The sequence below is a fragment of the Chionomys nivalis genome, chromosome 3 (genome assembly GCF_950005125.1).
Source record: "Chionomys nivalis chromosome 3, mChiNiv1.1, whole genome shotgun sequence".
NCBI classification, from domain to species: Eukaryota; Metazoa; Chordata; class Mammalia; order Rodentia; family Cricetidae; genus Chionomys; species Chionomys nivalis.
In genome coordinates, this window is record NC_080088.1 from 10,818,044 (window position 1) to 10,890,132 (window position 72,089).

A 72,089-nucleotide genomic window follows, 5' to 3' on the forward strand; every position below is an offset into this window, starting at 1 on the left:
GGACACAGAGAACTCACAAAAGGGCTACTGTGTTATTTACTAGCTATGACTTGAACATGTTGACCCTTTGGACAAAAGAGTTGCAGTGTGTGACAGAAATCTTGGAGTCTCAAGTGAAGAGTTTGGCTTTGAATCTGCAAAGGGTGCCTAGAATGGCAGACACACACATGACCACAGTTTCTCTGCTGTAGTCATTTAGCTGCACGGATATCCAAATCAGCCCTATAGAAAGAATTTTGTTGGACTTTCAGCTAATTACTACACCTAGATCATCCTGTCCACACTTTACTTGCTTGCTCCTGGGATCCTGCCAGTGAGTCCATCCCACCAACTCCGTAAGACCATAACTCAATAGCTGTATGCTCACCCCTAGGTTCTGATAGAGTCCTGCTGTGGGACCGTGGTCTGTGCCCTGTCATTTGTATTTTAAATAAACACTGATTGGCCAGTAGCCAGGCAGGAAGTTTAAGGGGGCAACCAGGCAGGAAGTAGAGGCAGAGCAACGAGAATTCAGGGAAGAGGAAACAGTCAGTCTGCAGTTGTGACCCAGCTGCAGAGGAAGCAAGATGTGACTGCCTCGCTGAAAAAGGTACCAATCCACGTGGTTAACACAGACAAGAATTATGGCCTAATATAAGTTATAAGAGTTAATAAGAAACCTGAGCTAATAGGCCAATCAGTTTATAATTAATGTAGACCTTGGTGTATTTCTTTGGGACTGAATGACTGCAGGACTGAGTGGGACAGAAACATCAGCCAACAGAGTCCCTTGAACCTTTGCTCTTGTGAGTCACATCATCTCACTCACTAGCAACATCCTCCACTGATACTAACTCCTCTATTTTTTTTTAGCCACCCTTTCTTCATAACTCAGATCTGTCTCTTCCTAAACTTCATGAATCTAGCCACGTTTACAAGCCCATCTCTACTCCAGCTGACCACAGCTTTAACCTGACCATAGCCAAGGCCTCTCATGGGTCTCCCCAATTCCACTCATCCATTGCCCAAGCCATTGTCCTCTGAATCACCAAAGAAATTCACAGAAATTCAAAGCTGGTCGTATCTCACAGTTCAAAAGTTTCCAACTACAATTAAAGAGATTCCAGAATCTACACAATATAAAAGAAGGTTCAAGAGGGGTGCCCCTTCCTCAGTTCATGCACCCCACTCCTCCATTCTGAAGCCATGAACACCTCCTCACAATCTGACATACACGGCACAACAAACAGATGTTTGCTGACAACCACATCCCCATGCTTGGTAAAACCATCTTGCCTCTCTCTGCATCTGCCTACGCCTTTGCCGAGGCTCTGAAAACCAGCCCCAACTTTCTGCTCAGCTCTCTGAATTCCACTTGCATGCATTCCCCCCTCAGTTCTAAACCTGAAGGTCAATCCCAGCTTCCTTCTTTCCCGGCTCCCTCACTCCCCAGAAGCTCCTGTGTAGAAACAGAATGTAGAGAGAAACGAGGAGTCCAGTTAGAAAGTTCTCAGGGTTCCGTGGGGAGATGGACAAGGCTCTGAGGGGAATCTTGGCATCATATCGGGAGCCCTCAGGCAGAAGAAAGCTGTCTTGCAGTAGAGCCAACAGGCACTGTTGTGTACTGGGGATGAGAGAGGAAGTAATCCCAGAGGTGACTCCAGGGCTCTGAGTCAGCAAAGGAATGAAGTACTGGAGGTACAATTGCTAAAATGGGAATGACTCAAAGAAATGCAGGATTTACATCAGGAAATCATTTTTAAAAAATCTGTCTTGGTCATCTTAAGTGATGTGATTATTGCACATCTAAGTGGAAAGATAGAAAAGGTAACTGGACTTCAAAATCTGGATGTCTTGCACCTCAGACAACCATTCTGCCTAACTCCTAACTCATGGTCCTATAACAACACAGTTAACCCAGCAGTGCTCACGGATTCTGATGGATGTGACTAGTCTTCGTCCTGTATACCTGATGCTTCAGCTGGTAAGGCTAACATGGTGACCAGGGTTAACATTATCTAGTGGCTTTTACTCAAAGATGAGGATCTGAGTTTGCAGCCAGGCTCAGTGGGTATTGTCAGTGGGTGGGGTGCATACACATGGCCCTTCCACATGGCTTTCTCACAGTGTGATGACCTCAAGACATCCCTGCTTGCTCATCATGACTCAAGGTTCCAAGAACAAGTGTTCTGGAGCTGAACAAAAACACTAATAGCCTTCTGTGCCATCTCTCCCATAGGACTGCTCCCTCCCGATCAAAGCAGACATGAGATAACCAGGATATGGAAGAAGGAAGGGCACCATTGGCTCTAAAGAATCTCAGACATCAAGCTGGTGAGGCACAGACCAGAAGGCCAGGAGTTGAAGGCCAGCCTGGACTACACACGACCCTGCAGGGGGTATACCTGCATGTGATAAAGAAAATGGGAAAGAATCTTGAGTTTAAGAGGCCTGCTTCATGGTCAGCCTAGGGGTGTAGCTTACAACTCCAGCCACTTCAGATCCTGAGGCAGGAGGATCCCAAATTTGAAGGCTGCTGGGCGACAGAGTGAGTTCAAGGCCAATCCAGTCCACTTAGTAAGATACTCTCTACAAATAAAAACCAGAAGAAGGACTGAGGATAAAGTTCAGTAGAGTGTTTGCTTAGCAAGCAGAACCCAGAGTTCCATCCACAGTACTGCAAGAAATGAAAAAGGAAGGCCAGCGGAAAGAAGGGAGGCCAGGCGGGAAAGGGAAGAGCACCTTCATATGAGAACGATCAGGCAGAAGGAGACGCAAGGCAGCTTAACTTGCAGTGCCCTCAGACTAACAGTGCACACGGACACTGAAAACAACGTTTATTTATGCTGGATACCTGGCCGGTAAGATCAACCAAATGCAGAAGATACAATGAGGTCATGTTTTTGTAGACAGTCACTTCCTGCCTCTTGGGGGGTGTGGCTGCAGCAAATCTCAAAACCCCAGCTTTTAATAAGTATGTAAGGACAGTCTTATTTTCAATTCGTTAAAAACACAAAACAGGATGTTTAAAATATGCGCAAGTTTTGGAAATTGGATCGCGTTCCAATTTCCAACTGCCTTTGAAATTCTATTTTTTTTTTTAACTATAGCAGTTATCTGGAGCCCAGCAACACACTGCACACCTATTTTTCTTCCTTTGTAAACCTCATTCCCTTCTGCTTGGTCTCCGGACCCTGGGATCAGCCCAGGGACAGTGCGGGGTCATGTCTCTCTGTCCTGGCACCACAGTCCCCCCTCACCAGTCAGTCTCAGTCTTTCCTGCTGTTGATCCCTCCTACTGAGGCAGGCCATCAAATGACACCCTCTGCTGCAGCATGGAGAGGCATCTTGTAACCGACATCGGGCAGTGCCATTCCGCCCAGGCTCTTACCTGTACAAACACAGACTTTGTCCCTTGACATTTAAGGCAGGTGCTTTATATGGCTTTGGACTGGCTGGCCCGTGAAGCACACTTACAGTTCACTTCTCTGTGGGCACCTCCAGAGTGCGATGCATGGCAATGCAGGCTGCTTCTCCACCTGCCTCCCCTCCACCTGTTCCCACAGGCCGCTCTGCCAGCCTCTCTGATGTTACATTTCTCCAAGGAGATGCAGGATTTCTGGCTCGGTAGAGACCTGTGTCTCAAATTACCTATCTGAGGAGTTAAGGAGAAGCTTCGGCAGGTGAGGAGTGCTTGCTCTGCATGCATGAGGATCTGAGTTCAAATCCCAAGCATTCACATAAAGTGCTAGGTATAACTCTGCATGCCTGCAAGAGGAGGAAGGGCAGAGACAGGCAAATCCTGAAAGCTCATTGGCCAGACAACCAGTGTGAATCCCTGTGTTTCCAGTTCAGCAAGAGATCCTGTCTCAAAGGAATAAGGTGGAGAGCCATAGGGGCAGACACCTTCCATCCTTCCTTGGCCTCCACACAAAAGATGAAGATATTCTGTCCTCCTCTGTTCTTTGTTTACTCCTGCATGAACATGTGTAAATGTATGCAACACACAGAGACATGCACATGGGTCAATGTGAACAGACACACACACACGGAATCACATATCAGTCTCATCCAAGGACCATGCAAGTTCATCGAGATCACACACGTCTAACAAAGAGGAAGATGTCAAATTCCTCTGTCCCTAGACAAGACCATCTGTATAAGAGGCTCCCTGGAGGTGGCTCTCCACAGACTCTCTACTCCTAGGAACCCAGGTAAAACTCTCTCTTCCTCCTCCCCCCCCCCCCGTGTGTGTGTGTATGTGTGTATGTGTGCACGCACATGCCTGTCTGTCTGTCACCTCCCCTTCTGCCCTCTCCTTTCCTTTTTCTCTCTGTTTTAGGATAATGTCTCACTCAGCCACCAAAGCTATCCTGGAAGTCTCTATGTAGTCCAGGCTGCCCGGGATCCTATGGCAGTTCCCCTGTCCCCACGTCTCCAGTGCAGGGATTGTAGGTGTATACCACCACACTCGGCTGACATTTCTAGAACGTGGCGACACTTGTCTCCTGCTGTCCAAAGTTTTGAGGCTTCTACTGAAATTCCAAGGTGGTGGAGCCCCAGACCACCCCATTCTATATACAATTACATTTCCTTGATACAGCAGTGCTACACATTCTAATCAGGGCTGCCAACAGAACTCAGCACAGTGATGACAATGTTCTCAGTGTGCACTGTGGACACCAGCAGAGCTCAGCACAGTGACGACAGTGTTCTCAGTGGGGACACCAGAGCCCTGTGAGTTCTTGAAATGTAGCCAGCAACACTGAAAATTTATATCATGTTACCAATCTTAATTAACACATGTTTATTCTTCTTAGGTAACTCTTATCATCCTTTTATTCTTCAATTAGTTGTTCCTCTATCTCGGTTACAACATAAGATTGACAAAGACATAGATTTTGTCTTTCTCTAAGGCAGTGCTTCTCAATCTCCCCAACCACAAAACTGTTTTCATTGCTACTTCATAACTATAATTTTGCTTCTCCACCTGCCTCCCTTCCACCTGTTCCCACAGGCCGCTCTGCCAGCCTCTCTGATGTTACATTTTTCCAAGGAGATGCAGGATTTCTGGCTCGGTAGAGACCTGTTTCTCAAATTACATATCAGAGGAACTAGGGAGAAGGTTCAGCATGTTAAGAGTGCTTGCTTTAAGCCGGCGGTGGTGGCGCACGCCTTTAATCCCAGCACTTGGGAGGCAGAGGCAGACGGATCTCTGTGAGTTTGAGACCAGCCTGGTCTACAAGAGCTAGCTCCAGGACAGGCTCCAAAACCACAGAGAAACCCTGTCTCAAAAAACCAAAAAAAAAAAAAAAAAAAAAAAAGAGTGCTTGCTTTGCCCGCATGAGGATCTGAGTTCAAATCCCAAGCATTCACATAAAGTGCTAGGCACAACCCTGCATGCCTGCAAGAGAAGGAAGGGCAGAGACAGGCAAATCCTGGAAGCTCATTGGCCAGACAACCAATCTGAATCCCTGTGTTTCCAGTTCAGCAAGAGATCCTGTCTCAAAGGAATAAGGTGGAGAGCCACAGGGACAGACACCTTCTGTCCTTCCTCATAAATATCTGAGGTGCAGGATATATGATACGTGACCCTGCTCTATATTTTTGGAGCCCAAAGTAACTTTTGGGGGGATAGACAGTGTCCTTCTGCGTGAATGACTGAGGTATTCTACAGATTAGGCAGGCACTCCAAGGAAGGAATGCAAAATCTTCTGAACCCTGGGTGGATCTATGAGCAAGATTTGAAGCCAACGTCAGAGACCAAGCAATAAACAGAGGAAAAAGGGAGGTGCCAGTTTGTCAGCACACGGCTAAGGCAGCGTGAGATGGGCAGACCATGGAGCTCCTAATGCACAGCATTCAGATTGAAGCTGTCGGAATTGCTGAGATGTAAACACAGTATTGCCCACATTCTCCGTAAGTCTTATCAGAGAATGACCTCTTTACTCACCTAATCTCCAAGCACGTGATGGAGAGGCACGCCCCCGCCAATGCAAAACATAGAGTAAGACAACTGAGAACCTGAATGGGTTTGATGGAATCAGGAACCCTGACACTCAGGGTGGCCATGACACACTAAGCCAGGCATAGTAATAACACCCATATGTGCCACAGAAATATCACCTGCCCGGCCACCAACACTGATAGTGAACATGAAAGGAAACTATGTCCTAGAGAAATGCATTTTCTTTAAGCTGTACAGCTGTCAAGCACCAGACCCAGGCTCCAGAACCCCATGTCTCTTGAGGCCAGGACCAAGCCCTTTCATTTCTCACAGTCCCTTTAATGGGGACTTGGACTTATGCCTGAGCATTGCCTAAACCCGTGTCATTCTTTGAGTTCTTAAGCACATAACTTCACACTGACTCTATTTCAAGCATGCCATAGCTGTCCACCCTACCAGACCCGGATGAACACAATCTCCTGAGTGCTTTGGCTGGCCAGCGTCTCCCACCTTATCAGAGCACCGACGGGCTCCACTCCTCGTTCCTATAAAATCTGAAACTCCGTGCACGGCTCCACCCTGAGCTCCACTCCCACATGCTACTCGTCAGCGAGGCTGAGACAGAGCAGTCTGAGCAGACTCCTGCGCTCGAGGAAAGATGTCTTGCAGAGTAAACTTTCCACTGCTCCCTGAAAGACACCCCTCAGGTACTGAGAGCTTGTAGACACCAGATTAAAAAAAAAAAAAAAACCTCAAACAAGGCCAAAACAGGTTTTCCAAAAGTGCCCTTCTGGAGAAAACTTTGCATTAAAGGCACTAATGAATAACCCTGTATCCATCATTTAAAGCTACCGTTTAAATCAACACAAATGAAGCCTTCTGCATGATTGCACCACAAAGCAAGATTCTAGCGGCATTTCCTTTGGCATGGTGAATTTCACCATGCTATTGAGACAGCAACTAGAAAATTGTCTGGGTCCCAGTGTTCAGAAAGGAAATTAACTATTCAGGAAAGCACCGACTTTCTAAGAACAATTAAAAGCAAACTTAAAGCTGAAAACAGTTAACGCAGAAAAGACGGCCATGTTTAAATGATGAAGGAATGCACTCTGCTTGGTTCTGACCTTTTTCATTCAGACCCGAAGAGCAACATCTGTAATAGAGATGAGAGATGGAGGTACTGTCTCAGAAGCGAATATTTTGATTTTAAATCTGGACCTATGCCCCTTTCAGAAGATGGGAGGGCGAGTTCAGGGCTTTTATTGGGGTCTACCCCTCACTTTCTTAGGCCACATCCCAGCAGCCCTGGCCTGACCACGTCTGTGCTAAGGGAAGTGGGCTCAAGCCCTGACAGAGCATGCTCAGGCCCCCTCAGGCCCCAAACTGTCCTGTTGGAACAAGTGTAAATCTCGGCATAAAAGTTGGGTCTGTCTCCTAACGTGTTTATAGTCAAAACCAAGCTGTATCTAAGTAGTCCCAACAGAGATTCTGAACACAGGTTCTGAGTTTCACAACAAATGCATCTTTAAGAAGTAGAAACCAGAACTTTTTTTCCCATATATCATTGAATTCTCTTATTACATGGGCAGTACTAGGTATTGAGTTCAGGGACTCTAGCTCTATCTGGGATAGTGATTTACAGCTTGGGAATTAGCTTACTTCAAATAAATATGGCTGTGGGGCCACAGTTGAGATGTTATAACCCCTCATACTCTAAACCAGTAGTTCCCAACCTGTAGGTCATGACCCTTTTGGTGTCAAACAACCCTTTCATAGAGGTCACGTAAAACCACTAGAAAACACAGATATTTACATCACTGTTCATAACAGTAGCAAAATTACACTCATGGCGTAGCAATGAAATAATGTCATGGTTGGAGGTCACAACATGAGGAACTGTATTTAAAGGGTCACAGCTGAGAACCACTGGTCACACCAGACATCCAGCCTTAGCCCTAACCCTTTCTAGGTTCCATCAGGAACTTTCACAGGGCAGCAAAGCTAAGGCTTCTATGAGAACCTCTACCCCACCGACTAAAAGCTGAGGAGACGTTGGTTCATCTGCAGAGTATAATCACTGCGCAGTCTTTCACGTGCTTTGTTCTACCGGGCATCCTCTTGTGTCGGTATTCACTTGCTTCCCATGCAGAATCTCTGACATGCCAGAGAGGGGCAGAGAGAGAGAAGCAATTATGAGTGGCAGGGCTAGGAGGATACAAGGAATGTCTGGATTAGTTACCAGTGTGTTGCTGGATCCACTCCAGAGCCTTCTGAGGGACCAACTATCTCCAACCACCCACAGCCCAGCACATGAGAATCTGAAGCTGGAATTTGACAGAAGTGGCTTCCTCCTCCTGGGTGTCAATGAGAATACCCAGAAAGCAGCTATGTCTGCGGCGGACTGATTAGGAGAAGCTGGAATGTTACAGGTTCAAATGCTAATCACCTATCTCAAGCTAACGTCAGTCCCTCGGATGGCCTCAACACCGGTAGCTGCTCAAAGCTCAGCTCAAGGCCTTGTCGGAGCAACAGATTTGAGAAACCTGTGACTGTGTGCATATGCATATGTGCGTGCCTGTATGTGTGGGTTTCATAGATAACCTAGGATGTCATTCCTCAAGATACCACAGTGACTCTCATGGCCTGGGACTCCACAAGCAGGCCAGGCGGGTGCCTAGACTGCCTCTCTTGATGTTGCCATCGTTAGGCACACATGGGTCAAGCACCCGTGGCTATGCCTGGCTTGTTTTTTTGTTTTGTTTTTCGAGACAGGGTTTCTCTGTAGCTTTGGAGCCTGTCCTGGAACTAGCTCTTGTAGACCAGACTGGCCTTGAACTCATAGAGATCTGCCTGCCTGCACCACCACCACCCAGCTATGCCTGGTATTTTTTAGATGGGTTCTGGGAATAGAACTCAGGCCCATGGCAAGCACTTTATCAACAAACCAATGTCCTCGGACCCTTTGCATGCTCCTAATTTACAGACTAAAATTAAGTAAATCAAATACAAGGCTAAAACCTGTGTGTCTTCCAATACCAGGGCACTGGGTGTCTTTTTTCAGACATAAGATAATCAACTAATCAAAACGTCTCCCTTTACCAACGCATAGTCTGAGCTCTGGTAACTGATCAAAAGGTTAGCATTAGTAAGTTCACATGAGCAGGGAGATGGGGAAGGTACAACTCTGTTCAATTAAAGGCAGCATTAGGAACTTTATTGAACTGTCTGTCCACCATCAGCATCTACTACTTATATCTGACACATAAACAAGCCTATTAGGAAGAAAATGTAAATGAAATATTATAAAGTGTACTTCTAATGAAACATGGGCTTAATAGGACATGAATATATAAGTTCAGTGGTTTTATTGCAGTTAGAAAAATTATATTATGAAAGATACAAAAAATCAATATTATTATTTGTTTATTTTACAATCAGTATGCCATCTTTTACCATTATGGCTTTAAATTTTCATTCTACTGAACAGGTGTCAAGGAATAGTTTAGTACATGCTTTAATAAAACAGTTAAAATATTTACAAATTCAAAATAGATGTTTTTGTAACCGAAAGGTTCACCTGAGAATTCACTGTGACATCGCCGTTTGCATCTCTTTTTTCCCAAGTTGTTAACGTGGATGCATGTCCTCATGCCATCTCCACTATCCTCACATTATTTATGTTGAATTCCTAACTTAAAATTGGCTAAGCATCAAGCTACAGTAAATTGTTATAATGCTTGCAGGTGGACAACCAAAGTTATATCCATTTTTATTCTGAACATAAGAATTAACAAATTATGTGCTTGCAGCTATAGGATTCAAATAAGGGGCAAAAATTTAAGAGGACATAATTGTACTGAGTCAGACATGACAACTTAAAAAACATCACCAGGCACTGAGAAGGCTGGATCATACAACGAGGAGCAATGATTGCAGGAATATGCAAATAACAAATGAAAAACATCATCAATACTCTGCATGAAGGAAAACGCATACGTGTACACATATGATCCTATCATTTGTCTTCGGCATCCCCCCCCAAAAAAAATATTGCCCTAAAACAAATTTTCTTAGAAAAAAAAAAGTCTTTAAAAGTTCACGTTAAAATAGGCATAAATGTGTAATGCTATGCAATATACAGACAACTTACCCACGTCATGGCCAAAGACAAAGGTAAAATCTTTCCTCTCCATCCAATACAACTCGAAAATCACACAGGAATGAGGTAGTGTAGTTACTTGTATTATATGCTGGCTGTTAAGAGTAATGCTAAATTTTAAGAACTATTACACTTGGCCAATTACCAAACACCATTAAAATTAACCCTTAATGCTAAACTGTTCAAAGGTAGAAAGAAATTTAAAGGAAGTGTCTTAAAAAGTATCTTTACCTTGAAGAGAGAACTGGGTCTTATCATAAAATGCTAAGTAACTTTCCAAAGCAAATATTTACAGTTACATTTAAAGCAAAAAAAAAATTGGACGTGTGCACACTGATGGCAGACAGTCGAGTGTACAGTGAGGTAGGAAATCAAGGACTCCATTGGCTTGTAGATTTTACACTTTGTAAACCAGAGATGTTTTCTTATTATTTTACGTTGTTGAAATCTAAAATTACAAGTATCAGACAGCTGCGTGGGGACATATACATATATACACAGCTCTTTGTCACATGGGATGCTTCATCACTGTGAGCGTTCTCTCCCAGACAAACTGAGGGGACTATTCAAAGTTTCTAGAAGATAATTCCAATTTCATTTTCTCTTCCAAAGATAAAATACACACTATCCTTCCTCCCTCCCTGCACCCAGGAGAGAAGGGCATCATGACAACAAATCATACTGAGGCTGGTCCCGTACCTCCTCACGGCAAGCACCAGCTAGGTACCTACCGACCTGATACCGCACTCAGGTGGCTCTCGGGCGTGCTCTCGCCCTCTCTTTCCCTCTCTAGGCCCTCACTGGACGCAGCACGTAGTGAGGATGAGTGTCTCCTCCAGCTACCGGACTTGGAGAGATGGCATCCTACTGACTGCTCCTTTAAGCACAACTCTACAAACACTCCCGGGAGCGTCCTGAGAGACCCCCTTATCACAGGTGTTTGAGACCACAGGTGCCTCACACTTCAGATTTTCCCCATTTGTCAAATATCCACTTCTACAGAATGTAGAAGCTTCTACAGTTAGCTTGAAGATAAGACCCTCCCCCAAAGTCTTAATGAAGTTCCCATGTACCTTACACATGTATCCTAAAGAAGCTCTCAGAAGATTTTGAATATCCTCTTTTGCCTGTGGCCCACCTCATGAACTCAGGACTGGAATATCCCACATCTGCTATCAGCTAGGTACTCAGAACGTTTCCAATTTTAAGGCATTTCACATTCCTTGAATAGAGATATTGAACTTGTATATACGATGCTTTGTTTCTACTGCTGAGGTCTATAGTGTGAGATTCCAGAACAACCAAGAATCACTGCAAAATGTTATGGAGTAGATAGATGCTCAGATTACTATAAATTCATTTTCTACCAACATTAAAATAAGCACAAGATTGACTTGTCCATGTCCAAGTCAAAGTGATGCACGTGCCTTTACATCATACCAAATCGGGGGTGGGGGAGGAATAACAGGGTTCAATCTGCTTCTCAAGTGCAAGCATGTAATGGACTGAGCACAAATTTTATGGTTTCAAACGCCAGCAGAGCTGTGGATCCACGCTTGCTCCAACAGAGCTTTTTACAGATCGCAGCTCTTTCCTAGGGTGCTAACGAGCTGCACCTCTGGTCAATGTAGATACCCCCCCAATCCCAGTGCCCTCTTGGGCATCGGTGACCGGCAATGAGACGATGAATGGCCTCATGTAGTGTGGTCTCCAGATCCGTGGCAACTGTGGTTCTGTCCAGCTTGTGAACACTCAGCCTAACTCCCATTTCTTCCTCCAAGAGACAAGAAGGGAACAGGAAGTCCGTGACTGGCCTAGACATAGCAGGAACTGCAGACGGGATCAAAGGAGAGAGCAGGGGAAATGACAACTGTCTACTGTTGGTGCAGCCAGAAACTCTAGTCAACACTGAGGAGGGGAGGCCTCCAGCTCAGGCCGCTGTGGCCCTTCACTAAGTCCTGCCGGGGCAGCCTCAGGTCACCAGGTCCAGTCTGGGCTGGACTTTGGTAGGAGCGCTAGAGTTTGAAGATGATTCCTTTTCCACGTGACAGCTCTACGCAAACACTCCCACGCTGACACGCCCCTTCTGGGTAGATCCGCCCCTTCTGGGTAGATCCGCCCCTTCTGGGTAGATCGCCACCGCACTGCTTGGGGAGAATTTCCTTTCTGATCAGTATTCTGTCAAAAGGTAGATTACTGAGCTTCCACAGGCCAGGAGGACTGGGTGCAGATGCTGCCAGCTGTTGAAGCGGACCCTGCGGTTTTCACTGTCTTAGTTATTTTGAACACTGGGAGATTATTACTTTACATTTTCACATGTGGTTTTTCAGCATCCAAGAGGTAAATCATGTCATGTCTCCTGTGAAAACCAAGGAGAACTCAGGGTCACGTTAAATGAGAAATTCAATTCCCTCTCCAGAAAGCTACCGGGGGAAACAAGGCTACTGAAAGCAAGAAGACACGGCCATGCGCGGCTCTCAAGACAATGCCAAAACTTCAGTAGGAAATCCACGGCTGGAGGACGCTCGCGGTTCACTCATCAGTAGTGCACTTGTCAGTCATCTGCTGGCAGAAGTCTGAGATCCCGCCACTCTGCCGACAGGGTTCCAACAGTGTGGCCTGCTCCAGGGCGGCTGCGGTGGTTGGCGCGGTTTTCTGGGACTCTTTCCCCGGTTCCTGGCCTGCCTTGCTGCTCCCTGGTCCACAGGGGGGTGGCCCATCACACACACTGAAAACTGAAGGAAAAGCAAGTTCACCATCAGTACTTTTTCCTTTCTCCGAAATTAGAAAAGAAAGCGGGCAGTCTGAGGCCGAGTACTTGGCGAGGATCTGAATCTGCTCCTGACTCAGAGCAGCTTCCTTGCACACTTGCTGGCAAAGTCCCGTCAGGTTCTGCTTTGTTTCACCCAGTGTTGACAAGATGAGATCTCGTTCCTTCAGCAGGCTCTCCTTTTCACTTTGCTGTGCAGAGGGGAGAAAGAACACAAGGGCTCGTGTTTATTGGGTCCACCGACATTTCTAAGGCAATCAAACATTCCACATTCTTCAGTAAGATCACACAGGATGCTCTCAATCAACTCAACGACACATGCGTGTCAGCTCACCACACAGACACTTGCACATCTGTGTGTCTCACAGCACTTTCACAACAGCTAAGTCATGGGACCAACCGAGGTGCCCGACCTGAGGAAGGGAGAATGTGGCATAAGCATGCCATGGGATTTTTCCCGCAGTAAAGGAAAATGAAGTGATGTGATTTGCAGGAAAGTAGATGCAAAGTGAAGTTTGCATTAAGTGAATTACACCATGTTCAAAACACAAATGTACCCTCTTGCATGTAGGTCCTAGACTTTCAGATAAGACACATAAAAATCACATATGATAGGAAAGCAGAACAAAACAACTAGAGAAACAGAGGCGACTAAACAGGCAGGGGTGAGAAAGGACAGTGAGAGGAATGTCCTCAATAGGTAATATGCACTTGTACGACAGCATCCTCAGGCCATGTGCTGTAGCACCATGTAGCAGGAATATGTAAATTTACAATTGAACACACACGTTAAATATCAAAAGTTCATGATCCTTCATCCAAAAACTCCTAGAGACAGACCTATATGCTGGAATTCCTAACTTTTCACACTATAGAAAGGCAATACAGATGTGCACACGAGTGCTCCATCGTGTGCAGAGTTAGCACCATCGTTAAACATCTTTATACTTTTAAACAAAACACTAAAATATCAAACAAGGCAGAAAGTGGGGAAACTACTTATAGCTGGTTATCAAATTTGGATGGGGTCTAGCCAAGACTCGAAGACAAGCTCCCTGCTCTGAGTGTCTGAATCTGAACTGTGGAGAAGTGTGGACGTGACCTTGTGCGGACACCAAGAGGGTGTTCCTGGTTTAGCCTCTGTAAGATTCGGCTAATGCCAGCTTTCCTGAGATGTGGCAGAGCCCAAGATTATGGCCAATGCTTTCAATATGCAGCCTCAGCTATATGATCCATACAGTGACTAAGTAAACAGGAGGAAGACGTTAGCACAGCACAGATGGCTGGAAAGAGCTCATACAGTGAGTATAAGGATTGAAGGGGTTGGTCTGAGTCTACTGCTCTCACTAGTGTGATTTTTTAAAATCCCCACAAGAACGTCTGCCACAAGACTTTTTCAGGTTTTCCTGGCTCTATCTCCTCTGCCCACATCAGTCACCATTGTTATTCCCCAGAAGGCCCCTGAGCGTGGCTCGCCTGGGGAACTACATTTCCCAGGAGCCCCTAGCGTTCCACGCAAAGGCTGCGCAGGCGCAGAACGTGGCGCTTGCCGCACGCACGTGGGGGACCCTTTAAAAGGCTGAAACGCCGTCTGTTCTTTCTCTTTTTCCCTTCTCTCCTGCACGCTGCAATAAACCTCGCGCGCCAAGTTTTGTTGTGTCTTGCGTCCTCCTTTCCCTCTGGTCGCGGCGAAGAAGACGAACACGAAGAAGACGAAGAACAGAAGACTGAGAAGAAGACGAACAGAATAGACGAAGAGAAGAACAACCATCCACCCACCCATATCCTGCCTCCTCTTTCACACTCAACCATTTCACTTTCTAACCTGCGATGAGCCAGGCAATCTAATCATCAGGTAAAGTGAGAGTGAATGAATGGCAGCAGAAGGCCAAAGGTTTCACCTGTGAAACGAGGGGACCAGTGTCTGAGGGACCAGGGCCGCCTCTGCCTCCTGCCTGCCCACTGACTCCACAGGGATAACTTCTAACTGTCATAGTTTATGTCCCTTTGGGCACAAACATAGTTTCAATGGTAGTAAGGATTTTGCTAGATACGTAAGTACCATTACAGCTTTATATAAAAATATTTCTACAAAGTTATGCAAGAATTCAATTATTGGTAATTTTTTGGAAATACTAAGATTATATAAATTTTTTAAAAGAAATTCCTTTATTATAAACAATATAAATTTTTATATTGCAAAGTAATTCTCCAGTTTGTTCAGATTTCTAGGTTTGCTTCATAATAAAAAAGAACAGATCAAGAATGAAGGCACACATCCTGTGTGCACGCTAGGTCTACATTTAGACATTTTCTCCTAGACAGAATCTGTCAGTTATAGGCTTCACATAATGAGCCAAGGGGACAAGAGCAGCACTGACTTCTACCCCTGAGAAAAAGCACATTTATAGCATTTGTATCCTCTCTTCTTTGGACGTCTCAGAATCGCATCTAACAGAAATGAAAATGAAGACCTCGGAAGAAGACGAGAGCCCTCTTTACCCAGCTACAGCCATACTCCTGTCTCTGTTCTTCTATCGAACATGAAATGAAGCCGTTCTGAAAAGCAATATACAAAATGCCAAGTGATGCTGGTCTTTGAAACTAAGGTTAGCTTTAACAGTAGGCATCTGGGCTCCTCCCACAAATAGGAACCACTGCTTAGAGATGGTACGAAGATCACAAATATCACATAACGTCTGTACCTTCATGTAAATATCTATCTATCTGACCCTCCATATTCACGCTCCTCCTGCCCCACTAAGTAAGAGATGACTCCATTCATTCAGAACATCCAAGAAGAGTCTGGGGAGATGGCTCAGTGGATCAAGAATGCTTGCTGCCCAAGTATAAGGGCATGAGTTTGAATCCCCAGAAACCTCACCAAAACTAAATGTAGCCATACACTGCTCCCCAGTGTTAGTGGGAGAGGAAGGAATCAGGAGGATTGCTGAGGTTTACTGGCAAGTCTAGAAAAAAAAAAAAGGCAAGCTGCAAGTCTGCTTAAAGATCCCTATTGGTGCAGGAAGTCCTTTTGTATATGTGTTGCTTTTATTGATTGGTGAAAAAGAAGCTGTTTAGGCCTGTTATAGGGCAGAATAGAGCCAGGCAGGGAAAACTAAACTAAATGCTGGGAGAAAAAAGGCAGAGTCAGTGAGAAGCCATGTTGTCCCACTGGAGACAGACCTGGGGATGGAACAGGCACAAGGTCCCAGGTTCAATACCGGGGGTGGGAGGCATGACATCTCAGTACCCCAACCTCAAACACAAGCTAACTCCTTAAGATTATAGTCATGCATGGTCCTCGACAGCAACATGTTCTAAAACATGTCTTATGAGGCAACTGGGCCACTGTACAAACATCTAAATGGTGCCACCCGCAACACACGTGGGCTGAGCTATCGCCTGTTAGCTCCTGGGCTACAAATGTGAACAGCGTGTTCCTTACTGAAGCTGCAAGCAGCAACACACACTCCCAAATGTTTGCATATCTGCGCTTATCTAAACACGAGACAGGCACAGTAAAGATATGGTTCAGAAGACTAAGAATGTGCACTTACACAGGCGCACGCACAGTTGGCGTTTCTAGGCTTGGACGCTGCTCTGGGTGGGAGAGCGAGCAAGCGAAGGACCTAGGACAGTTCTGTGTACACCAGGGCCCTTGCAACTGCACGTTCACGCTGTACTAAAGGTTTCAGCATGTTGGAGTTTTTCTTCAGTAATAGTTTATTATAAATTGTTTACGTTACACCTTAAGTTTTTAAAAAACTTTTGACTCTTTTAAAATAACACTTAGCTTACAACACAGAAAAAATAAAATAGTGAAGACAAAGAGTTCAGGCTGTGCCTAAAATAAGTACTAATACTGTGCAGCTGCACCAAAGTTGTTTTCTCCGTCCTTAGCCTTTCCTTTTTAAAGTGTTTCATCCACTGGCCCAGCCTGCAAAGGGTCAGCAACATCAGTGTCCCTGACGACACCTGCACACTCTGCCCTCTAGGGTCTTTAGCAGTGTGACACACACGGACCTGTCCCCTCTTGTAACAGCACTAGTTCTGACGGATCCCCCAAGGCTCGCCTTGCAGAAACAGGTGCAAGGTGGTGTGCTTGCTGTATGATCTCCATCATATCTGCAATGAGTGGATGACGAACACTCGCTTCGGTTAGGGAAGCCTTACGGGGGCGGGGGGCACTTTTCTATTACATGTATTTACTTGGGGGGTGGGTCATGTGCCACGTCACATATGTGGAGATCAGAGAGTAGTTTGTGAGAATTCTCCTGATCCACCACGTGAGTCCCATAGATTAAAGCCAGGCTGTCAGGCTTGGCACCAAGCTCTTTCCTCACCACAGCAGGTTGCTAGCCTGGGAGTCAGCAGCTTCCACTGAACCCTCCAAACTTTCTCCTGCAGCTTCCCTTCCCCCACCTCATCCTCTGCAAGGTGACAGCAACCCAGCAGCTTCTCCACTGCGTGGAGGGTCAGCTTCGGTGGAGCACTAACAAACCACTGTATACTATGTGTCTGTACTTTAAGCTTTACGACTTGTTTCTTCTGGCAGTTTCCTTATTCTTATTTGCTAAGAAGCACACTTTCTGACCATCTTTGTCTGAGAAGAACATCAGCGGCAGGGCAGACATTTATAGCGTGCCCCTTGCCTCTGCAACTAGGGCTTGTGCAAATGATTAGACTGAGAGTGGTAAGCACTAAGTGGAGTGCAGGGACGGACACCCACAGCCCTGCACCACACACAAGCCAACAGGACTATTCAGGCTGGCTTTACGGATGAGGCCAGTGGCGGAACTGAGCTGTGGACACAGCAGCCCCATCGGTGACCTGCCTGGCCTGCTCCGAAAGGCAGGACTCTCAGCTCCCTGCTACGGTCTCTGTCCTCCAGTCATACACAAGAACATCTAAGCCTCACGAGGCTGGTCCTCCTTGTTCCTCCCAGACATTTAGAGCTGACTATAAATGCTACTTGTCCTCTTGAATCCCTTTGGAATTGGGGGGCAGCCCACTCATGGGTTCCTGGAGGTGTTCTAGTTTCTGGTTCCACGTTAGTCACGAGACCTGGCTCCTTTCTCTGGCCTCGACCACAGCAAATTATCCCATCCACTCTGCAGATGGTTCCTGGATTTTATAGCCAGAGTCCAAATCAATATAACAGGTAAATAGGAAACTTGCTAATTTGGTTTCTGAGTTCACAGAAAGGTCTGAGGAACTACCAGTCTTGCTCTGGAAAACCATCTTTCTGTTGACCAGATGAAGGGAGCTCTTCTGGGCTGAGAGGAAGAGAGAGGAGGAGGCCCTTCCAGAGCTCATAGCTGTGCACAAGCTAGGGTCATCCAAGAAGAAGGGGCCTCAACTGAAAACATATTTCTGATAGACTAGCTCAGAGGCCAGCCTGTGAGGCACTTCCTTGATTAATGATCCCTGAGAAAGAACCCTGCCTACAGTGGGTGGTGCCACTCCTGGGCAAGTGGTCCTGGGCAGGTAGCTGAGCAAAGCCATGGAAGTCAATAAGCAACACTTCTGCAAGCTCTCTTCCTCAGTTCCTGCTTCCAGGTTCCCACCTTGAGTGCCTGCCCTGACGTCTCCTGCTAGAAGACTGCGGTGTGGAAGTGTAAGCCAATTAAACCTTCCCCAGTTGCTTCTGGTTGTGGTGCTTATCACAGTAGCAGAACGTGAACTAAGATGATAGTCAGAAGACAGCAGGAAGAGGAAGGAAGCCAGCAGAGGCTAAGAAAACTGAATATGAGTCAATGATGATATGGCCGTAACAACAAACACTAGCATTTATTGAGGGCTATACGGTAGTTAATTGTTGGGACTTCTTCTGACACATTAATCCATTTGTTCTTCACGAGCGAGCATTGTAACTATAAAGTGGACAGTAACATTATCCCGCCCACACTTTGGCTGCATCTCCTTTCCTCCTCATCACCCTAGATATAAAATCCTGCAACCCAGCTTCTACATCAGTCCCCAAACACGGGACCTTCGAGCCAAGCAATGGAGAACTGCCAAGCTAAACTCAAACACACAGCACATTCGCTGTGTATAAAACAGAGTAAATCTTCATCAGCCTTGTTTATTTTTAGGAAAGTGAGAAAACTGGTAAATGCTACAGATGACTATAAATTCTGACCAGCTGAGGGAAAGAGAGCAATGCAGGGAGCAGAAAAAGCACTCTAGTACAACCCTACGCCAGCGTCAAATAGTTCCCTGTAGCCCAAGAGTGTGAAAGCATCTAGCACAGCACCTAACAATGAGCAACACTCTACAAACTCATCCATCCACTGGAGTGGGCTAATACGAAAGATTACAGTTCATAAGGTGTACGTAGGCCCGGCTGGCTGTGAGAATCTGTTGTGATCCCAGGAACTCTAGTTACTCTGCAATCTCATCCAATTTCTCCTTCATCGTTTTAGTTACTCTATACCCTTTCCCTAAAGTATGTGCACAGTGCATACATAGTAAAATTTTATGTTTCAACTTCTGTTAAAGCCATACAGACATATTTTCCATTATACTGTTTCTAGTCTCACCCAGAGCTTGAAGATAAGTTGCAAACACAACTGATTTTTTTTTCCATCCATGATTAGCAAAGACACAAAAGTGAGTATTTGAGAACTCGTTTTATTGCCTTCAGGCTGCTGCCCTGCTGGCCTGGCCCACATGGAGCCCTCAGCTGGTCTGGGACTGGAGCTTCCTCTCACACAATACCTCCACCAACCACAAGAGGAAACTAAAAATGGGAGCAAATTAATATGTCTTCCAATTAATTTATGTTCTGAAGCTGGAAGAGATAGGTCTGATAAGCAAGTACCCATCTCAAGGAGGATCTTGCTGCATCTCATAAGTTTCTATTCAAAGCACAACTTCACATCAGGACTTTTTCCCTTGGCAGGAAGACACTGGCTCATCTGCTTGGTTTTGGTATCAACCCAAACAGGTAATTCAGGTCCACAGTTCTACCCAACTGGAAAACAAGTTTTTATAGACATCAAACATCATAAAGAACTGTATAATTACTTTAATCTTTATTCAACCACTAAGGATTAGCTAGGAGAGTCATTAAATTGGAAAATCATTTTAATAAAGCAACTCAGAAATAGTTCCCCACCTACACATCTCAGCATCTCATGCTAAAAATGTAGACTGCATACATAATCAAAGCAGTCAATGAAACCCTGTTTCACATCTTCTCATCTTTCTGCACATCTTAATTTCTCTTAAAATGGTATTTGGACTCTGAACCTTCCTTAGAATTTAAATAACAATCTATAAAATGAAAGAGCAGGGCTTTAATAACATCGAGAAATCTGCCCACTTACCAGCTTCTCGATTTCTGATTCAAGGTTCTGAATACAGTCCAATTTCCTCTTGCGACAGCGCTGCGCAGCAATTCTGTTCTTACTCCTCCTGCGGATGTCATGGATACAGTCCAGCTGCTCTGGGGTCAGTTTGTGCATCTTCAACAGGGACTGGAAGTCATTCCGCGAGAGCGAGATTATTCGCTGAGCATTAAATGGCAGTTTTACCTGAGATGTGAAAGAAACATCAGGAACCATGACTACTGTGAAGACACGCACTGCACATCGGCTACAGACGAAGACATGCACTGCACATCGGCTACAGACGAAGACATGCACTGCACATCGGCTACAGACGAAGACACGCACTGCACATCAGCTACAGACGAAGACATGCACTGCATATCGGCTACAGACGAAGACATGCACTGCACATCGACTACAGACGAAGACATGCACTGCACATCGGCTACAGACGAAGACACGCACTGCACATCAGCTACAGACGAAGACATGCACTGCACATTAACTACAGACGAAGACATGCACTGCACATCGGCTACAGACGAAGACACGCACTGCACATCAGCTACAGACGAAGACACGCACTGCACATCAGCTACAGATGAAGACATGCACTGCACATTAACTACAGACGAAGACATGCACTGCACATCGGCTACAGATGAAGACACGCACTGCACATTAACTACAGACGCAGACATGCACTGCACATCGGCTACAGACGAAGACACGCACTGCACATCAGCTACAGATGAAGACATGCACTGCATATCAGTTACAGATGAAGACACGCACTGCACATCAGCTACAGATGAAGACATGCACTGCATATCAGGTACAGATGAAGACATACACTGCATATCGGCTACAGATGAAGACACGCACTGTACATTGACTACAGATGAAGACACGCACTGCACATCAGCTACAGATAAAGACATGCACTGCGCATCGGCTACAAATGATGACACATGTCACATTCCTCAGAGTTTAACGTGTTTAACGTGTTATGAAAAGACCTTGGGGCTGGAGCGATACAGAGCTTCAGAGTGCTCCCTGCCCTTGCAGAGGAGCTGAGTTCTACACCCAGCGCCCGTCAGGTCAGGCAGCTCACTACTGCCTCTGACTCCAGCTCCGAGGGATCCCACCCTCTGCTCTCTGCGGGCACCAGCACACATATGCACATGCCACACAGCCAAACAGATATGCGCCTAAGTAAGATAAATCCTTAAACAAAGGCCTCTGCTTTCCAGTCTCTACAGAATCCACCCCAGTAAGAACGGACAGTTCAGCTGACGACTCCTGGCTGGGAGAGCATCCAGAAGGCAAACACTTCAGTGAACCAGACACAGCCATCAAAAGCACTGCATTCAAACTGGGATTCTTCTACTGCTCTACGGTAATATGTACTTTACTATCTACTACATTAACGACTTCAAGAAGTTTCTCCCTAACGTATTTTTAATGTGTAATAAAATCCCCCTTATCTTTGAATACTACCACACAGCAATGGCACTGTGCAGTACTGGAGTAATTATGCCAGTCATCTCTATAGCACTTCAGAAAACTTCTACCAAAAATGTAGCTTCATACGACTTATTTAAAAAGCTATACATCTCACTTGCCAATGGAGACACTGTGAAAACAAGTTAGGAATACTTTTTCCCAGACTATTTTCTCATCTGTTTTGAAGGCTCCAGCGGCTGCACCCCGTTGGCTTTGCAAACCATCTCCTCCCAAAGCCAGGGAAAGGCAGCCTCTTCAGACTAACACCTTTGACTCGCTGCAAAGCGAAAGTCCACGATGAAGACTGGGCATGGAGAAATGGCTCTTTGTACATGGCTGGCAGGGACCAATAAGCTGCTATGAAAGCCACCATCAAGCTCTCACAGAAATGAAAACTGTGTGCATGCCATGTGGCCCAAAGTCCCCTGAAATCAGATCTCCAAGTGACGTCTGTCTTTCTGCATTCACTGACAACGGCCAAGACAGACAGACTGAGGTGAGCAGATAATGACGTTTATTACTCAGCCTTATAAGAAAGAACACTATCCTAAGTAAAATCAAGCAAATTCCGGCGAGCAAGCCCTACTTATCTCGCCTACTATAGGCAGTAACTGTAACAGGCAACCAACAGCGAGAGCGGAACAGCAAGCCATAGGCTGGGAGGAGGGAAATGGGACTTAGGTGTTCAGTGACTTTTCGTTCCAGAGAAACGCTGTTGATACAGCAATGAGTGTTAACACCGTTCTGTGCTCTAGGACCCTTCCAAAGACAGACCTCGGGCCACCACAGACTAAAGAGCAAGTAAGGCACGCACAAAAAGAGAAGTGTGATTAAGAATGCCTTATAAAAGCAAAGTGAGAACGGCCACCGTGACTTTTACAAACCAAAGAAAATTTCTAATGCACAGGTCCCCACTTACTATTACTGAAGCAGAATGTTACACAAAGCAGGTATTAAGTAGTAAATATAAACTTATACACACCGAATGCATGGGGCAAGCATGATGTGGCTAATTTAAGTCAGTAGCTACATGTTACCAAGCTGAATTATCAAGATATTCATTAAACTAATGCCTAAAATGGCTAAAGAAAAATAAAATAAAATAATAAGTAAAAGCAATGTTCTATCAGGAACTCACCAAGGCCAGCTGGCCTGGGTCTGAAAAAGCATGGGATAAAACCGGACTTGCTGAACATAGCGGACAATGAGGACTACTGAGAACTCAAGAACAATGGCAATGGGTTTTTGATCCTACTGCACGTACTGGCTTTGTGGGAGCCTAGGCAGTTTGGATGCTCACCTTACTAGACCTGGATGGAGGTGGGTGGTCATTGGACTTCCCACAGGGCAGGGAACCCGGATTACTCTTAGGGATGATGAGGGAGGGGGACTTGTTGGGGGAGGGGGACGGAAATGGGAGGTGGTGGCAGGGAGAAGGCAGAAATCTTTAATAAATAAATAAAAAAAAAGCAATGTATAAGAAAGATTAGGTCTAAGAAAACGTCCCTACATACCAGAACCCTGCAGCTCCTCAGAGCCAACCATGGCTCACATACCAGATTGTTCTCAGGTTTGACGATCTGGGGCTATGAACATGTTTTCTTCCAAAAGTTACCATTAACCACCAATGACAACATTGCTATCCTTTCTCCCTACTGGGGCATCTGATTACAAAAGTTACACAGCCCATGTGGGGGTCTCCCCCATGATCTATACACATACCATGTGAAACACACACACACACACAGTGGTGTTTCAAACTCCATACATCCGGCTCACCACGCCGCACCTGTCACGTGCCCCTCCCCCCCCTCCGCCAGGCCATGCGCAGTGAGAGCACACATCCACTCACCTCACATTCCTGCTCCCTGGCAGAACAGGACTCACTGTCACCTTCTGTGTCGGTCTCAGAGTCATCGCCCAGGCTGATCACGCAAGCGTACGGACAAGGCTCCTGCGGAGGCTCCGCCACGTAATCGTAGTTTCCGATTTCCAAGTTGCTCGAGCAGCCTTCGGAACTCAGAGTACTTATAAAGGGGCAGCTGACAGAGCTGAGAGTTGTGAAAGTCCGCTGGCCTGGCTCTGGGCTCTCGCTGATCCTGATACCCAACCAGGGACACTCGGACCGCCTTTGCGAGAAGCCCTGTTCTGAGCCCTCTTTGGCCGCAGCAGGTGACAACTGCATTTGGCAAGTCGAGTCCGTGCTGCAAATGTCACTCCAGAAGCCTTTGGCCAGGTGCTCTGCCACCTCCCTCTCCACGCTACTCCGATCACCAGAAGCAAGGCTGCTGCTGTCTTCTTTGGGGCCCGTCTCAGATTTCAGGTATAAATCCTGATTTTCACTGAACGGTTTCTCTTCCTGTGCATCTGGAGCTGATAAAGGTTTCTCTGCTTTCACTGTTTTGCTTTGCACCCCAGCAAAGCCCAAGTCACCCGACTGGTCATATGCGTGTAAGAGTGGCAGGGAATATAGCCCGTGAGGGTCTGCAGAACTGTGAGGGAAAGAAGCTGCTTCTGTCTGCGCCACGGGGCACTGAGGGGTGGGGTCTCTGCGCTTTGCCTCCTCACTCTCCATGGCTGGCTTCGCTCCTTCACATTTTAAAATCACTTGTAAATCTGCACAGCCTTGTGCTCCCCCCAAACACTCGAGTTCAGACGTCTCGTTCGGTTGGACAGAAGCAGCATGGACATCTTTGATGCCACATTCTAGAGTACGGATCTTGTCAGTTCCAAACGCTTTCTGGAATTTTCTGTACTTGGGACACAAAGATGGCAATGCCACGGCTCCATCCTTCTCCAAGCACATGGCCTGGCACGTCTGACTGGCGCTGTCCTGGAGAGAGGACAGCGCTTTCACATCGCCCTGACACCTCTGCGGGTCACACGGAGGGGCCTGAGTACTTCTCTTTTCCAAGTACTCCTCTGCTTCAATGAGTTCTAGATCTTTCTGGTCTGAAAGTGAGATTTTAAAGTCTGCTTTCTGACAGTGGGGGGAGAAGCATTTTTTCCTTGCACATCCTTGCTGCTCCACGGTGGAGTCCAGAAACTTAAACTTGAGAAACTGAAAGCAGGACTCCTCGATATTGTGCACGCTCAGGAACTCCGCACACCTGCACACCTCCTCCACGTTGTCTTTGCTTAGGATGAGCTTGGCAGTGTAGGCAAACTGAATCAAAGGTTCAAATCCTTTAACTGTCACCTGTTAACACACAAGACAAAAATAAACGTGTCACTCACAGCCGACTAGCAGCCTAACAGTTGTCTAGCCAGGACAGCAGGAGAAGAGCAGCAGAGCCACGCAAACTCATCTCTGGTGACTGGACAGATACTTTAATTCGTAAGAAGAGATAGCCCTCTATGAAATGCAGAAGTAAGGGAGACCGGCAAAGTAGGGTCCCACCCCTATTCAACAGGACTGAACCTCTACTTTAGAAATTCCACATCAATAAGGTTTACTCCTTAAGACATAACCATAATTTCCACACTTGGAAAGAAGTCATCTATGAAATAAAGCAGGACAGATCCATTCATAGCCCCCAGGGGAAAACAGCAATGGCCTTGCCGGGTGTCTGAGGCTAGTGTAGTTCCCAAAGGCCAAACAACACGAACAGTAATAAACTAAAGAGTGGAATTTTTAAAAATAAGAAGTACTTATTAAAATACTTATAGAAATATCTTAACTATCAAAAACAGCACAATAAACCAAAGTATTGATTGGAGAGAGAGGTCAGCGTCATGGCACTGCCTGCTCTTGTAGAGAAGCCTGCATTTGGTTCTCTGCATCCACATGGGGGAAAGCTCACAATTGCCTGTAACTCCAGCTCTGGGGATCGGATGCCTCTGCCGGCACCAGCACTCACTCACTCACACACACACACACACACACACACACAAGCATGCACGCGCGCACGCACACACACTAAAAAAATAAAAAAAAAATCTTTTGAAAAAAAAGGTGAGTACCGCCTTGTGCCAAATATTTCTAAAAATATTTTAATGATCCAGATGCAGAGGTTCTAATCCTGCCTCTGTATGGCTTCAGCAGAGACTCAAGAGCTCTGGGAGGCAAGGCTTCCGAACACACCCCTGTACCCTGTGCATTTACACTGAGGCTGTGTTTGCATGGCTGGGGTAAAAAGAGCCTGCAAATGTGCACAGAGCGTTCATCCTGGGTTCAAAATACAAACCACACTTAAAACTCTGCATTACTACCAGACTGACCAAAGCACCAAGACTCTCCTAAAACACGCTACTCTTACAGTCCTTACCTCGAAACTGCTAAAATAAACACCACCTCATTCTTCAAGAACAGTGAAATTGAGTCATTCCCAATGTTGGTAGGGAGGTCAAGAGGACAGACACTTTAAAAAGTCACTAGGTAGTTTCTAATTAAATGTGCAAAACTACCTTATGACCAGAAAAACAATGTGTTTTTTAGCCCTAATTAATGAACTTATTTTTACAAAAGAACCTAAAGGACTTATTTTTACAAAAGAACCTGTAACAGATAAAAATCTAAACTAATCTCAGTTCCTTCAATGGGTAAAAGACGTTTTAAAAAGGAAAATTAAGATGTAACTATTATACAGTATTCATCAGCAACACAGAATAAACTATTGGTACAAGGAATCTGAATAATATCAAGGAAATTATCCTAAGTGTAAAAAGGGCAACCCAACACGGTCACATAGCACTGCACTGTCCCACTTCCACGGCTCTTTTGAAAGGACAGAAAATGGTTGCCAGCATCTAGAGACAAAAGAGGGTAAGGGAGAAAGGGGGCCCAAGCGTGAGAAGGAATTAGCATAAGCAGCATGCGGGCTCCGCAGGTTCCAGATCGTACTACTACGAAGAATACCGGAACCTTCACAGAACTCACAAAAACTAATTAATGCACATAACAATACAGCCATCTCATCAACATTCCTGATGGAACATTATTAATTTTTCAGAACGTTACTGATGGAACACTGAGCATTATTCCTTAAGACCATACAAAATTTATAACAATCTGAACAAAAATTTCAATTAAACTTTTCCAAAATATGCTAAAACAATCAAATAATATATGTAATGTCTTCAACTTGTCACTGTGATGGAACAGTTCAAATATTTGAAAATATGATTTATACATCATCAGAATAAACACAAAACATACAAATATATACACTATACATATACTTGTGTATTAATATACACATCCTCTCTTAACAATCCAGTAAACAAACTTTGTTCTACCTCTAAAGACACATCAAATAGCTTAAATATGAGCTGTAGAAAGCATGCCCCATTGGGATTCATGTTCTTTTGTAAAACCAATGGTAGGTACCCTTGAGCCACCCCCCAACCCTACAGACACAGACACAGACGAGGTGCAGCAGCAGCCACAGGCTCCACTAGGGATTAGTTTTCAGATTATCCAGTTACACCCAACAGGGAACATGACACACTATGTCATACACCGGAAGTTCTACACACTTCCTCCTAGTCTCCTTAAAACCCTTTGGGTCTGATGTGAAAATATACTAAGAGCAATAACTGCCCAAGCACACTCCAATGTGTGAGCCGGGAGAATCAGTGCAAGCAGCCCCACCTCACCTGAGACAAGCCCCCTGAAGCTAGGAAGATGGCAGAGACCCTAGTATTCACAAGCTGAAGTTACACAGACTGGGGATGGGAAGGTGTATGTAAAACAGGGCTAGGGCTCTACAAGGAAGACACTAAACTATTTTAGTTTTTAGCATTAATTTGTTTGTTTGTTTGTTTGTTTGTTTGTTTACTGGGTGAGGGATGTGGGAGGGTATGCCAGCAAGCATGTGGAGGTCAGAGGACAACCGGCAGGCTTCTGGTCTCTCCTTCCACTAGGTGAGTCAGGGAATTGAACTGAGGCCAACAAGACGCCTTTACCTGCTAAGCCATCTCACCGGCCAAGACAACAGATCATTTCTTTCCTCCCAAAGAATAAAGACAATCTCAGGAAAAAAAGAAATCAGGGAGAAATACACGTACAGGGTGCCTGCTTTTCATTGGAGACATCTTGAGAGAGAATGCACACACCCTGAACCTGTCCTGGCTGTCCCGCCGCGGGACAGAGTTACACAGCCAGCACTCTAAGCCAGAACCCTTTCAAATGGCTACAATCAGGGGAGACTGTATCCACATATTCCACTGTCCAACAAGTATGAACATCCAAAGGGAGAACTTTACACGTCAATATTCCTACAACAAAAGCCAGAGAAGGTCTGCTACGGAAATGCTCCCCAAGATGCCCATCTCCTCAGGGAGACTGGAGCTTGTGCTCAGTTCATAATCAGAAGGTAGCTGGGTAAGAGTGGTTGTGACGGCCAGCGCTGTGGCCCCTCACCTCTTCAGGCAGTGTGATGGTGAGCTCAGCATCAGTTTGGCCTACGATTCTCGAGTGGAAGTAGCTGCTGCACGCAGCCAGCACCGAGCGGTGGGCTCGGAACCGCTGGCCCTCCACCACGACAGTGACATCGCACAGCACGTCCTTCTTCCGCTGGTCATTGAGGCTGAGCAAGACGTTGGTGCTGTGCACGGAGGACTCATAGGCAAACACTGCGCTCTCACTCACAGACATCCTGGGTGGCAGACGGGATCAGGGAGAGCAGTGGAAAGCATGCTTCTAACTGTCACTGACCTGCAAACACACAGGGAAGATGTCACTTAACATATTCCGGGGAAGTGTGGAGAGATGTGTTTTAAACAACAAACTGTCAGCATGAAGTAAAATATGTACTTGTTACTAACACAGAAAAGGAGACAAAAGCCTCCAGAGGGACAATCTAGATTCATTCAACAAACTTCAAGCAAAGTGGGCTGATGACAGTAATTCTAATTTTAAGGTAAGGCTCTTAAGGAGTAAGAACTTCCTAAGCCCAGCCCAGGACTTCCTAGATGTCTGAAAAATACTGAGCTAAGAGCCAAGGGCTGGCCAGAACCTTCAGTCCAAATCCCACCCTCTACTTGGAGACAGTTCATGGGTATGGCCAGGTCACACATTGGGATGGACACCCTGTTCACCCACAATGAAGAGCGATTAGGCAAAGGCTTAGCTTCCCATCCAGAGGCTCCAATCAACACAAGGTCAAGTGCACTCCGCAGCACAGGAAAAGAGGTTCCCATGTGTCAGGACATATCTTAGAACTCACTTTTTACCTCACATGCTGCGCTCTGGGAGGTAAAAGACAGGTAAAGCCACAGCATCACCAAAAGCATGGTTTAGCCTGTGCAGAAAGCCTTGGTTTCCTCAAATGTTACAATGTAAGACAAAGTATCACCATTTGAATATAAAGTGGCATTCAAACAGTTTTTGAGCATGTGCACAGTACTGACACTCAAAGAAAGGAGGTGCCCCAGATCCATGTATGCTTATTATATCTGCATGACTATTCTGATATATACACCCTGAGACACACAAGAAACTGCAATAAGAGTCTAAGGGATAGCATTTTCCTTCAGTCCCCATGGCCTGTGTGCACCCCCACTAGTGTGCACCCCACAGATGACACCCATAAGCCCCTCTGCATCATTCATTTCTTCTGACACTTAATTCACCGTCTGACCTTCCTCTAGGGGTTAGTGAAGGAGAACTGCCATACAAGACAAGAAAGGAGAAGCCAGAACCACGCAAGTTCACTCCACCTCAAAGCCCTGGTGTTCTAGTTGCAAACACAAAATCAGTCCATAAATCCACTTCTACTCTGTGTTTGCTTTCACACAGGTAAAAGGGTAAGCTCCACAGAAGTGTAAATGAAGGCACATCTGTTAGTATGTGACTACTCTGCCTTGGGTTAAGGATGCAGCCTTCCTTTAGCTGACCCAGAATACCACACATCACTGGTGACATCAACACTAAGCATGAAGGTGAACGGAACTTTGGGATTGTACCCTTACAGAAGGAGCGGTCAGATTCTTCTTAAAATGGTTCTTCATGATTCTGTTAGCAACAAAAGGAATTACTAAGAACTGCTAGGGATAGTTGAGACTAGCTTTCCCCAATCCTGTTGTCTCCTATAGGTGGGAGTTCAGGGGCCACAAGTGTCCTCCTTCAAGGCAGCTGCCCACACTGGCCTGCTGGCCAAGCCATCATCATAGCTACCACCCGCCCATGATGCTCTCATGCTTTCCAGCCACCCAGGCTAAAAACCTTCAAAGTGTGTTAGTCTTACACTTAATACGATCATTCTAGTGAACACCACACAGCCAAATCAAAGTGTGAAAGCTTAGAGACTGATGTCATCAGTGTGCAATGTCAGGAGCTCGACTCCTCAATGCCCATCAAAGTTCTATGCATGCCCTTGTCTCACCTCACAAGGGCTTTCCGACTTGCCATGTTTCTCTTCCCCTTGAAAAGCCAAACAACACAGCATAATCTAAAGGTTCTTTGGATCCCAAGGTGACTCCATCAAATGCCACCCCCACCTCTGACCTCGTGGCCACTGCTTCTCTGAGGTACAGTGGATCACAGCTTACTTCAGACTCAGAGAGAATCATAACTGGTTTATCACCCCTGCTCGGGCATCTTTCAGTCACAGATTACACATTATAGGTTCACGTCCCTCAGGAAGGACATGAGCATTCACACCGGTAGGATGCCAGCCCCGAGTGCTAGGAATCACAGCTGAGAGCAGCAAGCATCAGGAGCTGGAATAAACATGAGGACCCACTAAGGCCAGGGTCCCTATTGGTGGAGTAAGCACAGCTCACATTAGGAATTTCACTGCTTCCATGGAACTCCGGGACCCACTCCTCACACTTCTCCCTGCCAGGCGCACATATACAATTCTATGCTGATAAAAACAGAGAAGTCGACCAATGGAACCGAGTAGAAGACCCTGATTTTAACCCACAAACTTATGAACACCTAATTTTTGATAAAGGAGCTAAAAGTATTCAATGGAAAAAAGAGAGCATCTTCAACAAATGGTGCTGGCAGAACTGGTTGTCAACGTGTAGAAGAATGAAAATAGATCCATATCTATCACCATGCACAAAACTCAAGTCCAAATGGATTAAAGACCTCAATATTAGTCTGAACACACTGAACCTGATAGAAGAAAAAGTTGGAAGTACTCTACAACATATGGGTACAGGAGATCACTTCCTACGTTTATCCCCAGCAGCACAGACATTAAGGGCAACATTGAATAAATGGGACCTCCTGAAACTGAGTAGCTTCTGTAAAGCAAAGGACACTGTCACTAAGACAAAAAGGCAACCCACTGACTGGGAGAAGATCTTCACCAACCCTGCAACAGACAAAGGTCTGATCACCAAAATATATAAAGAACTCAAGAAACTAAACTTTAAAATGCTAATGAACCCAATAAAAAAATGGGGCACTGATCTGAACAGAGAATTCTCAACAGAAGAAATTCAAATGGCCAAAAGACACCTAAGGTCATGCTCAACCTCCTTAGCGATAAGGGAAATGCAAATTAAAACAACTTTGAGATACCATCTTACACCTGTCAGAATGGCTAAAATCAAGAACACCAATGATAGCCTTTGCTGGAGAGGTTGTGGAGAAAGAGGCACACTCATTCATTGCTGGTGGGAATGCAAACTTGTGCAACCACTTTGGAAATCAGTGTGGCGATTTCTCAGGAAATTTGGGATCAACCTACCCCAAGATCCAGTAATACCACTATTGGGAATATACCCAAGAGATGCCACATCAAATGACAAAAGTATCTGTTCAACTATGTTCATAGCAGCATTGTTTGTAATAGCCAAAACCTGGAAACAACCTAGATGCCCTTCAATGGAGGAATGGATGAAGAAAGTGTGGAATATATACATATTAGAGTACTACTCAGCAGTAAAAAACAATGACTTCTCGAATTTTGCGTGCAAATGGATGGAAATAGAAAACACTATCCTGAGTGAGGTATCCCAGACTCAAAAAGAGGAACATGGGATGTACTCACTCATAATCGGTTTCTAGCCATAAAATAAAAGACATTAAGCATATAATGTGTGATCCTATAGAAGCTAAATAAGAAAGTGAACCCAAAGAAAATCATATAGTCATCCGCATGGAGAGGGGGAAGTAGACAAGATTCCAGGGCAAAAACTGGGAACTTGCGGGTGAGGTGGCATGGGGCAAAAGGGAAATGGGATGAGAAATATGAGAAGGGGAGGATGGGAGGAGCTCGGAGGATTGGGATGGTTGGGATATAGGAAGGATGGATACGGGAGCAGCGAAGTATATATCCTATCTAAGGGAGCCATCTTAGGGTTGGCAAGAGACTTGACTCTTGAGGGGTTCGCAGGTGTCCAGGAATATGTCCCCAGCTGGTACCTTGGGCAACTAAGGAGAGGGAACCTGAAATGACCCTATCCTATACTGATGAATATCTTGCATATCACCTTAGAACCTTCATCTGGCGATGGATCGAGGTAGAGACAGAGTCTCAATTGGGAGCAACGGTCTGAGCTCTTAAGGTCCAAATGAGGAGCAGAAGGAGGGAGAACATGAGCAAAAAATCAGGACCACGAGGGATGCACCCACCCACTGTGACAGTGGAACTGATTTATTGGGAGCCCACCAAGGCCAGCTGGTCTGGGACTGAATAAGCATGGGTTGATTCCGGACTCTCTGAGCATGGCGGTCAATGAAGACTGATGAGAAGCCAAGGACAATGGCACTAGGTTTCGATCCTAGTGGGAGCTTAGCCTGTTTGGACGCTCACCTTTCTGGACGTAGATAGAAGGACCTTGGTCTTCCCACAGGGCAGGGAATTTGGACTGCTCTTCAGTATCGAGAGGGAGGGGGAATGGAGTGGGGGGAGGAGAAGAGGAGTGGGGATAGGGGGAGGGAAGTGGGGGGAGGGCAATATTTGGGAGGAGGGGAGGGAAATGGGAAATGGGGAGCAGGTGGAAATTTTAATTAAAAAAGAATAAAAATAAATAAGTAAAAAAAAAAAAAAAAAAAAAAAACAATTCTATGCTGAGTCCTGGTGCCTCGGCCTTACCATTGAGCTCTAAGCTTCTCTCCAGCTCTAACCCGAGCATTCAAGTCCTATTTCTACAAATGCTTATCCTTCTACACACCTCCCAAGTTTACATGTATACCAATGTAGTTACATAAAATTAAAATATGAAAACCTTCATATATTAGCATTTAATCCTTACACCCATACAAAGTAGTCTGGTGTGTTCTTCATTTTGAAAAAATAATCCCAGGGCCTGGAGAAATGGTTCAGAGGTTAAGTGCTCTTGCTATTTTTTGCAGAAGGCAGGAGTTTAGATTCTACCACCCACTCTGGGTAGCTCACAACTGCCTGTAACTCCAGCTTCAAGGTATAATGCCTTTTCCTGGCCTCTGAGATCACCTACACACTTGTGTGTATACACTTACACAGATGCTCACACACACAAATTAAAATTAAAAATCTAAAAGGTAAAAAAAACAGCTGTGATCGACTCAGTTTAAAGATTCCTGAGTGTCTCAGCACTAACAGCTTGGGACTGAGAATCTTAGATTAATTGGGATCAAATCCCAGCTCTTCCACAGCTGCATGGCGACTCGGACAAGCTGATTAATGTGTTGGAGCTCAGCCCCTCCCTGAGAGGCCGTGATATTTCTGTGGGATGATAAGGGAAAGGGATTGAGCACAGGGCCTGTCTCCTAGCAAGCTTTTTATGAAGGGCTGACATTAACAAAGTTCACACCACTCAAGTGACTGTCTCTGCCTGATCTTCCTTGCTGAACACCTTAGAACTCTTCAAGTTTCTGAAAGTCATACCCAGTTCCTTAGCATGTTCTTAAAAGTCGCGTGGCTGGTGGGCTCTTGGGGCACTCGTCAACCCCCTCTGCTTTCTCAGATCACTTCCACTTGCCCACGCCACTCTCCTGTCACAGCTTTTCCCGCCTGCCACTCACCCGCAGAGCCCAGAGCCTCCACTCTCCACATGCCAGCCATGGACGACTGCAGGCGGCGACTCTTCACCTATTAGGCCTCAGCCTAAATGTCACAACTCTGTCTAGACTGCGCTCTGCCACAATCCAAGTACAGAAGGTGGCACTTTGTCCAGCTACAGGTACTCGCTGCTGAATGACTTGACATTTTTAATACAACCCAAACCCAGACCATGGACACCTTCCGAACGTTCCACCCGTGACTGGAAGTGCACTGATCAGACCTCACAGAATGAAGCACTTAGATGACTTTTCCAGAACCACAACAGGCCCAAGGGATCCCAGCTCAGGCCTCTGGGAGCTACAACACTACTAAGAGGCTGAGTCAGAGAACAGCCACCGACTGTAAACACCCTCACTACAGTGGCTGGCAACAACAAAGCCAGCTTGACCTCTGTCCTCCTTACAGCGGGCAGTACCCAGGGATGTCCTGAACTAAGCGGTCAGAAATCTTTTTACCCAATACCTTAACTACGTGATGACCGTGCATTCCTACTAACATCCACCAGGCACCGGCCAACACTTCTCAAACCTAACAGCAAACGACCACACTCCAGCCGCTCACATCTCTAACTGCACTAAACCCAAACTTGGTGTCACTGCACTGACAAGCTCTGCACTCCCGGGCAGGCACCGGTGTCTCAGTTCCAGCAGAGGTGCCGGCCTTAAACTGCTGACTCATTCCCTTGAGCTGACAAAGGATGAGTGTGCATTTCAGAGCTTCCTTGGACTTCAGTTTCGAGACATTCTGTTCTCTACCCATGATGGACGAGTTACACTTTAACACAGTTGCTGTTTGGCTGGTGTTTTCATTGAGACTAAAACAAAAAGCTGAGATTCATCACATCTTAATAAATCTTCAGATAATGTACAAACCAGAAAACTCAACCTGAGATGGCAGGCTCAGGTCTGTAAAGCCTCACAGAGCACAGGTTTAGGGTGTGGCTTTATGGGGCCAGGAAGCTGCAAGTGTAAAAGGAACAGTTTGCCACAGTCTCAAGACATTGATGTGCGTTAGGTCTCAGTGCAGGGGGTACAGGAAACAAGAGTGCCATCCAAACATTCGGACTTCACTGTTCTCTCTGTGCACTGGGTACCACCGGAACACAAACGAAAGAAAGGCCCATTCAGACTTAGGTGCTCAGAATGAGCATGAGGATCCAGGGTAAATAAGGCAGCAATTCAAGATACCCAAAGGTATTGATGGTGAGTATCAAAATAAAAGCTGGCCATTTTTCATTTAATTGTACTATTTAATTAATGAGAAAAATATGTCAAAAGAGTTTTGTTAATCCCGTGTGTGTGTAGACAAGTACTGACGAAGGACATCAGAAATCATATTTAAAAACACTCATCATGGCTTTTCCCCTGGATGTGTCTTCTCCTTGACGCTTCTGTCTCCCCCTATGGCATCCCCTGCTGTGACTTCATGGCTGCCTAACTGAAAGGCAGGGTGTTTGGTGGCAAACTCCTGGACCTGGTATCTATCTTGACCCTTGATAAGCTTCTAACTCCCCAAGTTAGTTCCTGTATCCCACACCAAGCTACCCACAACGGGAGTGTCCTGAAATCTGGGAGCTGGGCTTATGTCAATCTTTCAAGGAGGTGACAGACAGCTGACAGACACACTATGGTCTGCACACATTTAGTCCTTTGGCCTTAAGGGCTTTCTTTTATTTTTCTTTAAAATGTTAAAAATTAAGGTGAGGCTGCCCATAGAAAAGAATCCTCAAAAACATGTTTTTATTATTATTAAGTTTTTTTAAAAAAAAAAAACCTTAATATCAAAAGCTTGGTGGAAATTTAATCCAGCACTGTCTTCCTGAGACTTGGCTCACAGGCCAGGAAAAGGCCAGAAGGAGGAATAAACCAGTAACAGAGAGCTGCTAGTTCCTTTACCCTCTCAGAGGCTTAAATATCAGTCACCCACACCTGACAGCACATCTCTGGGGTTAGCTCCCTTAGCCTCAAGGAAAACTAAAGTGGGACTCGCCAGGGAACACCAGTAAAAAATTTTTTAAGCTTAAAGGAAGAAGAGTAAAGCAAAGGTGCCCACAGCACCATTCAAAGGGGCAAGTTTCAAAGGCTGGTGCTCAGGAAGACCCGGAGAGCGGGATTCAAATGCTCTGCAGTTAAAGACTCAGGAACTTCTTAATATTCAAATTTTAAGTCAGCATAGAAAGCAGTAGGCTTCAGCACGTTGATCCTCATCCTCTCCGTCCTCCCCCACACCTCTCCTCCCCCTAGTTCTCCTTCCCTCCCCTGTAGTGTCTTCCTGCCCCCCTTCTGCTTTTGCAGCACATGGACTTTTTAAACGCAGAAAACATTCCTAAAAACCTTGCACTGAGGTACAGCTTGATGTGAGCTGGGTCTCTCTTTTCCCAATCTCAACAGTTACAGAGTTAAGTAATGGCCAGTCTTGTTTTGTTTTCTTGGTTTTTGTTTTCTTCGGGTTGTTGGGTTTTTGAGACAGGATCTCTCTATATAGCCCTGACTGACCTGGAACTCACTCTGTAGGCCAGGCTGGCCTTGAACTCAAGAGATCTCTTTGCCGCTGCCTCCCAAGTGCTAGGATCAAATGTGTGTGCCACCATGCCTGGCCTGTCATACATTTACTGGATTAAATGTTGTATATGAAATTGTAAGACAAAGTTGGGCTTAAAGGTGAGAAGCTGGAGAGTTAGGGAGCCTGGAGAGAGAGTTAAGTCTCCCACTGGGACATCAGCAACAGAAGGTTTCTCATATCCCAAATCTGCAGATTCATCTTTGCCTGTTCAGGGTCTTAAGTTCAGAAAAGCCTGGAAGACAGTTCAGGAACAATATGAAAGAAAACGACAAACTAAAAAAACAGAGGTACAAGCTGCAGAACTGAAAACCAAAGACACCCCATTGCTTTACCTGCTGCGTTCTTCCCTCAGAGAACTTAGAAAACAACCCCGTCTTTTGTTTGCCCAGTGTGCTGGCCAACTACTTAAAGTTTTACAAGGACTGTTGCATCTTTTATGAAAATACGCACAAGCCTCTAGAACTGGTCCACACCAACAAAGTATCCTTCCTGAATCCAGACTTTTCATCAGCCATCAGTCACCATTATCAACCGTGGCCTTCACATTACGGACGATGAGCTGCCTGTGTTTGAGCTATACACTTCAATGAGCTTTTATTTTGCTAAGATGTGTTTGTTAAGACACATCTCATTATGTAGCCCAGGCTAGCCTCGGCACTCCAAATTTCAAGAGGCTTTGAAAACTGTATATACATGAGACCAGCAACGAGGTGTCTGGGCTTCTGTGGCCCCTCAGAATCCACATGGCTCGCCCAGTCGTCTCCTCTATGCGCCTGGCTATGCGAAGCCGCTGGCCGTGGGGGGGGAGGGGTTGTCACCATCACTGTACGGTAACACAAGGCTCCCTTTCGACATGCAAATGGATTCTGTCCTGTGATCTTTTTCCACACACACTAATGCTAAGAACATCTGATGTTTCTTTCTCCTGCTGCTGTTGGCAAATATTCCATTATGCAAATATGCTACAATTTGTTCACCCACTTAACTGGTGACAGAGACAGATAAGTGACTGGTCTCAGCTGGGGATGATACTAAACTTTTAATAAAACAGCATGTGCCTAGACACACACTCGCTCCGCATTCCCAGGGCATGGCCTAGGAAGACAAGAGCTGAGTGACAGGGAGGAGAATGCTCCTTAGCAATCACACAATAGCTCCCTGATGGACTAATGCTCTACCAGCAGTGTGCAGCAGTTCCAGAGGCTCTACACCACCACTAACCCTTAGCGGTGCCATCTTCTGAATCTTGGCTACGGTTGTGGGAGGAGTATTTCACTGTGGTTTTTATTTGTGTTCCTGGTGGATAGGTACCCTTGCATGTGCTTGTGTTGGCCATTTTTTATCTTCTTGCATGAAATAGGTTTAATTCTTCCTAGACTTTTTTATTATCTTTGAGTCAGATGAGCTAGTAGGATTATGATTAGGGTTGCAATAAAACTATTTATTTAGAGAGAACAGCTAACAAATTGAGCTCTCCAGCTCACAAATAGGGCTTCCCTCTCCATGTTCCAAGGACTTCTTTAATGTCTCTTAATGTTATCATGATGATGTCTGGAGCGAAGGAGGTTTGTGCATCTTCTGCTAAATTTATTCCTATGCATTTTGTGGTTTCTGTAGCACTGTAAATAGATTTGAGCTCTTATACTTAATTGTCTAGGTTTACTATGTAATTGCAAATGTATTTCTGAGATATGAACCAAAATTCAACAACCTGAGCTAATTCATTAATTCTGGCAGCTTCTTTGTAATTCTTTACTGGTTTTTCTGTGCACAATCACGCTATCTGAAAACAAGCGATTTCACTTCTTCCCCTTTCTTATGCCTCCTCCTTTTGTTTCCTCACAGCAATGACCACGAGTGGTGACAGGGATGTCCTGACTCACTCATCTATTAGGAAGTGTGCACTGCCCACCTCCAATGGGGCAGCTATAGATTTCTTTTTTAGATAAACAGCAAGTAATGGACAGAAAATGACCACCCCAGTTAACTTAAGCCTCCCACAAAAAGCTCAAGCGGGGGGGAGGGGGGGCTGAAAATCTCCCAAATTGTGAAATTCTGGGTCACTCCGCCTCCCCCAAAGCCTGTATCATGCCTCAGTACACACTTCAGACAGCCCAGGATTCACAATCAGATGTCACTAAAGCGAAGGCAAGAGAATTCCTAGAATGGAGCAAGGACTCTATCAGAGTCTCAGATGTGGGGCAGCGGCCACTCAAGGGACAAAGTAGCACTTGGTGTCTTCCCAGCCAGCTGAGCACGTTACTTCCTGTCTCTTTCTCTTAGAAACAGAAGTCATTTTTCTCAGGAAAAAGAGATGGTATACATAATATGTTTAGGATAATACCTGACATATGATTTGGTTTTTATGCTATGAATGTGTGTTGTTGTTCTTTAATGCTCAGGTTGACACCAAAACAATGAGGAAAGAAATGCATTACCACCACATAGTTTAGTTCACACCCAATACAACACAGTTAAAATCATATAAGCACTGTTAACTGGTTCTCATAGAATGGCATTAGTCCATACCAAATACAACACAGGTAAAATCATACAAATACTATTAACTGGTTCTCATAGAATGGCATTAGTCCATACCAAATACAACACAGGTAAAATCATACAAATACTATTAACTGGTTCTCATAGAATGGCATTAGTCCATACCAAATACAACACAGGTAAAATCATATAAGCACTGTTAACTGGTTCTCATAGAATGGCATTAGTCCATACCAAATACAACACAGGTAAAATCATATAAGCACTGTTAACTGGTTCTCATAGAATGGCATTAGTCCATACCAAATACAACACAGGTAAAATCATATAAACACTGTTAACTGGTTCTCATAGAATGGCATTAGTCCACACCCAATACTAACACCAGTAAAATCATATAAGCACTGTTAACTGGTTCTCATAGAATGGCATTAGTCCATACCAAATACAACACAGGTAAAATCATATAAACACTGTTAACTGGTTCTCATAGAATGGCATTAGTCCACACCCAATACTAACACCGGTAAAATCATACAAATACTATTAACTGGTTCTCCTAGAATAGCATCATGCGAGAGGACAGAATGAAAATATTACCGGCCTTGACAAAAACTGCTGGAGATGGGACAGAATCCAAGAACGCAGAAAGAGTGGTAGCATTTCTATGTGACTATAAAGCAAGGTTCAGCTTAAATTAATGAGACCAAGAAAACAATAAAAAAGAGAAAACATTCAGAGTTGATTGGGACAGGCTTTCAATAGCAGAAACAAAACTAACAAGATTAGGAGGGGGAGGGGACACAGGAAATGAACAAAGTGTCAGGTTGGCACATAAACATCTTTCAGACATCTTTCAGAAGTGGTCACCAAAGAGTTCAACACCAGATGTGAGTAGATACTACATCTCAGCAGAATTACAACAGAGAACCAGGCTGTTCCCTCTAACTTTTTAATACTTCGAACAACATTGTATCGATTTCACTAAAAACAAACTTGAAAGGTTTTCACAGAAATAGTAGCAAAACTCAGTCAGGTTCAGTTAAACAGAAATTGCTGGTAAATTGGCTGTGAGAACGGATAAAATGTCTAAAGATTTTTCAAATAGGAAAGGTGTCTTAAAGAGAAATCAATCTTAAACAATGAATTTAGATTTTAACAAAAAAGGAGGAGTAAGGGAAAGTGACGAGATACAGCAAGGGGATGAATGCCAGGATCCTCTTGAAATTTCTTGACGCCCCCATCCCCTTTGTGACAGCTAACATGGTCAACCTGGCAAGATCTGGAATCACACGAAACAAGCCTCTTCACTCCTGAGAAGGCTCTTCTCAATCAGACGGCCTGCAATGGGACTATCCATTGGTGTAGAAGTCCTTCTGTCTCTGTGCTGCTTTCATTGGTTAATAAAGAAACTGCCTTGGCCTATTAATAGAGCAGAACAAAGCTAGGTGGGGAAAACTGGACTGAATGCTGGGAGGAAGAAGCCATGGAGGCCCTGGAGACAGACACTGGGAATTTTACCTGGTAAGCCACAGCCATGTGGCGATACACAGATTAATAGAAATGGGTTAAATCAGTATAAGAGTTAGCCAATTAGAAGTTAGAGCTAATGGGTCAAGCAGTGCTTTAATAAATACAATTTCTGTGTGGTTATTTTGGGGCTAAGCTCGCAGGGTAGCCAGGACGAACAAACGGGCCCTTCTCCTACACTGCATCTCAGCAGGGCCAGCACCATGCAGCAGCAACCGAATCGAAGGAAGCCAATGGGAATGGCTTTTTGCTCTTTGCCTGCTTTAGTGTCTTACTAGTTGCTGCTGCCACCGTCGCTGTCTCTCTGCTGCAGCCATCCCATGAAGATATCAGAACTCAGATTTTCAGCCTTCCCACATGGAATGAAAATCAGTGGCTCTCGAGGAATCCCCCAGGCCTTCAGCAAAAGATGAGGGCTGCTGAGGCATCTGGCCTGGTGTACTGAGCAGCTCTGGTTCTCAGTGTCACCTTCCTCACTCAGAGTGCAAAGGTCACTGTGGGTCCACCCAGGCGATATCATGTAAGCCAATCTAACTAACCCACTTTTAATATACAGCAGTTCTAGTGGTTGTTCCTCCGGGGAACACACTTGGGGTTCTCTACTTTTCTTTCCCAGGAAGAGCAATCCACAATCACACTGTCTCTGCTTCCCTCTCTGTGCAATCTCATGCGAGTCCGCCAAGAACAAATTATCAGTTTTTGTGCACAGCTACCTCAGCAATACTCAACACCTTTTCCACTTCTCCCTACACTCGTTAGGCTTCCAGGACCCCACAGTTCATGGACTTCCAACCAGCCTCTCTGGCACACTGCTGCCAGTTTTCTTTGGGGATCTCTGTTGATGACTAGTATTAATTATCAACTTGACATACTCTAGAATCATCTGGTGGGGGGCAGGGTCAGACTCTGGGCATGCCTCTGAGGGTGTGTCCCGAATGATGTGGGAAGACCTACCATTACTGAGAACAGGACCATTTCCTGGGCTCCCTGGGTGGAGGATCCAGTGTGGGGAACCTGAGCTAGCACTCTGGGTGCATTCATTTCTGTTTCCTAACTGTGGACGTGAGGTAACTAGCTCTTAACCTCGACATCCCAGGCAGAATGTGGGGATATTTTATATGTGCTATAACAAATAAAGCTTGCCTGAAGATCAGAGTGCAGTGCTAAGTCATTAGTTAGCCATAGAGGTTAGGCAGTGGTGGCACACATCTTTAATCCCAGCACTGGGGAGACAGAAGCAGACAGATCTCTGTGAATTCAAAGATACCCTGGGCTACACAAGATTGAATCTGTTTAAAAGACAAACAGAGCTCACACAAAGGTGATCCCAGAATTTGGGATCACACACCTTTAATCCCAGCACTAGGTAGGTGGAGACAGGAGTGGGTGGGTGGAGAGAGGACTATAAGGGGGAGGGGTCAGGCACTCAGATATAGTCTGAGGATGCAGTCTGAGATGCAGTCTGAGGATTTATAAAAATGGATGAAGTCTGAGATGCAGTCTGAGGATTTATAGAAATGGATGAAGTCTGAGATGCAGTCTGAGGATTTATAGAAATGGATGAAGTCTGAGATGCAGTCTGAGATGCAGACTGGGATGCAGTCTGAGGATTTATAGATATGGATGCAGTCTGAAGATGCAGTCTGAGGATTTATAGATATGGATGCAGTCTGAGGTACAGACTGGGATGCAGTCTGAGGACTCATAGGGACACAATCACCCCTTTGGTCTGAGCACTGGCAGAGGAAAGAACTCTAGAAACTGGCCGCCCTGCTTCTCTGACCCTTGAGCTGTCACCCACAACAGCTGACTCCAAGCTTTTCTTATCAAGACCAGTTAGAATCTGCGCTGTGGACCTGTGGACCTGAAATGCGGTCCAGGACAAACCCTTTCTCCCGTTAGCTGATTGTCAGAGTGTTTTATCACGGCAACAGGAAAAAAATTAGGACAGTCCGCCTCTCCCTGAAAGCCCCCAGCTCCAGAGGGCCAGGCTGAGCCCTCCCTCACACATTATCCGGCTCCCTGCCACATTCAAGGGCTTATCTAAGGCCACAGAAGGAACATAAACTCAAGATCACACCAGACTTCAGTCTTCAACTTCAGATACACGTGCCCAGATGTATACTCAAATCATTATATGCATGCCAAACAGGCGTGGCAAATCTAGCTTGTGCAGTAATACGGGTGCCATCCGTCACCACACTCATTAGATGAGTGTTTTTCTTTTACTTCCTTCAGTTTTGGCATTCAAATTCTCTGTTAGAAACACATATTACTCTATAAATATGAGGGAATTACTATAAGCATAAAAGTAGGCCTTAGTTTAAAATGCTGCTCACGTTTATTTTAAATGCCGATTAAAGGACAAGTAACATTTCCGTCCTCCCAATGGGATTTTCTGTACTCACCAACAAGGATGCAATCAACACTGGAAAATCCACCACTGACTTTAAGACACAGAAACCCAGGGCTATGGCCTCACAGTGACTACCAAAATACATAGTTTCATTTTATTATGTGGCTGGGGGCTAGGGCCGAGCCCATTCCCATGCTAAATGCTCGCTCTGCAAGCATGAGGATCAGAGTTTGGATCCCTGGCAACATAGTGGCAGCTCACACTCCAGGGAGTGCTCAGCACCCAATGACGGGAGCACGGGAGGCAAACACATCTCTGGACTGTACTGACCAACCAGCCAACCCAGATTCAGTGAGAGACCTTTTGACACAAGAGAAAACAAATTCAAAGGGGTGGGAGTAACAGAGGAAGACATCTAGCTACCACATACACAGAGGCATTCCCCATTAAAGCCAATCAGAAGTTCCGTTCATTTCCCTTGACACTGACATCTCCATGTCAACACTGGCTTGGAGGACTACTGACATAGAGGAGAGAAAGGAGAAGCATCAGGCTTTAGGGAAAGTTTCCCACACTGATAAAAAGCATCCCATGGTGGTGGGGGGTGCGGGGTATCTGTCTCCTTGTATCCTTGCAGAAAACTTAGTCACTGAGATAAATAAGCTTGTGGCAGCTATCTTGCCACCCAAAGAGAACAGACACTGTTGGTTATCTCCAACCTTGATCCCCAAGCTAAACTTCTGCAGAATGTCTGACTTGCCAACGCAGGCAGTATCCTCCACCCAACCACATCGTCATCTTAGCATTCCCAAGGCTCTTCTGACTTCCCCAAATGGAGGCTTCTCATAATCTATGATTGCCTAGCATATCTCACTGCAACTGGCCATCCTTCTATAAAGTTCTGCCAAACCTAGAGAGGTTCCGGGCATAGAAAGCCGTAAGTTTACATTGCATGCAAACCCAGTATCTGGCAAGCTCCAATGTCACAAACGTTGAGGTAAATTTAGCAAGCCACCCTACTATCTACCCAGACTTATCAGATGTGCCCGTGAGTGTGTGAAGAGTCGCAGCATGCATGAGGAGACAAAGAACAAAGCTTCATTAAACCCAAACATGCATCACCCCCACCCTGACCGTCACCAGAGAGAACGGCTGCACTGAACAGCAGAGGGCTTTGGGGAGAGGCCAGCTCCTATGTAAGCTCTTCAGCCAAAAACAGCTCCTCATGTCAGCCCATTGTCAGGATGGGTGCCCTAGATGCCGGAAGCCTGAACCCAACTAGAGCAGGGATGAAAGTCCTCAGACACAAAACACGCCTCACAGAAACTCAAAGACCTGGAGCTTGATCGGCACTTGGGGAGTCCTCTACCACAAAGACATAAAACTGAGTATCGATACCTGGCAGTGGCCACAGACTCAGCATCAACTGGAATTTCCTTTGATTTCTCTCCATGACAGCTACAACTGAAGGCATGTCAGCAAGGATGACTCCTTGGCAGAGTGGCAGGCTTTCCACCATTAAAAGTCTTGCTAACCAGACACACCTATGACCCTCTCCTGGACGGCTGTCCAGCCTAGTAACAAAGACTTTTATTAGAATGAGGAAACTATTCTTAAGAGAGCCATAAACTAGTTTGCTGAATCTTCTCATTTAAAGGAGGCTCGTACACAGTGGGAAATGGTGTGCTGTGCCGAAAAAGGCACCTCAGGAAACTACAGGACATAAACATCAGTACCTTGGAAGTGACACCTGAGCCAATGCACAATAACAGCTTCTCACTTCAAAACCCGGAGTTAAATGCAAAATACACACTAATATAATTACTGTTCTCACCGAAAACCACTTACTCTGGAATTCCAACCTAATAAATGTATTAAAAATGTTAACAAATGTTTATAGCTAAGTATTTTATAGTCAACTCTCTGAGCTGGTTGAGTTGACTGGTAAAAGATGCTGGCATCCTCAGCAGAGGGAGAAGACATTGCTCACAGGAGGACACCAGCAAGTGGCGAAGTCGGTGGGTGGGTGGGTGGGTAGGTGTCCCTACTTCTTCAAGTGGACACTGAAGACTTTGCCTCCTTAGGCAAGAGCGCCTTCCTAGGGCATCTGGGAGGTAGACAGACAATTAACCAGATTAATGGGGAGGAGTGAAGGGTGGCAGAGACCTCACTCTCTAATCTCCAGCCTAGGGAATGGCCCACCACTAACATCCAACCTACAAAAGGACAACCACCAAAACAGGCTCAGCTCTAAAGAACTTCTGAGCGGAATTCAAGCTCACAAAAGAATGAGAACACAGGGAGCACCTGCCCAATGTCACTGACCCCACCTAAAAATGGCCAAAAGAAGTGGGGTTTTTTGGCGGGGGGGGGGGGTTGCTTTCTTTTGTTTTTGTTTTTCCATAAAAGAACTTTATCAGATAGTTTGGTGATTTGAAGAAGAATTGCCCCCCATAGGCTCACAGATTTGGAGGTTTGTTCACTGAGGGATTAGGAGGTGTGGTCTTATGGGTGGAGGTGTGTCACTGAGGGTGGGCTTTGGGGTTTCAAAAGCCCAAGCCAGTCCCAATGCCTCTGTCTTCCTGCTGTCTGCGGATTCAGATGTACAACTCTCAGCCACTTCTCCAGCACCATGTCTGCCTACGTGCCTCCATGCTCTCTGCCCTGATGAAAATGCACTAGACCTAAGCCAGCCCCAAATCAGTGCTGTCTTTTATAAGAGCTGCTGCGGTCGGGGTGTCTCTGCACAGCAATGAAACACTGACCACGGCAGACAGAAAACAGGAATATTTTTTTTTACAAAACTATTCTTTTAAACAAAGAATATCCTAGGGCTTTTAAGAAAATGCTTTTAAACGTCCTTTTAACAGAATATAATTTGTAGACAACTTCAGCGTATTACGAACATTTTCAAGCTCTCCCTACACTGAGAAGAGAGCCTGCAGCTGGCCCGCTTCAGGGCAGTCTAAGGTGTCCTGACAGTAGTGGATTGCTGGGCAGCCCCTGTTGCTTTGCTCCCCAGGTTTGCCTTGGGGCAGGTTTAATACCGGACAAATGCACCCGAAACTCTGAGGTTCTGAGTAGAACTAAGAAAGATCTGAAGAGGGATGATTTGAAAGGAAGTGTGAGGGATACAAGATGGCTAACATCTCCACAACCCAAATTATATTTGCTCCCTCTAAAGCAACTACAGGTAAAAAATAAATAAATCCCAAGATGAGTTAGTTTCTTTTATATCTCAAGAGGCAAAATTAGACTGAGGAGTCAATTCCAGCCACCTCCTCGGTATCACAATGCCTGACAGCAGAAACTCCAAATCTTAAGTGTCTCAACTTAATACACAGCCAACAAGGACACACAACACCCTCTCCGTCAAGTTGCTGAAACATTGCCAAGTTTCAAAGCCCACGGAACCAGAACTAGCCCATATTGGATAACTCTGAGGCAGTCAGCAGACCGGTTGGTAAGCCAACACAGCCAAGGCACACTGAAAGGCAGCTGTTCACCAGCAGGAAACTCACACCGGGTTGAAAGCAAATCCAAGTGTTTGACACACCTTCCTGACTACAGGTACAACTACAGCTAAAAACACACCCAACCCACTGTCTCTGGGTCCCTAACACAGAAAACTTCTCTCCAGGCTTGCTGTCTAAAGAAAATACAGGGCTTACAAGTTGTGACCGGAAGGTAAATGTACATGTTACACGTGCTTCCCATAGACTGGACAGAGCCCAGGAAACAACTAAGAGGCCAGTTCCAGTCCAGCACTAATAAGCAGAGAGGGAATGGCCAGGCTGCTACATCTGATGGGTCAGAGCATCCTCAGGTAGAATGCCAAGGAGGAGCCAGACAGAGAATTCTAAGTCCTTTTCATTTCCTCACAAACCTGATGGAGGAAGGTCATTGGCTAATAAAGAAACTGCCTTGGCCCATTTGATTGGCCAGCCTTTAGGTGGGTGGAGTAAACAGAACAGAATGCTGGGAGGAAGAGGAAGTGAGCTCATACGCCTTAGCTCTGCTCTCTGGGGCAGATGCGATGAAGCTCCGACCCAGGATGGACATAGGCTAGAATCTTCCTGGTAAGCGCACCTTGGGGTGCTACACAGATTATTAGAAATGGGCTAAATTAATACGTGAGAATTAGTCAAGAAGAGGCTAGATATAATGGGCCAAGCAGTGTTTAAAAGAATACAATTTGTGGCCGGGCGGTGGTGGCGCACGCCTTTAATCCCAGCACTCGGGAGGGAGAGGCAGGCGGATCTCTGTGAGTTCGAGACCAGCCTGGTCTACAAGAGCTAGTTCCAGGACAGGCTCCAAAACCACAGAGAAACCCTGTCTCGAAAAACCAAAAAGAATACAATTTGTGTGTTGTTATTCCGGGGCATAAGCTAGCCAGGTGGCCGGGAGCTGGGTGGTAGGAACACAGCCCGCAGCTCCCTCAACACAAACCAGTGACATTTAACTGGCATGACAGCTTAGAGTGCTCCAGAGCTCTGCCAAGGCTGAGAGCCCAGAAGCACCAACCTGAAAGCTGCTACTGACTTTCCGCTAGTCTTCTCTTGAGCTCTATGTCTAGTAGCGATACCTACCCAATGGCACGCAGCCAGCTCACCATGGTGGTGGCTGCTACTTCAGCTCTCAGAAGCCACTGAACGAGGCCATGTAAGTCAGAGTACAACCTGCCTCATTCTGGACACTAGAAAATAGGACCTACTAATTTATGTCCTGGCCACTTGGTTGACAGTAACACACAAGATCCTCAAAGCAATCAATGATGGACTATCATTATGATCATCATCATTATCACTACCATCTTCATCACCACCATCACCACCACTTTTCAGAAACACAAGTAAGTTAAAAAGCTAGCTAGCCTCAAGGCCTAAAAGATGACAACTTAGCCAGACCTGATCTTTCCCAGTACAGGTCTACATGTCCCACCCAGAGTGTATGGCTTCTCTGTAACTGTACAGGTACCCCAGCTTCAGATCTGTTAATGCCATACTAGGGCACAAGCCGGGGGTCCAGGGTGATGCGAAGCAGTAATTTGTCTGCTGTTTTGAAATGTTTACCTTCTGCAAAGGGCCTGGATTTAGCAAAGAGCAGCCAGATTACCCAAACTTTGGACAACAGTTGAATCTCTCACTTGGCATATCTTTCTAAAATCAAAAGAATGTCATAGATCATCCACCCCACCACCTAAAACAATTCCTTCATTTTGCTGACTCTTCAAGAGATACAGGGGTCAGTGTTCAAGCAAGTGTCCCATTAACAGAAAGCTAAAAAACTGAAGGAGTTGGTTGTTTAAATTTTCATGCTGTGAAGATTTCTCTGCCATCTGGGTGGTTTCAACAAGTTTTGTAAGCGTTGTTGTGAGAGTTACCGGCACAGGACAGAGGTACAAAGGCACAGGCCTTGAGGTGGAACTCGATGGTAAATAGTAGCCACACCTCCTGGGCCAGTGAGTTGGTTCAGTGGGTAAGGACACCTGCTGCCAGGCCTCAGGACTGGAGTTTGATGCCCAGAGCCACATAGTGGAAGGAGAGAACCTATTTCTACAGGCTATCCTCAGACCTACATGGTACCCGAGTGCCCACACACATAAACAAAGAGAAAATAATAAATTAAAACAAAAAAAGTAAAACAAAAATTAGTAACCACTCCTAAGAGGCTGACATTTTAAGAAATAGAATGCCACCTCCCAAGGGATTATCTAAATGCACAGTTTTAATAATTCCCACAAGACTATAAAAAGGGGTGAAACCTATAGGCTCTCAAAGGGTAAGAGAACACTATAATTTAAAAGACTTTATTGTAAATATTACACTCCGTGTGTAAATTATCAAGCAGTATTCCTGCTGTACTTCTCCTGCTCTGCAGATCACTCGCATCCACCCACCCACTAGTCTCACCTCCAAGTTCAATAACACGGTATCTAATCTAACTGACCCATTTCTCACTTCTATCACTAACTTCAACAATGTAGCAAGAAATTACCATCTTCTATTCTTCCTCCTCCTTGGTTTTTCAAGACAGGGTTTCACTGTGCAGCTTTGGAGCCTGTCCTGGAACTAGCTCTGTAGCCCAGACTGGCCACAAACTCAGAGATCCACCTGCCTCTGCCTCCTGGGAGCTGGGATTAAAGGCGTGCACCAACACCACCTGGCCCATCTTCTAGTCTTTCCAATGTAAAAACTACATATGAAGTGAAAATTAAATACTAAGAATATTTTTAAATAACTACATCTCTCGGAAAGAGATCGGAAATTAAAAGCAAAACAAAAACAACCCTGTTGCAGTTTCGGAGTAACAATGGTAAGTGAATTTTGTATTCCTCAAAAGAAAACAGGATGAAGCGCATTACTTAATACACAAGCAATAATGTCACTCTGTTTCTTTAACTTTTTGTCTTTTATTTTTAAAAGCAAAATTTGGGTATTTTCATCTCAGAAAAATAATTTTGTACAGTACCTGAAAGCTCCTAATACCTAAAAGATACATTATTGATAATCCCTAAATCACTAATGCAACAAAGTAACTGTTTTCCTGCAACAAATGTTTTAAAGGAACTGACCATCAGTAATAAAGAATTCATCATCACTCTTGGAACCCATGCAATGGTTGATGGATAAAGGCACTTGCCACCAAGCTAGATGACCTGAGTTCAAGCCCCAGAAAGCACAGGATGGAAGGAGAAAACCGCAGTGCAAGCCGTCCTCTGACCACTACACAAATAAATGCAGAAAACAAAACATAAATCAATAAATGTAAAGAAAATTTACAGGAAAAAAAAAAGAAAACTTCATTCTTTCGGTCAAAGGGGAGAAGCCAGCTCTCTCCCGCCTCACACACGTTTCCATCTCTAAACTTTGCACTGAGGAGTGACTGGTATGTGTATGTACTCATTTTTTAAGCAAAAGCAATCACACACAATCCATAAAATCACAAGAGTAAGACAGACACATGCTGTCTTCCCATAGACCCCTCTTTCTAGGCTTGACCCAAGAAAACCTGCTGACTCTCTCTTTTACCAACTCTCTGACCCTAGAAACTAGCTATGCAGGAAAACCTAAAAGCCCTGAAAGGAAATCCCCTTTGTGACCTCATCAAAAACAAACTTTTATAAAGAATAACTTAAGCATGTATTCATCACTCAGCATCAACACTAAAAGCGAAACGATTCATTTAGGGCACCAAGAGAAGGAAACGTTTCGTTCCAACACTGTTGAATGCCTCACTTCTATCTGAAATTTCTCCAGCACAAATTGATTATCCGGCAGTAGGCCACGAGGCTGCTGTTTAAACACCACCTCGGTGTTATACTTGGCCACGTCCTAAGCGAGCTCTCCACGTCACTCACTGATTACCTGTATCAACACACACAGCCCGCAGCTGGGCCCCCTCCGGCCTCCTGAAGCAACCTCTCCTGTGTGCTGCTCAGCCTTTTATAGTGGAGGCATGTGATGCGCGTATCTGCACCAGCTGTTCCTAATTACCTCTCAGACTGGGGGGAATGACTCAGCAACACAAACTCTTTTAAAGAGTCACCCTACCTTGTTATCCAACCAACGGAGCGAACAAAGGGAAGCCACTTGACAGATCCGTCGGTTAAACAACAATACAGGAGGCGATCGCTCCTCCAAAGCCAACAAACTCCAAGATGATTCACTAGGAGTCTTTTTCCCCCTACACTACCTTACGATGTCTAAAGCTGGAAGTGGCAAGCGCCTTCAAGCCCAGCCCAGAGCCTGCACCACTACCACAAGAGCAGGAAGAATAGGCCAACCCATACCTCTTCCCATTTCTCTAAACGTGTGTAGCACTCAAAGGCTCAGCCACTAACAGATCTAGAGTGTCCATCCTTAAATCTTTCCGAACTGCCTTCCACGCAAACCCAGTGGGCTGAAAGGAGCGCTGAAATACCTAAACAAAGACCCAGCAGGGGCAGCCTCCATAGCGAGCAGTCACAACTCTATACAATTCTCCAAAAAAGAGCAGCATCCTGCAAAAACAGCCTTTGTTCTTCCAAGCCTGTCGCTGGAGCTGGATTTTTCCCACACACGTTCTTTCAGAATTACTACAGCGTCTGCCCTGACTCAACCCCATGCTGAACGTAGAGAGCTCACTACATAAAAGCCATCGGCGCAATGCCACTAAATGACACCAAACTGCCGGAGAACAAAAACGCGTTGTCCCGGGCGCTACCGGACACGAACACAAAGCGGGTGTCGTTATCACCGAGACCCACTCTGCCCAGGCAGTGTTGAGTCTAAATTACAAACGTGCGTAAAGCTGCAACAAAGGCAAGCCCGGATCCCGGGGAGGTCCTGGCGTCAGGGCTGGCTCGGCCTTGCCCCGGCACGCAGGCAGATCGGGACGCGGCCCGCGGAGCTCGGTGCAGGGCGGCGCCGGCTTGGCCGGCCCGAGAGTCCGAGCAGCGCGTAAACAGCGCGCAGCCCGCCACCACTTCCAGGCCCGCGCGGCCGTCCGCCGCGAGCCCGGATGACCCCGGGGAAGGACGACAGCCCCACACCGCCCGAGCCACTCACCGGAGCCGAGGCGCGGCGCGGCCCGACTGCAGGCTGCAAGCGGCGGTCAGGTGACTCACTCCCTCGGCGCTGCCGGCCGCCCGCCCGTACCCTCCCTTGCGCTCCGCTCCACTCCGCCAAGGCCGCCAGCGCCTCCCGGCGCTAAAGCCCCGCCCCGCCCCAGGCCCCGCCCCGTGGCTGGAGCCCGGCCAAGCTCCAGGCCACACCCGCGTTGGAGCCACGCCCCGTTCCAGGCCACGCCCTCTACTGGTCGGATGCATCCCCCGTCCCGCCTGGAGCGCGGTCCCTTGTAGTGTTCTGGCTGGAGCTTGGAGCTGAGAGCCCAGCGTCGAACCCCATCTTCCTACCTCTGCCTTCGCTGGAAGGGTGACAAACCACCGAGGACCACCTCCTTCTCACCTGCTGATGCCTCCATACACCCAAGGGTCGTTGCATTGCTCAGGACAGCCCCCCCCCAACCATCACTCCCCCAGCAGGTCAGATAAGGATCTTCTGTCCCACGCCCCCCACCCCACCATCCCCCTCCCCCGCCCCAAACCATGGAAGCTCGGTTCAGCCAAGCTTCTGGGCTGCTTTCCAGAGGGGGCGCGAGAGCCTGGTGTTTGATCTTGCCGAAAGGGGTGTGTCAAGAACTTCTATCTGGAGGTGAGCAGGACTTTTAGGAGCAGGTTTGAGAGAAAGAGGCTGTCCCGCCCCTCGCCACCGCCTCCCCGCTCCATGGTCACTTACTTCCCTTCAAGTTGTTTGTGTCAAATGAGTCCCTTCCTTGAAAACCACAAGGCATGTGACCTGGAGCGTACTTTGCTCTTTATAACCCACTTACATGTATAACCCACTAATATGCATGATTCCCTGATCAAATCCCTTTGCTGCTTGTACCCAGCATATGCTGCTCTGACTGAGAATTATCCCTGTGCCCTTCATACTTGCCTGTGTAATCTGCACACGTATTTTTTCTTTTTCCTTTTGTTTTGTTTATATTCTTCAAGACTGAGTTTCTCTGTGCAACCCTGGCTGTCCTGGAACTCACTATGTAGACCAAGCTGGCCTCAAACAGGGCTATACACACACCTGCCTCTGCCATCCAAGGACTAGGATTATAAACCCGCACTTCTTGTCTGCTCCCTGCATTCACCAAGGAGCTAACACATTGTGCTGGGCTTCCCATCCGGAATATCGAGCAAAGTATCTGGCAGCCTACTTTGGTCTATCTATGCTGTAGTTAGCGGGGAAACATGGACCCAGTTTCAATGGCTGGCAGTGCCAGCAGCCATCTCCACCAAGCGCTGCTCATGCTCTCATCCTCAGCGGCGTATTCAGGTATCTACCCAGTTGTTCGTTTTTATTTTTAATTGTGTTCACTGTTGTTCAAAGCAGCATCTTTCCGCAAGGCTGCACGCACTCGTGGCAAAGCGTATCAGTCTGCAGAAAGAGTGGGCTTTTCCTGGCCAACCTGATTAGACATAAGGAAGGAATCACCACCCCTAAGGCCTGTAGCCCCAAGACCTGTAGCACTGGGAGGATTTGTGGAAAGGGATAGTATTGGTGGCTTTTGAGTTAGTGTGAAAAGGTGGGGGGAAATGGGTTTCTAAGCACCAGCAACCCCAGAATGTATTTACCCCTTAAACACAGACAACCCAGGGATTCCAAGAGAGGGGTGGCTAGCAAAGAGTCGTATCATTTACCTGATTTCATCTGTTCAGTCCATAAGCTCTTGTGGACTCAAGGACACTCAATTACCTTCAAAATCCATAAGAAAGTGGTGTAAGTGGCGTGAGATAGCAATGTAAGTGTTGAAGTGATGGCTTCATGAGGAAGAAACAGCAGAGCAAAAACCAGGGCTTAGTTGAGATGAGTGTGGTCCAGCAGGTGGTGGCGGTTTCAGAGATGGAGGTGGGCAGCATTTTCAGATGCCTGAGTTCATGATGCAGGTATTTGTTTCATGAGAAACGAGGGAAGACACATAGAGAGAGAGACCATGCGAGAAGGATGAGGGCTGTGACAGACACTCGAGAGTACCAAGACTTCATTCACTCTCCTTCCGTTCTGAGCAAAGGGAACTGTCATCTGCTTTGTCTCCACACCTCTAGCATTCGTTGCTTCGATAAACTGCCTTGTGCTGTATGGTATCAGCGCACCCAGAAGCTCCCAACAAACATGCTTATCCTGACGTGTCCTCCAAGAACACCTCTCTTAGCGTGGGCTGCCCCATCACTGACTCTGTGACAAGGAAGAAAGAACAAGAGTGAAAACATTGTGCCCTTGAGAACAACTAGAAGGTGAGCCACTTCCAACAGAGGTTACCATTGCTTCTTCTGTGATAATACAAGGTCTACTGCAGAATTATCCTACAGAATAGTCCTTCTGAACACTGTGAAGATGTGTTGCTCTCACTGTTAATAAAAACCTGATTGGCCATGGCTAGGTAGGATTTTCAAAGCAAAGAATACTGGGGAGAAGAAGATGGGGTCAGAAGAAACGTCATAAGATGCAAAGAAAGCAAGATGGGAAGTACGGACATGAGGTAAACAAGCCTCAGGGCAGCAATAGATGAATAGAAATGGATTAATTTAAGGCATAAGAGCTAGCTAAAAACAAGCTTAAGCTATTGACTGAGCATTTATAATTAATAAGTCTCCGTGTGGTTATTTGGAGTGTGCCTGGCAGGACAGAACTGATGAGCAGTCTAGACGGAAAATGCTGTCTACAATGGCACCCACCATCACGCAACATAGATCCACATAAAACCTGAGAAAGCTTTAAAAAGGGTTTCAAACATACAAAACCAGCCAAACATGACTTCCTAGTGTCACAGTTTCGTGCCAGTCACAGTGCAGAGACGTGTCTTCTGGCAGCTGCCTGCTGGAGGGAACCAGCCGCCAACCACCATGCCCTACCGCCATGCACCAAGCTGAGCAGTGCAGACAGATGACATAGCAGTTTAAGATTTGTTTCATACAATCACAAAGCAATATAGATAACCAGTAAAGACAGATCCAGACAGCAAAACCTCTAACTGGTTACAGTGTGTTTGAAAATACACATAGTCTTGGGAGAAAAAAGAGAAAAGATATACATAGTCATATAAAAAAATAGTTTAAAAACAATAAAGTCCCTAAAAAGGAATAAAGTAATAAAAATATAATAAGCCACATAAAGATGGAAAATACACAGAGTCTGGATTCTGTATGTTATTGTGTTATCTTTAAATTTTTTTGACTGCTGATGAACGAATGACAGCTGCTAAAACACATTGGATTATGAAGGCTGCTGTGTTAAAGCGACCTATGTATTTTGAAAATGTCTTGGACACCCAATACCACTCCCCCACCTACCACAGCCCCAGTGACCAGGCAGCAGTATCTTCCTTGCCCTCTCAACCATCCCCCACTGTCTTAGTGACCACCAAAGCGACAGACCCCACCTGCACCTAGAGGAAGAAGTGAGTGCCTAGGCTCCTGGCTGGACAGCCCTGCACCTGGGTTCACATCCTGTACCCCTCCCACACCTACCGCAGCCCCACTGACTAGGAAGCAGCATCCTTCCCAACCCCTAACCATCCACCACCACATCAGCAACCACCAGAGCCACAGGCACCACCTGCACCTGGAGAAAGAGCAACCACTGAAGCCACAAGCCCCACCTGCACCGACGACAGGAAGAGATGGGTAGAAAGCAGTGGAAGATACATTCAACAACAGAAAGACCAATATGGCAGCACCAGAAACTAGTGGTTCTACAACAGCCCTTAAAGAGGAAATGAAAAATTCCCTTAAAGAAATGGAGGAAAACACAAACAAAAAATTGGAAGAAATCAACAAATCCCTTAAAGGAAGTCAAGAAAAATAAGTCAAACAAGTAAAAGAAACTCCTACAACTGATAAACACCATCAGTACTGTAGCAGGACACAGGATTAACTCAAAAAAAACAAAAACAGATGCCCTCCTATATGCAGATGATAAGTGGGCTGAGAGAGAAATCAGAGAATCATCAGCCTTTACAATAGCCACAAATGACATAAAGTATCTTGGGGTAACTCTAAGCAAACAAGCGAAAGAACTATATGACAAGAACTTGAAGTCTTTGAAGAAAGAAATTGAAAAGGATGTCAGAAAATGGAAAGATATCTAATGCTCTTGGATAGGTAGGATCAAAATAGTAAAAATGTTAATCTTACCAAAGCAATTCACAGATTCAATGCAATCCCCATCAAAATCCCAACACAATTCTTACAGACCTCAAAAGAGCAATACTTATCTTCATATGGAAAAAAAAAAACAAAAAAAAAAAAACGGGATAGCCAAAACAATCCTGTACAACAAAGGATCTTCCTGAGGCATCACCATCCCTGACTTCAAGCTCTATTATAGAATTCTAGTAATGAAAACAACTTAGTATTGACATAAAAACAGACATGTGGGCCAATAGAATCTAACTGAAGACGCTGATATTAATCCACACATCTATGAACACCTGATTTTTGACAAAGAAGCCAAAATTATACAATGGGAAAAAGAAACCATCTTCAATAAATGGTGCTGGCATAACTGGATGTCAACATCTAGGACAAATGCAAATAGATCCATATCTATCCCCATGCACAAAGCTCAAGTCCAGATGAATCAAGGACGTCAACATAAATCCAGTTATACTGAACTTGGTAGAAGAGAAAGTGGGAAGTAGCCTTGAATGCATGGGCACAGGAGACCACTTCCTAAATATAACGTCTAAATACAGACACTGAGAGCAACAATAAATAAATGGGACCTGAAACTGAAGAGCTTCTGCAAGGCAAAGGACATAGTCAATAAGACAAAACGGCAACATACAAAATGGGAAAAGATCTTCACCAGCCCCACATCTGACAGAAAGCTGATCTCCAAAATATACAAGGGACTCAAAAATCTAGACACCAAAATACCAAATAATCCAATTTAAAAATGGATCTGGGGTACATATCTGCTGTGGGATAATGCTCTTATACACTGTAAAAATTTGTCACTTTATAAGTTTAATAAAATGATGATTGTCCAGTAGTCAGGCAGAAAGTATAGGCTGGGTGACCAGACTAGGAGAATTTTGTAAAGAGAAAAGTCAGAGACACAGTTACCAGTCAGACGCAGAGTCTGCAAGATGAGAATTTCTTACTGAGAAAAGGTACCAAGCAACATGGCTAAACATGGATAAGAATTATGGGTTAATTTAAATTGTAAGAACTAGTTAGTAATAAGCCTGAGCAATAGGTCAAACAGTTTATAATTAATATAAGCCTCTGTGTGTTTATTTGGGACTGAGTGGCTGTGAGACCAGGAAGAATAGAAACTTCCATCTAAACAGATCTAAACAGAGAATTTTCAACAGAAGAAACTCAAATGGCTAAGAGACACTTAAGGAATTATTAAAAATCCTTAGCTATCAGAGAAATGCAAATCAAAATGACTCTGACATACCAATTTTAACCTGTCAGAGTGGTTAAGATCAAAAACACTGATGAAAGCTTATACTGGAGAGAATGTAGAGCAAGGGGGAACACTCCTCCATTGCTGGGGAAAGTGCAAACTTGTACAGCCATTTTGGAAATCAGTATGGTGGTTTCTCAGAAATTTGGGTATCAGTCTACATCAAGACCAGCAATACCACTCTTGGGCATATACACAAAGGATGCTCAATCATACCACAAGGACATTTGCTCAAATATGTGTATAGCAGCATTATTTGTAATATACAGAACATAAAAACAACATATATGTCCCTCAATTGAAGAATGGATAAAGGAAATATGGTACATTTACACAATGGAGTATTACTCAGTGGGGAAAAAATGACATCTTGAAATTTGCAGGCAAATGGATAGAATTAGAAAAAAGCCAACACCCCCAGACAACAGGAAACAATCAAGAAAAAACAGAGACCATATTTCCAAAATATGGGTTATGGGTGTTTGCTAATATTTAAGGGGGATTGGTTACAAGTGGCTGTTGGTCATAGTCAGCGAAAAAGTGAGACGAAGGAGTTAAAGTCAAAGATCTCTTTCTAAAGGAAAATTGGGGATATGATATAGAAATGATGAGATAAAAGGTAGACTATTGAATCTACTTCAAAAAACAACTATTAGTCTCAAAAATATTTTACATTGGTATGGATATTGGTTTATTGATACAAATTTAAAGTTAATTTTGTTATACTGTATGATACCAGATGAAGATGGGCATTATAAAATAACCCCACACTAGCTCAGAATTGAGTATAATAAAGGGTTCATTATTCAGGGATAGACTCACAGATTACTGTCCCCTGAACAAATAGGAAACAGGAACCAAATTCAGCAGCAGAGAGAGAGTGCACACAAGCTTTAGGGCTGTATTTATAGTATAAGAGACCATGCCCAAGTAGGCTGGTATCTTAAAGGCTATTGGCTGAAGGAGTTCCCACGGCATACTGTATGTATGTTTCCACTCATGTTTGGGGTATTGGGCTTATACAGCTCATTTATGAATATAATGTATAATTAAAATACAGATTCAGTAGTTAGCCATCTATAATAAACTTGTAGTCAAGTTAGGTATGTTTTTAAGGCTAAAACAGATGTATTTAGATAGATAGAGTGATAGATAGATAGATAGATAGATGATAGATAGATAGTCTTCAAACACTTCAAAGGCCTACATAATATTGCATTAAATATTCTTAATGACTGAAGGCTTTTTATGAAAATGAGACAATACCAGTCTACTGCAAAAGAGGATTATGGGCATTAAAGAACCTCTGTATGGTGTTTGCTTTCTTTATGTCAGAAGCTAGCCATGTGGGTAGAAACTGTTCTTGCCTCAATTGCTGACAGTATACTGTCCAAACTGGACCAGTAGGATGCAAAAGAAAGTAATTGCCAAAGTTTTCCAAGACAAGGTAGGACAGTCCTTCATAATTTCCTCCTTCTCAGATAATACTAGGCCTGTAGGGCAAAGTTGGATGACCCAGCATTAACAGAAGAACTTTGGGTGACTGTGCAGGCAGTTGGATGTCCCTGTTGTTAGGTAACATTACAGCCTTCTGGGGTATTTCATGGAGTCAAAGAATAAATAATTAGACTTAAAGTGTTTCTTAGTTATGATAAAAGGTAAATTATATATAAAACTTTAGACTCACAAAGATAAGATAAATAATAGAATATTTTCTCTGATTTTGCCAAATATAAATAGAATGGATATTGTAGATGTAATTCTTACTTGATAATTATTTTTGTTACTTATAAACTTACTATGTTAAAGTTAAAACCTACCTTTTTAATTAAACAAAAAGGGAGAAATGCTATGGAATAATCCTTCTGTACACTGTGAAGATGAGTTACTCTCATTGTTCATTAAAAGCTGATTGACTGATGGCTGTGCAGGATTTGGGGGGCAGAGAGAATGCTGGGGAGAAGAAGGGTTGAGTCAGAGGAGATGCCATGAGACACAGATCAAGTAGTATGGGAAGTATTACATAAGGTAAACCAGCCTCGGGGCAACACATAGCTTTATAGAAACAGGTTAATTTAAAGTATAAGAGCTAACCAAAAACAAGCTTAAGTTATCCGTCAAGCATTTATAACTAAGAATAAGTCTCTGTGTGGTTATTTGGGGAGTAGCTGGTGGCATAGAGCTGATTGGCTTTCTAGACAGGAAACTCTGCTTACAGTCTACAGTGGAAAAAGAAATCATGAGTTCCCCAACCTATTTCAGTTGGATGTTATGAGTACCCAATTTTATGATCTATTCATCTGTCCGTCTACCACTTTCTATTTATTCTTTTACTTTGGCTTCTGTATACTGAATAAATTCACTCATTCAAAACCAAAAATGTGTCTATTATTGATGATCATCCAGACCACATGGAACAATACCTATGCAGTCTTTCTCTGGCAGGTTTGCATATTCTTCTCTCGTCTAGACCAAGACTTCAACATTTTCTCATCCAATAGTGATGGCCTGTATTCTGATCTATCACATGGAACTTCCCTACAGAGGCATTTCGAGATGCTGAGACTGTTGGGACTGGACGAGCAACTCAAATGTCAGTGAGTAAGAATATCTACAGGACATTAAAATGTTGACTTCTGGTCCTGCCTCCCTGACAATCTAATTCCATAGGACCCAGTGAAGGATCAGCATTTGTAATATTGATTCAAGTGGGCTTCGGTCACCATTGAGAAACCCAAACAGAGAATGAAAGATGCTTCAAAAATAAAAATCACACCAATGGGAAGGACCGTGCACTGTGCTGGGAGCTGGACTTCATCCCTAGACCGACGAGAAATCTTTAAGTTGTGAATTAGTTAAGTTAATTCTAAAGTTGAGAGGACTAGAAAGGGGACAAGTGTAGGTTGGATAAAAGAAAGGATGATAATTTTTAGGATGCATTGCTTTGAACCAAAAACACGTTTTTTGTTTTGTTTTGTTAAGAAAGGAAAGAAAGAAAGGAAGAAAGAAAGAAAGGAAGGAAGGAAGGAAGGAAGGAAGGAAGGAAGGAAGGAAGGAAGAAAGAAAGAAAGAAAGAAAGAAAGAAAGAAAGAAAGAAAGAAAGAAAGAAAGAAAGAAAGAAATCATCTTTTAAATCTGCCTTAATCATCTGGCTATTAGTACAGAGATTCACAAATGGCTGTATGGTCTGAGTCCACCTTCCGGACTTCCTGGATTAGCATAGTGTGTTAGCTACTAAGCCAATAAATTTGGGCATTTTCTTCAGCTGCAGGTTCACCGTGCTCCAGTTTTCCTCCCACCCTGCTGAACATGTTTACAAATTAAAGTACACAATGTTCTGTGCTCTTATGAGAAAGAGTCTGTTTCATCACTTCAGGTCAACTTTTAAAGATACCAGTCTCGGGATCTTTTGTATTACACATTCGCTAAATATTAATTTAAAAATTGCTCAAAATTATCTTTGACTTTGACTTTGGTGCTTCTTCCCAATTTTTAGTGGAAAAAAAATTTAACATTATGGGGAGGCAGCTAGGGAGATAGTTCAGTGATTAAAGTGTTTGCCTTACAAGTGTGAAGACTTGAAGTTCAAATCCAGTACACACCTCTAATCCCAATACTAAAAAGATGGAGACAGTGGTTCCCTGGAGCTCTATAACCAGCCAACCTAGCCATTCATTAAGATTCAGGTTAAGTGAGAGACCCTGTCTCAAAAACAAAAAAAAGGAAGAATTATCACGGAAGACAGCAGGGTTGACCACAAGCCTCCATGTGCATATGCACACATATATATGTGCACAGGCACATGAACATACACACATATGTCCCCCTACATACATACATATGTTCCCCTACACACACACACACACACATGCACATACACACGTTCATGCACATGTGCATGCTCGCGCGCACACACACACACAAATTGTAGGAGGAAAGTTTGATTGTTTTCAACTAATGTTGGCCATCAGTTGAGAAAATCACCCTGGTGCACAACATAAAGATTCTATGCTCCTGATTCACAGTGACTTAACAGTTGGTGCTTCTTTGCTCCATAGTTATGGCTTCCTAGTCCCTAGGAAGGTCTACCTCTGAAGCAGAGACATCTTAGCCTGTTGACCACTTCTGCTCCTCAGGTAGCAAAGTGATGACTAACTCATCTGTGTGAGTGGCTTTTGTCCATACACCATCTTTCTCACATATCATTGCGCATATGTATTATCACACTTATTCCAAGAATAATACTCTCTTTGCAAGCATTTCTCGTCTTTATTCTCTTTTAGGAACATTATACTGGCTTTGTCACAAAAACAAAATTGTGGCATTAACAATGAAAAGCACTTAAAATAACTCCAAGGCACAAGCCAAGGAGAAATTTTTCAAAGAAATCTAAACATACCCCACCAACATTTTCTCTTCCAGGGACAGATTGCCTTGCACGGTTCTCAAAAATGAAAAATCTAAATCCTACTGGGTGATGAAATCAGCACGTGGTGAACGTAAAAGGGAGAACATGACCCAATATTTGGATGAGACATAATCCCATACTACGTGACAATTGGGCACCTCCTTTTCCCCTTTCTTAGCATCAGGGAAGACTGCACAGTGACGTTCAGTACTCACCCCACTCAGCTGTGTCTGACTTCCTAGGACAGCTCTACGCGTCCTCTAACTATGGCCCACACATCACTCACGTAATCATGAAGTGGAATTCGGTCTGGCCTCTGTAGTGGTACACTTCCCTAACAATAGTTTTCCAAACACCTAGATAGCAGACAAAGGAAGGGGAGTGCTGGAGCCGGAGAACTCCCTGTGACAAGGACCAAATCCATGAACAAGATGATACAGAGACAGATTTATTGACTACCAAAGTGGATCAAACACAGGAAACATCTGCACTTCTAAACTCCGGCAGAAGGCTGTCGCAGGCTAAAGATGGCCATAAAATGTGTTCTCCTCCCTGTTGTCTCAAATTTGGTGCTGTTTTGAGTAAAGCAAGGCTGGATCTAATCTTTTAAAGACTTGGCAGCTATTTCCTCTTCTGAAATGCTCTCCCTTAAAATGTCCTGCTGAAAACCAAGCCACTTTGCTGTTAGAAGGTCATCGTGGAACATGTACCGCTTCTCCCTTCTAGCCCCAGAAAAGTCACCAGCATCAAATCCCAGCCATGTGAGTGAGCCTCTGCTGTGGAGTGCTGTCCTCCGGGCAAACAAACCGTCACCAACTTTATCAGAGCAGAATACCCCCAAAGAGACCTTCAAGATGGGGCTTACTGATGTTCCCTCATAAAAGAAGGGGAAGGGGCTCATTTGCCCCTCCTCTGAGGTTTCCAGGACTCCCTTCCTGCCCACCGCATGTAATTCTGCCCTAGGTGCATATTGTCTTTGGAGATGCTAAGCTAAAGTATAGAATATTCACTGAAGGCTTGAGCTCCATCCGTGCCACTATGGAGAAGTAGTCGTGCATGCCAGGTTGATATCTTTCAGTTGTACAGCTGTCCTTGTGTTTCCCACCCTCTGGTAAATAACCCCTCACTCATGATTCTAGAAGTCATCCCCAAACTTATTGATTCCCCAAGACAGGCAGAATCATTACTATGATCGATCATCAGTACCCTACCTGGAACGAAACTAGAAATATATATCCTTGACAAACTGGGGTCCAGGTCAAACAGGACTTGAGCTTTGGAATGGGATGGCCACAGGCAGAGTGAGAAGTCCTGAAATCCCAGAGAGGGAAAGAGTCATAATCATAGACCCCCATCACAGCAGCCTGTGTCCTGGACTGAAATGCTATGGGTAAGAGATACTTTGAGTAAACCAAAGATTACCTCTGAAGTTTAAAATCTATAAATAAGATCTGTGATATAAGAGGAGAGATGTCTAGGCCACAGAGACATGGAGAATTTAATTAATTGGAAATAGCTAGTTTGCAGCACTAGCTATTCCAGCTTGCTCCTTCAACTTCTCCATCTTGCCCTGTGTTCTCAAAGACACACCCCTTAGGATGCAGGGTTTCCCTGATCAGCTGTCTATCAACAATAGCAGGAGACATTAGCATTAATTGCTTCCCCCGCCTCACCATGGATTGGTTGTGTCCATATTCCTTTCTTGAAAACTTCAATTCCTCCCAGGCAACTCTCAACTATAGTTAAAGTCAAACACAACATCACTTTAGGGGTGGTGATACCTCCATCCTGTATTTTATCATCTTCCACGTAGAATGTTTCACCCTCTACAGCATTTTCTGTCCTCATCCCTGGAAGTGGTCTCATCTGGTTCTTGCCAGTTTCCTCACTGACCAGCAGGTCAGGAGTTGGGTGAAAGTACTGTGACTATATTAACACATCTAAACAAGAAACAGAGCCGTAGGGTAGAGAAGTTAACCCATGAAGCCAAGAAAAAGAAAGTCTAAGGTACAGCAGCAATCCTATACGCGGCCTAGCGGTGCAGATGTATGGCCATAGACATAGCATTTGATCCCGGGCACTCCTACCTGGGATGGCAGGAATGCAGACTGCCGTGGTTTGCAAAATCTAGACCCTGACCATCAAAGTCACTGCACCCACAGTCCTCTTTGATTCTTTCTAATAACACCTGGCTTTGCAGGTAGCATACATTTGCCTACAGAGATAGATAGAAAAGTGATAATGCTGTTTGACATACATATCAGTAACAGTCTTGTGAATTATCCACCTTTCCAGTGTTCTCTCTGAGTCCGCAGCTTTGTGAGCATGCCTTTGAAAGCTGAGTCATCACCGATATTTGCAGGCCAACGGTCAGAATCAGCAAGTTCAGAGTCATGGTGAGTTTGATAAGGCAAACCCAGAGTCACGGTGACTTTGATAATGCAAACCCAGAGTCATATGACCTGGTCAAGGTAGTCGCTACTGCACAGAAACATCTTTTGCATTCATTGCTGATATTTTCATGACTTACCTCATTCTCCACTCATGTTACCTTTCTCTGGCTTCCTCTATGTTAGACACTACTGGGTACCTGCTCAGTATCAGTTTCTCCTTCCTCCTCTCTAATGTAATTCTGAGGATGTGTGTCATAGACCCACTAAATACCTTTCCGGACTTCTCCATCACACACCTAGTTCTGTTCAACAGGAAATCTGTGGGATATTCAGGAACCCTCTTGCTTTCCGGAACCCAAAAGACAATGTCAGTTGGCATCCAATTTTGACTCTGGCCTTCCCTCCACAGAATGACCAGGGGAGGAGTCACTTCAGTATAAAAGTCACAGTCTTGGACCAGCGTAACAGGAAATGTTAACTGCAGCTCTGATCCTCGGCTGCTGCCTTGACCAGATGACCCATCATGCTTTCTTATGAGGAAAGAAATCCTCAGTCTCTCAAGCTTCTACATACAGGTTTCCATTGCAACCAGCTAGAGAGTGCGGTCCTGTAATGGCAGAATTTAATCTCAAGTCCCCCATAATTTTCTGATACATTCCAGGATAAGTAGGGGTAGGTAGACTATTAAAAAAAATGGATCAGACTGAATTTTCAGCACAGCAAGATTCATTTGTTGAATTCTACCCCCACCTTATGATGATAAGAGGACGTGGGATCTTCAAAAGACTGGAAAGTGACAAGGATGCAGCCCCTGTGACTAGGGTTAGTGCCCTTCTAAAAGGTTCCTGAGGAATTCCCTCACTCTTTCCACCGTATCAGGGCAGAGAAAGAAGACGGTCAGTTGGAAGGCAGAAGAGAGCTCTCTTCAGAACCCTGATCTGAGAACTCCCTCCTCTGCAACAGTGAGAAATAAATGTTTAGCCACCGCAGAGTCTGGCGTTGTGTAATGGATGTAAATGCTTGAGGCACGCAGACCATGTGTATGATCAGGAAGCTGGCAGGTGAGCAGCAGACGGTAATGATGGCACCAAGAAAAGAGCAGGGAAGTGGATCTGACTGTGAAGTTATGCAGACTGCTATTATTGACTTCCAGATTGCTGCTTCCTCTTGGGTCTAAGTAGATCACCAAGAGGAATGCAGAGATGTCAGTAAAAATACCCTAAGTTTCAGGAAACGGCTCTTTTGAGACATGGGACAGCTGCCAGAGAGGGAAAAGGGGAAGTTACCATCCTTCAAAACAAGCTCACGAATGTAAGCTCTGTGTAAACAATGGGAGAGCTTGAGAAATTATACGCAATTATGCTGGCACATCAAACTCTTACCCCATTTTGATGCATTATAGAACAGACTAACTAATGAAAAGCATCATGACCGACAGATTACGTCAACTGCAAAGTGGGCAAAACTTTAAAAATAGGACACATGTTAAATCCTTATGGTGGAAATGAGCCCACAGAAAGAGGAGACATTGAAACTCATTAAGTTAAAGGAAATATCTTTATATACTAAAAACCTGACATTTTTATATAAGTCAAGGAACATCCAAAAATTTGCATTAATCTTAATAATTCTGAAATCATCAAGTTGAATTAACTAGAACACCAGAAAATGGTTCATTGGCTAAATAGAAATACTTAGAAACGTATTGGAATTTAAATAGAAGAAAGATGGCAGAAAAAAGTCATAATTGTTGTTACACTAACATAGACGCTTTAGAAGAAATGTCACCACTCCATGAAATCCTTATTAAATACCTATTTTTAAGTTTGATGCTGAAAATAAGAACACATAAATACATTACTATGAGAAAGGACAAGGAGGGACGTTCTGAGGACAGTGCACACAGCGGGAAGGGTGTAGGTAGAGCTTTAGCCCATTCAATGTTCTGAATGTGTCTCTTTCACACTGGCGGCTTTACAGCCCCTCTCCAGAGGCTTTATGGACGCCACCTTCTAACACTGCTTTCAAAGGACACAGCAGGTGCCGCGTCATCTTTGAGCTCATTGGCCAGGAGCCCTTTCTTGCACCAGAGATCTTCTCCAAGGACCTTGTAAATTAGCGCAGATAAGCGAACTCCACCTATTTAAATGTTATCTATGGCAATAAGATGTTATGATCATTGGGCTCTTTGGGGGACCACCACTCAGTTCCCAAATGAGTCACACATGGAGTCTTTATTTGTAAACGTCCAGCCTTAGCTTGGCTTGTTTCCTGCCTGGTTTCTTAATTTATTTTATCCTGTCTACCCTTTGGCCTCTGTGTTTTCCCCATTTTCTTACTTCTTTAAATCTTACCCCATGGATTGCTGTGTAACTGGGTGGCTGGCCCCTGATGTCCTCCTCTTTCTCGAGCTGCTACTCCAGACCAAACCCCTCCTCCCAGCTTTTTCCGTCTATATATTCTTTCTGCCTGACAGCCTCATCTGTCCTTTCTCCTACCTCACTATTGGCCATGCAGATCTTTATTAGACCATCAGATGAGACAGGTAATGTATTACAGCTACACAGAGTTAAAAAATGCAACATAAACAAAAATAATGCACTGTAAAATAATATTCCCAACAGTTGTCCTTTACACTGATTGAGACACATGCCTGAAAGCTTCACTGTGTGTGCCCTGTGATGTAGCCGTCACTTCCAAAGCTGCACCAATTCCTTATCAAAGAGGGTATTCGAGAAATTTTACTGAGATGTTCTATAATGACCAACCCCTGACCTCTGTGAAGTGCAACCCAGAGGTCATCTCAAGCAATCTAGGGATGGTACAGAAGTGGAGACGGGAAGGCGTGACGTTGGACTTTCTAATACTGACTCACCAAGTTCAGAGAGCAAGGAAGTGTCCAGCAGCATCGAGTACTTAGTGGTCCCATTCAGGGTGGCTGGATGTCACTGGTGAGAAGGCAGAGAGAAAGCACACGTCAATGCAGGCTGCTTTTAGAGGGACTTTGTCCCCACAGAGAGCCAGCCAGCTCAGAATAATCATGACAAGAGTGGACTTGAGAGCCAGGAGGTTTGAGTGCCGGCTCCACTACTTACCACTTCTGCATATTTCTCTATCCACCAAAGCAGTCATGGTTATCCTGGTTATCATTAGAGCAGAGTGACCGCAAACACTGGCTGAGACAATGCAGAGAGCACTTAGGACAACACGAAATGGTAGCTTTATAATAACCAGAACCAAGAAGGTTTTAGACAAATTAAAAACAAAGGGATTATCAGAGACCAGGCCCGTGAGACCCACATTTTCTGACTCTGAGGTAGAATAAGAGAACATGAAGAAGATACCAGCACAGAGTTGAGTGGTGTTGACATCATGTGACTAGTAGAAAACCTCCTGGGAGATCTTCCTGCATCTCACATTTTAGTCATAAACAAGTTGGATGATCGCTTTCAAGATAGAGAATAAAAACGCATGGCTTCAGCACCTGCTGTATTTTGAAGGCTGATCTATAGAAGCCGCTCACCCCTCCCCTTTCCTGCACGTGCCAAACTACAAATGCCTGAGACTTTAGCACCTCTTCGAAGGCGCTTAGCTGATAGAGGCCAGAACATAAACATCAAGTTCCCTTATCTTCTACTCCCGTTGTGATCCAATGGGCCTGCCTCCTGCAGAACGCTTGCCTGAGACTGCCCTTTGATCTGAGCATTAGCTATTGGCAAGAAGCAACTTAAAGGAGAAAAATTTGAGACATAGCTGAGACTTATTATTGTGCAGCAAGACTTATTGTCGACCAAGGCAGACCAAGGCCTCTTGACCTTGAATTTCCAAACCTCTACAACTTAGAGTCAAATCAATTTCATTTCTTTAGAAATTTACCCAGTCTGTGTTATTCTACTAGAGAATGATATGTAAACTAAGATACAGGTCTCAATACAACCCAAATCTGTCAGAACCTTGACTTCCCAGCCTCCAGAAATTCTGGTGGTTATAAGCCACTTGTGGGACTTTTTAAAAGCAGACTGAGCAGTTTAAGACACTGAAATGTCCCATTTTATTACAAATTACTGGTGATGAAGGTACATTCTTGGGCCAGAAGAGCTGAGTTCAAATCTTACCTTGTCATTTATTAATACTAATGCATATGAGGCTGCCTCTCACCTGTGAACATTTCTATTTCAATAATTTTCATTTCTTCTTAATGCAGTCAAAAATTGCCTTATATTTTGAGCCACCTAAATAAACAATTGCTGAATAATTGGTACAGATATATGTGATCTCAATGCATTAGTTTACAATAATGAAAATCATGTGTATGTCTAGCCCTGTTTCAGGATGAGAAATCTGAGGATCAGAGATGTGAAAGAATTTGTTCCAAATCACTCATAATAAGTATTCACATGTCTGGAATTGAATGTAAAATGACAAAAAAATCACAAAAGGCAAAAGCTCTATTATATATAACAAAAGCATGAAGGATATTTTGCATGGTCATCAACAATTGAGAGTGCAAAGATTATGTGAACCCAGTTTCATTGAGCGTCCTCCTAATTGGTATACATTCACAGTTCCAGGGACGGGAAAGTGAAGAGGGACATTGAACAAAGCCAAAAGACACTTCTGGAGTTCAGGGCACTTTCTAAGGAGAACAGAGCTAGGACTGGGAAAACTTTTTGCACTTGTGATCAGTAGTCACTGGGGCAAACTGTTGTAGAATATTATTTTAAGATGTGTTACAGTTGATGCTGTGGGCCTTTTGTTGTAAGGATGCAAAGATGTGTCACATTCTTTTATGTTGTATTTGTTTAGCTCTGTGAAGCTGTGATTCTTTGCCTGCCTAAAACACTGATTGGTCTAATAAAGAGCTGAATGAAAGCAGAAAGGTTAGGTGGGGCTGGAAGGCAGAGAGAATAAAGAGAAGAGAAGGAGAAGGAGAGGAGAGCATCAGGGGTCAGTCGCCCAGCTACAACGCAAGCCACAGAGTGCAAAGAAGGATATTTTGCATGGTCATCAACAATTGAGAGTGCAAAGATTATGTGAATCCAACTTCACTGAAAATCCTCCTAACTAGTATACATTCACAATTCCAAGAACAGGAAAGTGAAAGAAAGAAAGTTATACAGATAGAGACAGATAAAAGCCCAGAGGCAAAAGATAGACAGGATAATTTAAGAAAGGCTTCCTAGAGACAAGCCAAGTTGAAGTTGGGCATTCACAAGTAAGAATAAGACTCCGTGTATGATTTATTTGGGAGCTGGATGGTGCCCCCCCCCCCAAAAAAAAGCCAAAAGAGTAAAACAACCAACTACATTTTGGCATTCCAACATGGGGCTAGAATAACAGAAAATCCAACTACAGAACTGAACCAGGTTCTTCAAAAAGCAAATATCAAGATGAGATTAAACATTCAAGGATCTGGTCAGAGGGAATGTATGTATGAAATGAGGTAGAGAAAAAGCTGGAGATGGCTGGCAATGACTTAAGGCTCTGGCCAGTCTTATGCAGGAGACAAGGACTGTTCAGTCTAATGAAAGTTCAGCAACACCATCAGAAAAATCCATGAGCCTAAGTCAGCACCAATAGCCTGTCAGTGGCTTCATGAACAGGGTTTCCTGAGATTCCCTGCACTTCACACACCTGACCGGGGTGTGGCCTCAAGCAAAGTTACTTGTGCATCTTCAAGGTTAGTAGTTGGTAGTGCTGATCTACAGCTATGCTCTCCCATTCACTGGGTTTGGGGCAGGATACATTCTCATGGCTCCTTTGTCACATTCCCAAAATGTCTCTGCTGGAACATCCCCTTGGTTCTCAATGCTTTGCAGAAAAGAAAAAAAAAAATAAGTCACTTAGTCACATTTTTTCTTTTGAGACAAGTTCTCATACACCCCAGGCAGCCTCAAATTCACTGTGTAGCATGTTTGATCTTGAACGCCGGATCCTCCTGCCCCTGCTTCGCATCAGCTGCTGGGATAATAGGTGTGTACCACCAGGACCAATAAGAATCAAACCCAACGGGGCAGTGGTGGTGCATGCCTTTAATCCCAGCACTTGAGAGGCAGAGGTGGGCAGATCTCTGTGAGTTAGAGGCCAGCTTAGTCTACAAGCGCTAGTTCCAGGACAGGCTCCAAAGCAACACAGAGAAACCCTGTTTTGAAAAACCAAATAAATAAGTAAATAAATAAATAAAACCCAGAGCTTCCTACACATGGTGCAGTGACTCTAATACCTGAGCTACGACCCCCAACCCATTGGTTAGCTTTTATTGAGGATTTACCTCTACTAATAGCTATGCTGAACACTTGATCTATTTTTTTCTCTTACAGTCTTCACATCCCAGAGAGGAAGATATTACCATTACCAGCCTAGAGAAAAAAAAATTCAAGGTTTAGAGAAGTTGAAAGATGTCCTAGTAATACAAACCTAGAAAGGCGCGATGTCAAGGTTCAACTTAGGTATCTGACTCCCAAGGCAGATTTTAATGTTGAACTCCTGATAACACTAATTTCACATTAAATAATGTTATTATGAGAATCAAATGAAACCACCCAGGTAAAAGCCCACATTGCATTGCTCAGGTAGTAAGAACTCAAGAAATATTATATTTGCTTAGTAGTTGAGCCAAGATTTGGCCCCAGTTCTAACTAATGCCAGTATCTGTGTCTTGGCCACGGATCTTGAATATCCATCATGCAAGATCACCATTCTTATTATCAGATAGTATTGGGCGTAGCTGGGAAGGGTATTTACAAAGCAAAGAGGAGCTGGAATTATGTATCTTCTCTAAAGAAATAGTATCACTCACACAGATAGAATTCAATGATAGGGAAGTCTAGAAAGGCCAGGAATGTTTCCTCTCATTCCCCAGGGAAGAAAGTCACACAGGTGTGGCCTGTTTCCTGCCTATTCATAACTAGAATTATGTAAGATTTTTGAAAGTGCCAGTGAGAAAAGGATGACATGAATCACACTCTATCCAATTTTAAAAGAAAAGGGAATGTTGTAGAAGCTCCTAGATCTTTACTTTTGGCCAAGATAGCACAACAGGAATAAGATTTCCTGTTCTACCAGAAACAAACAGGCAAACACTTTTTAAAAAAGGAATACCAAATGATAGTGCACTTGCACGTTGGAGTCTAAGGACATGGGACAGTGATCCCTGAAAAAACAGATCCACAAGGGATAAGTATTGTGAGAATCCCCTGACTATTGTACAGAGAAAATTCCCAGGCAGAGCCAGGTGGTTGAGCTTAGAGTGCAATGTTAGTTCTAGGAGAAAAACAAGAAAGCTAGAATTCACATAACATAAAATAAGGGAAGGAGTTATTGGGAGGGAGAGGAACGAGAGAGCTGGAGATGGGAAAGCGAGGCAGAGGGGAGAGAATCTGTTTCCTACAGAGATCTACAGAGGTCCCCAGCCCAGCTCTTTAGTCCTGGTTGGTGCATGCATTTGGAGAAAATACTGGCAGATGGGAAAATAATTGCACAAGTTTAACAATGAGGCAGAGGGAACAATTCCTCCAAGTCACACAAAGTGCACCACATCTCCGCACCACAGTGGAAACCCTACTCACTGTAGAGCAGTCATAAGGACGTGGATTTAGATTTAGGACACAGTCGGCTCTTAGAAATTGCTCTGGTACTACTCAGAGAAGCTCAAAGGCTTAAAAGCATTAAACTACTTTCTTCACTATCTCAAATAAAATCCAAGAATGTTTATGGAGGGGCAAACCTATCCATTCATGATGAACTGTGTAAAAAACGTTGAACGAAATTAACAGCACACTAGACACTAAGAAAGAAGTATTAATTAATTTGGAGATACAGCAACAGAAATCATCTATGGTGGTTTGAAAGAAGATGGATACCAAAGGGAATGGATCTATTAGGAGGTGTGGCTTTGTTGAAGTAGGTGTGGCCTTAGTGGAGAAAGTGTATCACTGTGGAAGGCCAGCTTTGCAATCTCTTATATGCTGAAGCCACACCCACTGTCTGAAACTGCTTCTGGCTACCTGTGCAGGATATAAGAACTCTCAGTTCCTGCTCCAGTACCATGACTGCCAGCATACCACCATGTCACACCGTGATGAGAATTGACTGAACCTCTGAACTGTAGCCACCCATAGTCACGTACTACTGTTATCAAATAGTATGTACCATACATAATTGTAAACTCTATATTTTTATATAGTAGGCTTTGTACACTGTTAACAGCACCAACCAGTGAGTGATGCATTGTGCAACAATACTAGAATGTATATGACATCACTAGGTAGTAGGAATTTTTCATCTCTATAATCACATTTGGGCTATCAATGACCAAAAGGTTAAATGCAGTGCACACTATATTTGTTTGGTTTTACTTGTGTTGAAATGGGAGTATTACAGATAATCCCTTGGCACTTAGTTCTTTGCACTTACTACATTTGTAAGATTCATCCATTAGTGGGTCTGACAGTACTTGATTAAGAGTAATTAATACCCCATTGTATAGTTACTCAGTGGGTCTTTACTTCACTCTCCTATGGGTGGGCATTTGATTTCTGTGCAGGTTTTAGCTGTCATGCAGTAAACGCTCTTAAACATGTATAAAGGTTGTTTTATTTTTATATTCCTAAGAGTATAATCTATAGGTCACCTGGAATGCTGGTCAGTTTTAGCTGTCAACTTGGCACAATCTAGAACCACA

General features: G+C 44.6%; 1 protein-coding gene across 1 annotated transcript; it reads right to left on the minus strand.

The window, feature by feature from the left end:
* Window positions 1-9,156: 9,156 nt before the first annotated feature.
* Window positions 9,157-51,235, minus strand: Bach1 (BTB domain and CNC homolog 1). The gene is made up of 5 exons (XM_057765545.1): window positions 51,146-51,235; window positions 28,063-28,356; window positions 23,551-24,897; window positions 20,190-20,396; window positions 9,157-13,046 (listed from the first exon to the last, which is right to left on the minus strand). Exons 2-5 carry the CDS (start codon window positions 28,294-28,296, stop codon window positions 12,618-12,620), a joined length of 2,217 nt encoding a protein of 738 aa, XP_057621528.1. The 5' UTR covers window positions 28,297-28,356; window positions 51,146-51,235; the 3' UTR covers window positions 9,157-12,617.
* Between the last annotated feature and the right edge of the window lie 20,854 nt (window positions 51,236-72,089).

Bases quoted from the DNA above. Each gene is read 5' to 3' on its own strand.
- Bach1 (XM_057765545.1), bottom strand. From the start codon at position 28,296: ATGTCTGTGAGTGAGAGCGCAGTGTTTGCCTATGAGTCCTCCGTGCAC. The intron at 24,898-28,062 runs GTGAGGGGCCAC...GTGTGTTAACAG, and splicing joins CCATCACACTGCCTGAAGAG to GTGACAGTTAAAGGATTTGA. The intron at 13,047-20,189 runs GTAAGTGGGCAG...CCCTCTGCACAG, and splicing joins AATCAGAAATCGAGAAGCTG to CAAAGTGAAAAGGAGAGCCT.